The sequence below is a fragment of the Zootoca vivipara genome, chromosome 8 (genome assembly GCF_963506605.1).
Source record: "Zootoca vivipara chromosome 8, rZooViv1.1, whole genome shotgun sequence".
In the NCBI taxonomy this organism is placed as follows: Eukaryota; Metazoa; Chordata; class Lepidosauria; order Squamata; family Lacertidae; genus Zootoca; species Zootoca vivipara.
The window spans coordinates 43561843-43624275 of NC_083283.1; the positions used below are offsets into that span (position 1 = coordinate 43561843).

Consider the following 62433-nt stretch of genomic DNA (forward strand, 5'->3'; position numbering starts at 1 on the left):
ACCTCTGGATGCGAATGTGATCCGTTCCAGAGCCCCGTACGCAACCAGAGCAGTACTCAACCTGAAGCACCGAATCTGTGCATGCTCGCCGCACGATTTGGCGCTTCTGCACATACGTGCATAGTCATTCGGCACGTCTGTGCATGCGCAAATCGCCAAACCCGGAAGCAACCCGTTCTGTTACTTCCGGGTTCGGCGCATTTGTAACCCATGTTGTACGCAACCCACAGCATTTGTATCTAGAGGTATGACTGTATATGCAAATATTGAGCTATATGCTTGAAGTATTCTCTGCTATTGCGGACTTTCTGCTTTGATGTGCTGATAGCTTCATGACAACAGTGCTGGACGCAATAATGCCATCTCTGATATTTGATGGAGTAAATACTCTAACATTTTTAATAAAATAGTTACTTTAATGCAGTATTTAAAATAATTTTAAACATCTGTCAATAAGACTGAATACACAACCGGGGAAATGCTGTACTTTACATAAATAGTAAAGCTATTCTTTTTATTATACAATTATCTTTCTTCTTATCCCATCAGTATATTGCTGGCATTTCACACACACACAAATAATTCACTGTGTAGGTTTAACTAACTTAGTTCAGTTTTCCTAACAGAGAAACTGTAACTAGATTAGAGCCTCTCAACATTCTGCAGTAGTCCTGGTCTCTTAAGTTCGACAGTTTCCCCAATTTGTAAGGTGGCATACCCAAAAGCTTTGAAAGCCTTTAAAAATAAAGACTTTAATGGTAAAGACATTCATTTGCTATCTCTTACCCATCCCAGTATACACCCAATGTTATACATTATGAGCACAGGGTAGTGCAGAATTTGTAGAAAAGTGCAAAAGATGTCTTCATATGGCTCTCCACAACCAACTTCTTCTTGAGTGATTCACGGCAGGCTTAGAAGTCCACCAGAACTTTCACTTCAGCTCTTTGCAGAGTTTTGTGCTCTCCCACGAAATGCCACAGCAGAATTTTTCTCCCTATTAAGCGGAGTTCGGAATTGCATCCAAACTTCTAGTTTAAGATCAAATCCCTGATAATTATATGTCTCCTCTTTGATTCCCATAATATAGGAAGCAGGAGATCAAATAATTACATTCTATATACTTTATATAAAGCAGGGAATGCGTTCCATACTGCAAGAGCCTCCAAGATAGTTCTCTGCTTTAAAGTCTGCACAGATGCAAAACCGAACACATCCAAAGTCATTGTTATGCTGGAAATGAAATGTGTTAAGTGTTCCACCAGATTTGCCTTTTAGACTTCGGCAACTACATTTCCAAACGCTCCTTGCCCGCACCCTTACAGTTCCAGCTTGCTTCATCTGTCCAGTAGTACTGGCAGCACAAGCCATGCCACTGGGGAGTCCTCCTTTCTTTGGAGGCAGTAGATTGCAGATCTCACTTTGGCACTTCTTTGGCTTGCTCCCAAGTGGTTTCTCTTCCAGCTAGCTATAGCAAACTCTAAAAACTAGGACAGCTAGCGAGGTTGAATCCTGTAGGCAACCCGCAAGCAAGCTGCTTGCCTGCTGGTTTGTGATTAAATACATTCGTCATACCACCCTTCCCCAAATGCAGCATTACAAGGCACAATATTCATGGGATAATATTGCAGATTGAAATACTGACACGTGTTGCCTATACTGAACTTCGCAGGCTCCTGAAGCCTTCTATCTCCAGTGCATTCAGGCAGCACACATGTTTCTAGTGACCACCCAGTAGACTGTTCTAGGTGGTTCCCTTTGTTTAAAAAAAAAGGAAAAGGAAAAGGAAACAGGTGATCACTGTAAACCAAGGCTTCAAGATAGTGCAAACAGGTGTTTCTTTGGCAACAAATGCTGGCAAGCCAAAACGCAAACCGCCTAGCCGTTACTTCAGAAGAGCTTGGTACAAGGCTAGAGAGCGCTTCAGCTCTTTTTCTTGTTCCATACAGAATATCAAGTCCCTGAGGCAGATGCGGGTTATTCGTGGATGAAGATTTGGTTTCGCAAGGCTGGGTGATCTGTTTGAGCCCTAGAACGGGAGAAAGGAGAGAAAGGGTGAGTAGTCATTAAAAATACTGTAAATAAAATTCACTGTACAACGTAAGTGCGATCCAATAGGATCTTATACTGCATGAGCTTCACTCCTCATTATTTGCCCTAACTTTAGAGGTCTCCCATGCAAGCGATTGCTCGACGGGGCACAGCTGTCTTTGCAGGAAACCCATGCAGTTCAGTATGCTGCAGAAAGGTTGTTGAATAACACACATCTGTTTCTTAAAGAATTGTGTTCAGAATCTTCAGGAACAAATAGGATAAAGCTCTGAGACAGCCTGGTCCTGAATATCAGAAAGGAGACATCAAAAATTCCACCCCAGCCTTAAGATCTATTGGAGAGGTCCTATTATCAATACCCAGATGTTTAAGTTGTGATGTGCTGCTCCTCCATGGTAGCATGTGCAACTCTCCTAGGGGACATGGGGTAGCCAGAGCCTCTTTCATTTTTAGGAGAACAGCAAACACCTTCTTGGGCTTCACGTTAAGCTATCTCACACCGCTTTTAAAACTGACCACATAACTTTAGTATATGGTTTCATTATTGCTGGAAGCCACCCAGAGTGGCTGGGGCAACCCAGTCAGATGGGCAGCATATAAAATATTGCTATTAGCATTAGCTGCTTTAAGTGGGACATAAATATGTTTTTATTTAATCCAAACCACCTTAAGGATATAGAACAAAAGAATTTTAGCCTCGCTTAGAAAGTAGGGAAACAATATAAGCCAACACATTTAAACGCTTGGATATTGGCATGAAGTATATCCATAGGAAGTGCTACTGCTACTACTCTGACATCAGCAAACAGACTTAAGTTGATACCTGCTTTCTCTCCCAAAAGAAAGACTGTTTCTCCCACTAACATGATACAAGACAACACCAGCTGAAAACTGAAATAAGAATGCCATCGTTTGAAGCTTTCCATTTGTTCAATAGCTTGGACCAAAATAGGCATGGGAGAAATATCAAGGCCATGTACAGGGAGAGAGAGAGAGGTCCTTATTGTCTTGGTAAGACACAAAAGGGTCACAATTCAGAGCAAGACAACCCCTTACGGGGAGGGGAAGCAGGGGGGGGTAGCTTTGTAGCACAGCTGCCACTACAGGGTTGAAGAGGAGGTCACTCCAACAGGATGCAGCAGAAAGCTTGAGGCATTATTACAAATGAAACAGGCCTCAGGGGATTCCTCAGCAATCCAATAGCCATGTCCTTCAGAAGTCAAATAACTTTAGGGAGGGGAAAGTATTTACTTTCTAAACAGAGACCAGCTTAGAGGGCTTAAAACTGTTCAACATTCACACACAAACCTGTTCGTTCTCATGTAGCCCTTTGAAAAACAAAGTGTAAAGGACAAAAACTTCAAATTCCCAATCAGCAATCTTCATATCTGGATCTATCTCTCTACCCTTGAGAACAGTCATAGCTTGAGCCCATGTAAGGTTTGCACAGATGTTTGAATTCAGTGGGGCTTCCGTGTGGGATAGTGTGTGCTGCCAGGATGGGGAATCTTTTCAACCTGAGGGCAGCTTTACCTGGAGTGGGGGTTGTTTTTGATTCTCTTGAATCAGCACAATGTATGTGGATTATGGGTTTTGCCTATTCACAAAAGAGCACACATATTTGCATATGCTTTTAATCATATGCTAATCTACATCCTCCCTTGTGTGGGGTGAAGGTGACAAACATAAATTAGGAGCCAAGTGCAAGCAAGCAATGTTTCTGAAAGAACATTAATAGGTGAATCTTTCCCCATAATTGTATTTCCATACTAGAAAGGACTTCACCTGTTCAATTTCTGCCTGCCACACAGCTGTTCAAACCACAAGAGCCCTGCTCTCCCCCGGTGCCAACCCTAAACCATGCAAATAGCACTCTCTTGATCTTCTCTGTAGATTCAGATAATGGAGAAAGACTGCCTGCCCTAGTTCTTCAGAGTTACTCAATACACTGCATAATTTCTGAAGCATATGAGGTGCTGGCTGCAATTACTTAGGGATTAAAATAAGTCACTCTGTTGTAAATCTGAGGAGAGTGTCTGAACATGTACATACATGCCGTAAACCAGTCCCAGCATAATTTAACTTGACTCTTCCTGTCATCTCAAGTTTTTACTGACCAGAAAACCCTCAATTATATTTGTTCTGCTTTTTGTGTTGCCTTCATTTTAGCCTCTCTTTCACAGGCCCAATAAGTAGACTACTCATACCACTGGAGACAAGGTTACCCAATAATTTACATATCTTCCCATTTATTCTCTTCTGTTCAAAGTACTGAATTTGCAGCATTCATGTGTTGTCTCACAAAGCACAAATATAAGCAGCGCCTTTTTGTGATGGAACAGAGTACCACCACTTCTTCTTTTTTACTGGCCATGAGTGTTGGTTAAGGTTTAAGTGAAGTTTCCCTCCAACATCTATTTAACCAACCAGTAGTCTGTCTCAGGGAACTTTCCTAAGGCAACAGATTTGAGCTTATCCCACACTGGGTGTGGAGTTGTTTAAACTTTGTCAGGATAAGCATGTCATTTTTATGATTATTTTGTATTTTTTTTATTCCATATTATGTTTTATTGTACTTCTAAATGTTGTTGCATACACCCCCAATATTTTATATGGGGGCAGTCTAGAAATATTTTTATGAGATAAATATGATAACTTAATCAAATGCACGCAATAGCCCATATAGCTTTTAGCTTACATGTAGAATTTTGAAACAGATGTGCAAACTGAACTCTAAATGGAAGATTGGCATAAAATCTGGGAGACTTATCCAAGCCTTTCATTATGTGCCAAAATAAAAGAACTGTCATACAAAATCCTATCTAAGACTGCCCCTCCCCCTGGCAATAATATACAAAACCAGATTGGTCCCTGGGTTTAAGCTCGTATGCATGTTATGTTTTTTAGATGCTTTAATTGCTTTAAAATGTTTTTAGGTTGTTTAAAGTATGTTTTCATTTCACTTTAAATTGTATCGTTTAACATTTTGATGTTTGTTGCTCTGGCCTCCTTTGGGCGGCAGGGCAGGATAGAAATTTAATAAACAAAAGTGTACTTTTCCACATTGTGAGAATGTGAAGCTGGACCAAGGTTTTTCTTTTTCCTGCTGCTGTATATGAAAGCTGACAAGTATCACAGGCGCCACCCTCCCTTGAATCCAGCCTACACCTTGCTGCATTCTTTTAATAGTTAGCATGACAAACACAAAGTTAACAGATGTTAGCAATAATGTTACTGTACATGGTTGATGGACTAAGCTAATCATCACTGGTCCAAGAAATACTCAAGGGGCAAAAATACAATTATATAGTATCAAGTCTCAAGAGACAATCAGAAGAATGAGCATAAAATTTAAAGGTTCTGCAATTTGTTCCAAAAGCACTTATATAATGTTTTGTTAGGAATGTACAATACATACATGTAATGAAGTCATGCCAGGTAAGAGATCCACCCTTGTTTCTCATTTACCACTGGCAAATAAGCTTGAGTTAGCCAAATAGTGGAATTTCTTTCACTCTCCCCATCAAGTCAATTGCAGAATTTTCTCATGAGAAATCTACACAGCAAACTTTGGCCAAATGAAACAATACAAAAAAAAAAAGCTCAACAGCTTTTGTGTCTAGATTTTTAACTTTTTGAAATATGGCAACCTTATGCTGGGCTGCATTTTTCCTTTTTGAAAAAGTTTGAAACCTACACTAGCTTTTTAAAAATATAAAATAAAACCAGTAGAAATCTCATGTAAGACAACTTCCTTTAAGGTTTTTATTATCCAATACAGATTGCATGGTTAGGATTTCACAACGAAACCAAAATTCTGAAAACAAACAAACTTCAGTTGCCAAGAGATTGTAAAGTGGAAAACATGCTTCAAATGAGATAATTCCGCCTTTTTTTTCTACAGGTCAAGTGCCCACGGCACCACTGTGAGATGCTCCATCAATGTGCCATATTGAAAAGCAACACTTAGAAAGGAAGAACTTCAGTTGACCTCCTGTTTCTTACTGGGATGAAAAAAGTCTCCAAGGCAGCTCTCTGACAGTAAAATAAGTAAATGAGAATACTATACAGCACTTTTTAATTTTAAAAAAGGAGAATGAGAACTCTTGGGACACCTCATGGCATGACAGACACGTTTTCACTTGAACAATTTAGGAATAAATGTGTGTTTATGATCCAATTATCTTCACTCATGCTGGAACTTCACTAAACTGTCAAAGATCTGCAAGAGACTAGGTATTAATATTCTGTTGTGTAGGCTTTCCTCCCCCAACTTGCATTGTGACATTTCTACAAGTCCTTTCAAATGTAACCAACAGAGTGTTTTACATATTGAGACAAATTACTGGAAATGTAGTGTCAGTTTACTCATGATTATGCCCAAGATTCATGCTTACATGTCACTATCTGTGGCTGCATCAGATCCTTAATCTGTACCTGGAGGTAACAAATACTGTACAAAATGTGTCATGTTAACTTAATACACGATTATTAAACTGAAATATTCTGGCTCTTTGCCACATCATTTTAGGCAATATATCATCAACTAAATTATAAAACTCTTGACCCTTCACATGTCATCAATGTTTGTGTTATCAATATGTTTAGCCCAGAGCTACAATACAATTAGTCATTTAAATTGCAGATATCTTTCATACAGGAAAATAATTAAGTTCATCTCTGTACAGGAATGGCACTCTATGGGCCTGTGAGCTGCACTGCTTAAACCTATAAATGGCAGCCTAGAATATTTTAGCCAATTTACAGGCAAACATCTGACGTCATGTGTGTGGCCTAAACTGACAACTGCTAAGAAATTCAGAGATGAAACTGAAACTGACAGATGGGACATACAACACATTTGTTGCTTCCTAGTCTCTTCCAATGAGACCATGTCTCAGTTACAAAGAGTCCCAAGATGCACCTAGCACTTACGATTGAGGGGGCTCAGTCAGCATGCAAGTCAAGGGAGCTGACAAGCTTGAAAGACAAGCTTCTGAGCCAGGAGTAAGGAATCTGCAGTCCTCCAGAGGTTGTTGGACTACCATTCCTACCAGCCCAGCCAGCTTGCCCTACGATCAAGGATGATGGGGGCAGCAGTAGGTTCCACAGCGCTGCCCTAGAATATACATTTGTCTGCACAATTATCTGAAAGTCAGTCAATTTGAGCATTATTCCACAATGAGAGTCAGCACTTAAGGGGGCTCAAACTAAGACACGAGTTTCTTTCTAGCTACCCTGTGCTTGTGTTAAGGAGTACAGAACATTAGCTCCAGAATCATGGCAACAACCTGGTTGTCCCCATAGTTTTTTACCAAAGCACCAATAGTGTCAAGTATGGTGCACACACTGATACCGAAGAGATAGCTATCAACCCGATTTCACAGAGATATGAACAAATAGGCACAGTGCTGCAAATGTGATTTTTGAAGAATCAAATCAAAAGGTAAATATTGCATTAAACCTCTAATCTTCAGGGGAAGAGTGTCCAGGCTTATGCAGTCAAAATGGCAGCATCAACACAGAAGAGGGTACTCATAGGAACCCCGGGATTGGAATGTCACCACCAACTAATGTTCTATATGTGGCAATGAGTGGGAGGACTTCCTTGGACAGAGTTTAACTGCTTTCACAGGAAAGTGTCAAGGAGAAGTCTGGAAAAAGTTACCTGGCCCTCAGGTAATAATGGCAGCCTTCCCAGGAGATGTCTACCCAAAACACTTGGCATGTTGGGAGGGGCATGAGCAACATAAACTAGTTCACTCCCCCCCCCATTGCTTTATATGTCCATATAACACCCACCCACACCTATATATATATATATATATATATATATATATATATATATATATATGTGTGTGTGTGTGTGTGTGTGTGTGTGTGTGTATATATGTATATATATATATGTATATATATGTATGTATGTATGTATGTATATGTATGAATTAAAGGCATGCTTCTAGTGCATTACCACTAGTTTTATTTAACACTTAGAGAAAGATAAATAACTGGAAATGGTCAGATGTGTGTCAAACTGCTTAAGCTCTTTGACATTTAACAGCTTTAGAAAATAAGTATCTTTGCACTCAATGGATATAGTTCTACATATTTAAATTAGACATGTTTTCTCAAAATATGCTTTTGGTGATTCCTAGTGTGTACAGGCCCCCAAGCCATATTCTTCCATTTCAAGGCCATCCTTTCATCTCTGAACAGAACACTGTTTACTCATCAGGATGTTTTGCTTTCCTTGTTATGCGTATACTGCAAGCATTCTGGTTATGAGATATATATATATATATATATATATATATATATATATATATATATATATATATATATATGATTTCACAGAGATTGTTTGATTTAAAAACTACTTTATAGTCATAACTCTTCAGATCCATTTACAATACACCTCACCATTTCTAAACCCCAGCAAAGAACCAAGACACTCCAACACTGGGAGTCACATTTTCATGGAGACTGTTAAGAGAGCTGAAACAAAATTATGCAAAGGGCTGAATCTCAAAGGTAGAGCATCTCAAAGGTAGAGTTCCTAGGTACAATCTTCAGCAGTTCCATGTGCTGGAATTACTTCCAGTCGCTGTAAGACAATACTAAGCAAGATGGGCCAATGGTCAGTATAAGGGAACTCCCATGTTCTACTGGCCAATTTGGGTGGTTGACTTAGAGAGACCATTTTGTATGAAACATGTCTTCCCCATTCCCAAGTGACGTTTATGAATGTAAGAGGCAGGTTGGAACAAACTGCTTAGTGGCTGGACCCTTTAGCACTCTCAATATCCAACGAACTAAAAAGGAATCTGCACAGGAAGTCCCAGCATCTATGTAAAAGATTAAAGCTCCCAGAGATTTGTGTACTGTAAAAGAATGTTACAACACAGGCCATTCTTCCTCTCATGGTTAGAAATCTAAGCCTCTGTAGCATGGGCTGGCAAATATTGGTGGCAATATTCTCCTACTCCCATATCTAGTGATATTAAAGTTATGGCCTGTCTCAAATTACTTGGCAAAATTATATTCCAAGAAAGCAGGCCCTATAACAGTCAAATATTCAACTTGGGTCATGTTACTTTTTTGTAGGTGAATACCAAAATATATTCTTCATACACCTAAAACTGTTAAGTCTTTACGCAACATTGTGTTCCCACTTCACAGCTACACTTGCGGGTGAGCTGCAGCTGGTCATCTCTCCCTGCTGAAAGTCCACTCTGGCCAACCCGGATTAATTTCTGTAGCACAGGGTTAGGGATCCTGCATGCCTCCAGATGTTGTCGGACTCCAGCTCCCATAAATCCTTTCCAATGTGACCAAAGGCCAGGATGGTGGGAGTTGGAGTCCATCAACATCTACAGGTCCCCCACCTCTGCTATGTTTGGAGCATCACTCGTACCGGTAGGTGCTTAGAAACCAAATGAAGTAACTGACTTGCTGCATATTTTAAAGACACCCTTATAAAGATGCAAAGTGTAGGCATAGCATGCCTTAATGAATGCTTCCATTTATGTTGCACAAAATGTTGGATGCTATTGTTCTGATGTATAACTATTGCCACTGGCATTTTCCTCTAGTGTTATGCAGGGTTACAGCACAAGTGTTTAATAAGGTAGGAATAGCATCAGTGACAGCAAGAATATGTCTAAGGGGCAGCCATTATATTATCCTCTAGAATTATATAAAAGTAAAAGCTAAGAATAATTACTACCTTGCTCTGCTGTAGCCTTCACCTACTTAATAGTAAACACCATGATTTACCTAATGAAAGCCGAATGGTTAAGGGAGGGACCTGGGAAAGTTGTTATACCAAGCTCATGATTTTAAATCTTTTAGCAGTAATTAAGGTAGATAAAAGCTCATTCTACAGGCTGCAAGAAGATAGCCACTAATTTATTAAAATTTCAAGGCACACACCCAAGCTCAAAGGCAAGATAATATCCCTGTTGGTGGACTGATTCACTTTTGTTGGCTAGTCAAAATTTTATTCCACCATTCTTGTCCTGGGAAGCAAAGTATCATACCAGAGCTCACTTGTCCCCTGAACATCCTTAAAATTCTGGGCAACATTGTTAGGGAGCAGCCATTGGTTTTAAACATCCCGTGTGGGTGCCCTCCATTTGCAGGTGATGGGTGCTCCAGTCCAACCTCATTGGGAGTACGCCATGGTAACGAAGGCAAATAGGTATTTCAAGTGAACTTTTAAATTTCTTGGAAATAGCTGACTAGTTTTGTAATGTGTGGGAGGCAAAATGTATTCAGATGATCATTCTTGCTTTTTAAAAATATTCCTTTTATATCAAGACTTAACAGAAACCAAAATACTTAGGCAGAAGAAGAGTTCTCAACTGACGGAAACCCAGGAATTTTCCATTCACCATCATGCAGAAGCAGGTGGGACAACAAGAGCAAATGGATTTTCTTTCATTATGCGGGAACTTTTCTTTTAATATATATAAAAAGAACTAATTCAGGATGAGAGTTCTGAAATGCTGTGAGACATCCAAGATAGGTGGGGAAAGACTTGAGGCTTGCCTTAGATACCACCCAAATGATGCCCATGACATTTGCACAACCACAGCAAACAGAAAGGACACTAGCCAACCTTGTCCTCATGCTACGTTTTACTACAGGAGTGGTAAAACACCATTCCTTTACAGAACACAACACATAATCATGCAGAACTTCTCTGGATGCCAAGAGACTGCTTCATTGCTGGTAAAACTGATAAAAAAATATCAAGCCGCGTGAAATTCCAACAATATACAAAACAGAAACACGGTTCGGCTGGAAGGTATTAAACCAAGAAGGGTTATTGCACGTACCTCCAGTCCAGATGAATCCAGTGGCCTCTTTTTTCTTGGCCCAATGGCTGCCAGAGCTGCACGGTTAGCCTTCATTTGCTGCAATTGTGCAAGTTCTAATTGCTGCAACTAATTTAGGAAGATAAGAGGAAGTTATGAGTAGGTTGGTCTGCAATACCCTGAAAGTCATGGCTCAACTCGAGCCAGTTAGTCTTAGTCTTGGCCAGTCTTCTACAGTTAGAAATTCATGAACCGAGCGTGTTCTTGCTTGCTTGTTATCCCATTTGTATAGCAATAAAAAGGTTCAACAAGAAGCATATTTAGGGACATCATTCTATAGGTCAGTATACATTTGTTTTGTTTTGAAAAAAATCCATACTTCAGTGGAACATTTACCATTTAAGTACAGTATGTAATAATCTCTTTAAAATTAAGCATCCCATTCTCCATTTTCTTTATTAAAAATACAATTTATTCTGAAAGAATCTTTAATACTATTTTAGTTTTTGTTCCCTCCCTCCTGCAGGAAGCAGTTTTGATTCATGAATATTTACCTAAACCTCACTCTGGCTGCCATTTGTAATAGGCTAAGATAGCTAGAGCAACACAGGTTGGTACTCTGTGGCCACCACATGCATCTCTTAGCACCAGATCACAAATACATACACGCAAGATACCCGAGAACTCTGCACTGTGACAAGATCCAAATATATGAATCACTTCTACTGAGAAGTATTGCACTGGATGTATCAGGTTCCAACCTGTTAGATCTGCCATGGTAAATAAGTTTGCTGCATGTTGCAGACAGACAGTTGTGCTATGTGAACCAGCCCCCATATGCCTTTACACCCCAAACAACTGCCTTGAGGGATGAATTCAGCTACAACAGCTTACAGCAGGGATAGCTACATGCAGTCCCGATGTTGTTGCAACTGCCATCACCCTGTCCAGCATGGCCAATTGCCAGGGAGGATGGGAGTTGGGAATCCAAAACATCTGGAGAACCGCAGGATAGATATGTTACTTATCATGGGCGTACCCAGGATCAAAACTGGGGGGGGGGCAAGGGGAGGGGCCAAGGCACAGAAGGGGAGGGGCCACAAAGTGGGCAGGAACGGCAAACTCGCGCTCCGCCGGGCTGTGCCCCTCCCTAGAAGCAGGGCTGGTGGGCGGAGGCGGAGCCCAGCCCAGCGGAGCGTGAGTTCAGCGTTCCCGCCCGCCGCGCCGCGCTCTCTGGTTCCCCGCCGCGCTTGGCCTTGCCAGAGGGCGCGACGGGGAGCTGGAGGGAGGGCGCAGCGCGACGGGCGGGAACGGTGAACTCGCGCTCCGCCGGGCTGTGCCCCTCCCTAGAAGCAGGTCTGGTGGGCGGAGGCGGAGCCCAGCCCAGCGGAGCGCGAGTTCAGCGTTCCCGCCCACCGAACCGCGCTCCCTGGTTCCCCGCCGCGCTTGGCCTTGCCTGAGGGCGCGCCGGGGAGCTGGAGGGAGGGAGGGTGCGGCGCGGCGCGGCGGAAATGGCGAACTCGCGCTCTGCCGGGCTGTGCTCCGCCTCTGCCCACCAGCCCTGCTTCTAGAGTAGGGCAGCTGCCCTAACTTGCCCCGTGGTGGGTACGCCCTTGTTACTTATCCCTAAACCAGATGAAGCAATGTCCCACCAAGTCTCAAGACTAGTACTCTATAGACTTCTCAACACTATTATGTATTTGCTCAGAAGGGACAAGTCTTGAGATCAGAAGCCAGCCAGAAAGCATTTCAAGCCCATTTTCCCTTCTTCGATTTTTCCATCTGCTACAAGTACAAAGATTTTTTAAAAACCTGTGTAAAGATCAAATTGCTATGAAAACGTTGCAGAAATTGTAAAATGGTCTTTGTTGCTGCTGGCCTTTTTAATAATAATATATAGGTTTTTTAAAAGTCTGGTCTTGAAGCAGTCAGGAGTTTCTAGGTGACACAATAACCATTTTAGTTAATCTGACCTGAAGCACAAATAAAGTGGAGGCACATTTTTTAAAGCCCTTCCCAATGGTGAAATGGCATTTGCAGCATAGCTGTAATCACATGAAGCAATTTTTAAGAAGGGGAAACTGTTCTGTTCTCCTGTTCAGTTTTAAGAAAAGATTTCCTTACCATCTCACAGAAATTGGATTTTTCCACTTTCATAAAAATTGCAGACACATACCACCACCACCACATTTCAGTACAAGTAGGAAGGCCAAGTATTTTAGTTTAGGAAAAAGTACATTGACTTGTTGCTTTTGACGGTGCACGCTTAAACTCTCCAGATACTAGACAGCTGATGGTCACTTGAACTATTGTTTTATTTTGCCCATGCACCAGGGCATTTGAATACTTAATGTGCTTTAATAAACAGAAAGCATTATCTACTCACTATGGTACAGACCAAGCATTATCCACCTCATAGGTACAGAAATAATATATTCCAGAGGGCAGTGAAGGCACCAAACAGCCTCCAAGTGCCATTTTACATTCAAGGGAAGCTTGCTTGAAACCTTTTGCCCTCATAGGCTCAAAATTTAGCCAGCAGAATTCCTCTCAATATTGCCCTTCCAACAGGAGATGCAAATGCAACTAAACTATCCAATGACTGTTTCACCTATTACCACCTGTCATGCCATTTGATATGCAAAACAAGTGACATTAGTTCAGGTCAGATGCAATGGGAAACTAATCTCTCACGGCATAAATGAGACATGGAAAGTTTCAGGCTTGTGTGCACTTCTCTGTTCTCTCATCTACCACGTAGAACTTTCAATCCTGATTTTGAACTGTGCAGTTTTACATGGTGTGCAAATCTGACTTGGTGCATTCTTATGTGGGACAGCAAAGAGCCCACAAAAGAACAACTGCAGTTGGGAGTTTATAGGAACAAAGGCTACTATGTGGCTTTCATGGACTGATGGAAGGTTTTATTGGAAAATGTATACCTACATTTAAGATTGCCGGAAGAAATATCAACAACCTCAGGTATGCAGATGACACAACCTTGATGGCAGAAAGTGAGGAGGAATTAAAGAACCTTTTAATGAAGGTGAAAGAGGAGAGCACAAAATATGGTCTGAAGCTCAACATCAAAAAAACCAAGATCATGGCCACTGGTCCCATCACCCCCTGGCAAATAGAAGGGGAAGAAATGGAGGCAGTGAGAGATTTTACTTTCTTGGGCTCCTTGATCACTGCAGATGGTGACAGCAGTCACGAAATTAAAAGACGGCTGCTTCTTGGGAGAAAAGCAATGACAAACCTAGACAGCATCTTAAAAAGCAGAGATATCACCTTGCCGACAAAGGTCCATATAGTTAAAGCTATGGTTTTCCCAGTAGTGATGTATGGAAGTGAGAGCTGGACCATAAAGAAGGCTGATCGCTGAAGAATTGATGCTTTTGAATTATGGTGCTGGAGGAGACTCTTGAGAGTCCCATGGACTGCGAGAAGATCAAACCTATCCATTCTTAAGGAAATCAGCCCTGAGTGCTCACTGGAAGGAAAGATCCTGAAGCTGAGGCTCCAATACTTTGGCCACCTCATGAGAAGAGAAGACTCCCTGGAAAAGACCCTGATGTTGGGAAAGATTGAGGGCACTAGAAGGGGACGACAGAAGATGAGATGGTTGGACAGTGTTCTCGAAGCTACGAACATGAGTCTGACCAAACTGCGGTAGGCAGTGGAAGACAGGAGTGCCTGGCGTGCTACGGTCCATGGGGTCACGAAGAGTCGGACACGACTAAACGACTAAACAACAACAACATACCTACTTTATTCTCCAAACTGAGAACTGTGTTAAGCCTGGGTGTCACATTTTAAGGAGGCCTTTGGGGGAAAAAACCTGTAGTGTCCAATAGGCAACCAGGACAAAAGACTTGGAAACCATGTCCACAATGAACTGTTCAAAGAGCAGAGTATGTTTAGCTTGAGGAGAGTACTATGGAGAAACAGGATAGTGGCCTTCAAATATATCAGGCACGTCGAACCTAAAGTTGGTTGCAATCTACCAACAAGTATCAAAAACTGGCAGTGATCTACCACCCTCCAAAGTGATTTAAGTTAAATAAATAAATGGATCTTTATTTCACAGATACAGTAGCTATGTTTGGATATTGTTATGACAGATCCAAGTGGTTACTAGATGGACAAGTAACTAAACAAGTGAGAAATGTCAAACTATATTTTTATATTAGTTTGCACAGATCTGAGGAGCCAGCTTCTTTCTCTCTCTCTCTCTTAACTCTTTCCCTTCTGAGTTGCTTCCTTTCTTGCTCTGTGATATTCTCTCTCTCTCTCTCTCTCCTGTCAAAGGGAACCTTCCCATGCAGCTCCTCCTCATGCCTCCCTCCGTCTCTGGCAGTCGCCCTCTTCCCCATCGGGAAAGCCAGGCTAAACCCGCCTCTCCTCTTCCAGCTTCGCACAGACCTCCCCTCCATCTCCCCTTCCGCACTTAGAGAAAGGCCCTGCGATCAACCAGAAACAACCTCACGGTCCACCGTGGTCTCGCGACTGACGTGTTGTACATGGCTGAAATATATGAAGACCTGTCACACAGAAGATTGAGCAGACTTCTTCTCTGATGCTCCAGAAGAGCAGTGCTAGAAATAATAGGTGGAAATTGCAGGGAAGGTGATTTTGGCTAAGCATTAGGAGAAACTTCCTAATAGCAACAGCTGCCCCACTAAGAGTGGAACAAACTGTTGATGGGCTCTCCTTTGCTGGAGGTGCTTGAGCAAAAGTGGGTGGGCATCCGTCAGGGATGCTGTATGTCCTGCTTTTAGGCAGGGGGTTGGACTAGATCTCCAAAGTCCCTTCTAGCTCTACTATTCTTTAAAAAAAAAAAAAAACAAATACACAAGATGAGAAATGCAATAAAACCAAACACCATTTTACAGCCTATAATATTCACATACGGACTCTGCAATCTGCTCTCTTTTAGACCTTTGTCGTCAAAAAGATCAACTTACTACCTAGCACAATGTTTCCCAAACTTGGGTCTCTAGTTGTTTTTGGATTACAATTCCCATCATCCCTGACCACTGGTCCTGCTAGCTAGGGGAAATGGGAGTTGTAATCAAAAAACAGCTGGAGACCCAAGTTTGGGAAACACTGGCTTAGCAGCTTTCCTTGTTCCTGATTTATTTATTTTTAAAGAATCTATTCAGACACCAGCTTCTCAAATTCCTTCTTTGCTTGCTTCAGTTTATGCTCACTTGTGAGAATTTACCCCCACATTTGGATAAGACTTCTATTTTTTAAGGAACCCTTTTTCCCATTCCTTGACCTTGGCATTTATGCTTGCTTGAAACCTCTTGGCACTTGTTCATCACCATTCTAGTCTGTAGTACTACTGCAGTGATTTAAAACAAACTTCAAAGCTGCCTGAAGAGGTTTGACCCACCTGACCCACCCCTTCAACTTCCTTTTAACTAATCCCCTCATTTGAGAAGTTTCCTCTTTTGAAGGCAGATGCAAGTGCTGAAATTTGCAAGCAACTTTCCCCCTTACATATTGTGGCCACTTTCCCCAAGTGGTCCAGCAACACTTACACACTACATTCTGGGTACTGCTCGGTATTAGGTTAACACCTTGCTTCTTGCTCAGTGGCCTCTATGAGGAATGATTATGACTTAGAACAATTTGCAGCATCTTGAAATTTTGTCTGGCATTATCTTAAACCATATTTCACCTACTCAATATGAGGATCATTGAAACCACCACCACCACATCTTCTGCTCTGGCTGCAGGTAAGAGTTGAGAGTGAAAGCAATATCTAAGCTTACCATAAAGCCAGAGGGAGGGTGATATTGGAAGGGAGAACAAATATCAGAATATCAAAGAAGAGCTGTTTTGACCAACAGGTCAAACTTGTAATCATCAGGAATGGTTTCAACTTGGAAAGCAATCCCTTTTAGTTATTCCCATCCCAAAATCAACTTTGAAAGTTACCTATCTACCTGTGGAAATGGCAAGGCAGCATGACAGTACCAAAGCCCTGTTCTCCATGGAGTCATGCATATGCAATATTCATAGATACAACCCTTCAATTCAGACTGAAATGAACCAGAGTGACTCCTCGGGCTGAATGTGCTTCTGGTGTGGGTATGAGTTATACATAACTGAAATGGCATATTACTTTACTTATTATTCCAATTCCCTCCCCCAGTGCTGAACTTTGAATTGTAAGCTCTTTGGGGCAGGCAGCTCACTTTTCGTACTCTAAAGCACTTGTTGTTGTTGTTGTTTAGTCGTTTAGTCGTGTCCGACTCTTCGTGACCCCATGGACCATAGCACGCCAGGCACTCCTGTCTTGCACTGCCTCCCGCAATTTGGTCAAACTCATGTTCGTAGCTTCGAGAACACTGTCCAACCATCTTGTCCTCTGTCGTCCCCTTCTCCTAGTGCCCTCAATCTTTCCCAACATCAGGGTCTTTTCCAAGGATTCTTCTCTTCTCATGAGGTGGCCAAAGTATTGGAGCCTGAGCTTCACGATTTGTCCTTCCAGGGAGCACTCAGGGCTGATTTCCTTAAGAATGGATAGGTTTGATCTTCTTGCAGTCCATGGGACTCTCAAGAGTCTCCTCCAGCACCATAATTCAAAAGCATCAATTCTTCGGCGATCAGCCTTCTTGATGGTCCAGCTCTCACTTCCATACATCACTACTGGGAAAACCATAGCTTTAACTATACGGACCTTTGTCGGCAAGGTGATGTCTCTGCTTTTTAAGATGCTGTCTAGGTTTGTCATTGCTTTTCTCCCAAGAAGCAGGCGTCTTTTAATTTCGTGACTGCTGTCACCATCTGCAGTGATCAAGGAGCCCAAGAAAGTAAAATCTCTCACTGCCTCCATTTCTTCCCCTTCTATTTGCCAGGAGGTGATGGGACCAGTGGCCATGATCTTGGTTTTTTTGATGTTGAGCTTCAGACCATATTTTGCGCTCTCCTCTTTCACCCTCATTAAAAGGTTCTTTAATTCCTCCTCGCTTTCTGCCATCAAGGTTGTGTCATCTGCATATCTGAGGTTGTTGATATTTCTTCCGGCAATCTTAATTCCGGCTTGGGATTCATCTAGTCCGGCCTTTCGCATGATGAATTCTGCATATAAGTTAAATAAGCAGGGAGACAATATACAACCTTGTCGTACTCCTTTCCCAATTTTGAACCAATCAGTTGTTCCATATCCAGTTCTAACTGTAGCTTCTTGTCCCACATAGAGATTTCTCAGGAGACAGATGAGGTGATCAGGCACTCCCATTTCTTTAAGAACTTGCCATAGTTTGCTGTGGTCGACACAGTCAAAGGCTTTTGCATAGTCAATGAAGCAGAAGTAGACGTTTTTCTGGAACTCTCTAGCTTTCTCCATAATCCAGCGCATGTTTGCTATTTGGTCTCTGGTTCCTCTGCCCTTTTGAAATCCAGCTTGCACTTCTGGGAGTTCTCGGTCCACATACTGCCTAAGCCTGCCTTGTAGAATTTTAAGCATAACCTTACTAGTGTGTGAAATGAGCGCAATTGTGCGGTAGTTGGAGCATTCTTTGGCACTGCCCTTCTTTGGAATTGGGATGTAGACTGATCTTCTCCAATCCTCTGGCCATTGCTGAGTTTTCCAAACTTGCTGGCATATTGGGTGCAGCACCTTAACAGCATCATCTTTTAAAATTTTAAATAGTTCAGCTGGAATATCATCACTTCCACTGGCCTTGTTATTAGCAGTGCTTTCTAAGGCCCATTTGACTTCACTCTCCAAGATGTCTGGCTCAAGGTCAGCAACCACACTACCTGGGGTGTACGAGACCTCCATATCTTTCTGGTATAATTCCTCTGTGTATGGCATGGATCAATGCCTTGTCGTGGCGAAGGGGCTTGAATAACTCAGAGAAGCTATGAGCTATGCCATGCAGGGCCACCCAAGATGGACAGGTCATAGTGGAGAGTTTTGACTAAACGTGATCCACCTGGAGAAGGAACTGGCAAGCCACTCCAGTAACCCTGCCAAGAAAACTCCATGGACAAAGACTCTAAAGCACTACTGCACACTAATGGAGTTATATATAAGGAAATCAAAATGTTTCCATAACCGGGCACTGCACCATTCTCAAGTCACTCCTCCCCACAAGGTTTAGGATAGTAAAATGCACGACTAAAGGTAAATATCCATTAAGAGCATCCTATGGGGAACTGCTGTCTTGATAGCAAAACTTAAGAGGGGCAGAGACGAAGTAGCATCAGGCAAGTAGCAGAGGTAAGTTGTAAATAACATGCATATTTTGATGTATAACGTCAATCCCTCTCCACGCGCCTAAGGAAACCTTCTGACGCAGAGGGTCCAAATTCCCTCACTTATGCTCTCCTTGCATTCTGTGTGCATTCCTTTACTTTGGTTGGAGTCTGGTGCATAGATGCCGAGACCATTTGACAGGATTGCCATTTGTATTTGCCTCTCCTACATTAATCCAAACAATGAGGGCCCTTTAAAGTATTCATAAATAACCTGCTGCTGCTGCTGCTGGTGGTACTTAGAAGCCAACCATAGCAATGTTAAGCAACAACACATTTGATAGTTCAAGAGGCACAGTTAAGAAAAAGATTGCTCAGAAAAAAACAAAACCACTCATTTACTACAGAGATCCTTAAAAATGGCACGGAATCAGTCAAGTAACTATAGAAACCAATTTCTTCAGCTCTGTATAACACATCTCACACCTCAATTGTCTTTATTATTGTCTGCTGTCAGATCCTTAATCAGAAATGTGAACAGGCTTGATTTATTCAGCGGGGAAAAGAATCTGTAGGTCAAGTAAAAAAACAAAAAAACTCTCACTCACACAGTCTTCAACCTTAGGTATTTTCATTTAATTCTGTTCCCAGTAGCTCTGGGGGCAACTCCAGTGAGATCCAATATTAAGGCTCAATTAAAATAAGCTCCAATTAGTGGAGCTTTTTTCTCTCCGGCTAGAAAAGTCAGGAAATGGATATTGGGAAATGTAAAAAGTCAGCTACTGAGAGGAGGCTGCAGCAGACATAAATGAACTTATTTGTTGATTTCTGCAGTTGCTATGCAGAGGCCTCTGGGAGTAAAAGCTTAACCAGTCTAAGCTATAAACTAAAACCCCTGCAGCTAAACATGAACTGCGTGAAACAAGGGCTCCATTCCAGAACAGAAAACTGCTGGGCCCAGAAAATTAAAAGCCAGAGGCGTTTTCCATTTAAAACTAAATCCCAGTACCGCCTCCCAGCCAAAGAATTATAAGCAGTATCAGATTTACAAAACGAACAATTACCCTGGAAAAATGTAGCCTATTGTATGGTCCCAGATGCTAAATCTCAAAGTGTCTTTTCCCCCCCTAATCCCACATTATATTCCTACCAAGCACACTGCTGTATAGTTTAGGCCTGTCTAGAAATAGTTCTTTGTAAACTATGAAAATAAAATGTTAAGAGCTCATAATTCATTGACCTCATTTGAAGTGCTGCCCTTGCCTGTAGCAGTTCCTGTCCTTCCCCAAGGCCTCTGCAAATGGTATGCAACAGCAAAATAAACCCTGACCTAATTGCCAGGAGAGGAGGGCTGCCAACCTTCCCTCAGAATACAAAGGCAAAGCGTGGGGACTTGAAAAAGTCATACCTCTTTTGCTTTCTGCTTTAATCGCAGCTGCTCCGGATGTTCTTTATTGGTACGGCTCTATCAAAAGGAAAGGAAAGGAAAAGAAGGGGGAAGGGGAAGGGGAAGAAAAAGAAAGACATTTAATAGAAATGACTAGCACCCAAACACAACATTATCTTTAAATATTTAATAAGTTACAATTTTCTCTTCTGATTGGAAATCTTAGCTGCAGGGAATGAATGCCTAAAGCCAGATTGGCGCTCCCTCTCTCTCTCTCTCTCTCTCTCTCTCTCTCTCTCTCTCTCTCTCTCTCTCACACACACACACACACACACACACAAAACCCCTCTCTTCATCAGGGACTGCTGCCTCCATTCTAGCCCAGAGGAAGCTTGAACTAAAAATGATGCTAACATTGTCAGTCAGGTCCAGCCTAGGCGTGATGATGTTCATGTCAGCAACAGACACTTGGGAAAATGAGAAAAGCAGCAAGGAGGGAGATAAAAAGATCAAGCACCATATTTGACGGGAATGCAGAAGACCTCCTTAAGGAGCCTATTTTTTTCAGTTCCTATATTGGGCCATTTAAAAATAGGTCATTTCTACAGTTATAATAGGTTACATTTAATAAGTCCCAGGCAGCTACCAGTGGATCATCTGGTAGGGGAAGGAAAGACTTCTAGGTCCATTAGCAAATTGGTGTAACCTTGAAGCTCCTGGCTCAGTGCATAAGCAACTTGCTGAAGGCCACACAAAGCTCAGTCAGTCCCTGCGATCTGTAATGTGGGATAATAGGAATGTACCCTTTTAAGTACGCAGGTGGTGCTGTAGGTTAAACCACAGGGCCTACAGCTTGCTGGTCGGCGGTTCTAATCCCCGCAACGGGGTGAGCTCCCATTGCTCTGTCCCAGCTCCTGCCAACCTAGCAGTTCGAAAGCACGTCAAAGTGCAAGTGGATAAATAGGAACCGCTACAGCGGGAAGGTAAACGGCGTTTCCGTGTGCTGCTCTGGTTCGCCAGAAATCGCTTTGTCATGCTGGCCACATGACCTGGAAGCTGTATGCTGGCTCCCTCGGCCAATAACGCGAGATGAGCACTGGACCTAATGGTAAGGGGTCCCTTTACCTTTACCTTTAAGTTAATTCTAAGGCATGTATGGGGTATCTCAGGCCTGGGGGCCCCCAAAGGTGGCCTCTCCAGTCCTCTATCTGGCCCTCAAAACTCTTTCCAGGAAACACCCATTTCTCCAGGCCATGCTGCTCACCAGCCCTACTTCATACCTTCTCCTTGAGAGTTTTTGCCTGGCTGGAATCTGTCCTTGAACTCTGCTTGCCTGGTCGGAGGAAAGGGAATGGTGTGGGTGGGTGTGGGTGCGTGTAAACTGCCCTACTGTACAAAGGTGAAATTCATATTTGTTGCACCATTGACCTGTGGTTCCAGGAAGGTTGCCAGCAACCTTTGCAAAGGTTAATGCTGGGTCCTTGCAAATCATAGCCAGAATCCACCTGCCCCAAGATAGAGTCCCCTTCCCAGTAGTTTGCAGGGGGCTAGAGTTACATCTTCATCAGACCCAAGTTAGACACACTGAAAGCTATATAAAGAGATAACTTCCTGCAATTCTATGCTTGACTATTGTGTTCTGCACTCAAGTCACAATAATTGCATCCAATTAGATCCATGAACAGGAATCAGAAGTGTTCTGTAGCTGCTGTTTATCCATTTTTGTCTTCAACGCGAAGCAACAAAATAATAACAACAGAAGGATAGGTAACGAACTCCCCACCATCTAGTTCTAATTTTTGAGTGTAAGGCTTTGTCTTATTTCTGTTTTTAGCAAGAGCAGCATTCAGTAAATGGTCTAGAGCAGGCATCCCCAAACTTCGGCCCTCCAGATGTTTTGGACTACAATTCCCATCTCCCCCGACCACTGGTCCTGTTAGCTAGGGATCATGGGAGTTGTAGGCCAAAACATCTGAAGGGCCGCAGTTTGGGGATGCCTGGTCTAGTCATACAGCCCAGACATAGGCTTATTACCAACAACTTTGAAATAGTGATAAATAGTAATATAACCAAAGTGTATGACATTTTCCTATTTGCTTTTAACCTCAATCTTAGTTTTTTCTATGGGATATCTTTCCTACCCATTTCAAGTGTCAAGGGGGCCCACTGGCACCACACAAAAACACACAAATGCAAGAAGTGTCCATAGGTTACAACATGTTTGGACTCAGCAGCCCTGTTTAGGGAAGTTTTTAATGTTTCAAGTTTGATCGTGTTTTTAATACAGTATTCTGTTGGGAGCTGCCCAGAGTGGCTGGGGAAACCCAGCCAGATCCAAAAAAAAAATATTATTATAGAAAATATTGGAAAGATGGAGAGTTGTAGTCCGCTGTTGCGGAAAAACTTTGCCAGAGTTCGAACCTTTTCGGTAAACCTTGGAATCCACAGAGTCCATGATAGCCCCCCTGAATCCCTTCTGAGGTCCAACTTCTCAAGGTACCCAATTACTGCAAAATATCCATCTCCTACATGGATGTGCTTGTATAGTTATTTCAGCTGCAGCATACAGGCAGCAGCTAGGTCTAGGAATATTTAGCTGCCGTAAGTCTTATGCAAATAACAGTTCTCTCACCTTGGCTGCCCGGAGCAACATCTCTCTTTCTTCTTCATCCTTCCTCTGCTTCTCGATCTGGTCCAATTGCTCAAGAAACCTAAGCTGAGCCCTTGTATCACTAGTTATTGTGTACTTGTCATTCCCCTAAAAAAAATGGGGGGGATTTATGGTTTTAAAATACAACATGGGCCACTGCCCCCCACCCTAGTTGTTAAAAGCAAGTCAGATTGCATTAACATAATAGACAAGTTCAAAAGAAATTCAATGCACATTTGCTTACCAAGATTGCATCCGCTTATTTTGTTTTATTATTTATTAAATTTAAATTCCATTAAGAGCTACTTTCCTCCAAAGCGTTTCCAGATTTTCAGTTAGCTTATCTACACTAGCTATGAAAACCAGCCATTCCCTCCAACCCTCCCCCCCCCCACAAAAACAACCACCACCATTTTTGCCTATTCCAGTTTCAAGCTTCCAAGCTCAGAAAACAGGACCAACACTGAACAGCAGCTAAACTGGTGCCTGAAGAAACTTAAAGGCAGGGAAGGATGAGGGCATATAATTGGAAGCATGTTGTACCTCAGTGACAGGTGTGCATGCTTGGGATCGTAGACACTCCCAGGTGGAATCTCTGGAAACTCTAGTTAAGAGAGAAGCCTGGGACTGCTGCCAGTTAAAGCAGACATACACCGGACTAAATGAACCAGTAGGTGGAATTGGTATGTGGCAGCTTCCTTCTGGTTATTGCCATTTCCATGACTGCATTTTATTCTTACAACCTAATAGCCAAGAACCTCCTGCATCCATGAGGAAACGTACTTTAAGGCAGATTTTAGATATAGGATGCCAATACAATTACTTTTTAATTTATTTATTTTTAAACCCACTGACTGGAACAAGACTGTTAGGAGACCAAGAAGCTTAATGATTATTTCCTTTACCTTATAGGTCATCGTACGATGCTGAGCAATTACAGTTAGTTTCTCCAGAAGCCCTCTTAATCTCTCTTGTGTAGCATGGGAGATCAAGTTCAGAACATCTGAATTAACTTCCGTAATGTCATGGCTTTTACCTGTGGAGGCAGAGAAAATCCATTACGTGTTTTAGTACTAGCTGATAATTGAAATAATTAGCACAGCAGGCATTCTGTTCCCCCTGGAAGTCATACCCATTATGAATAAAGGTTTGGGAGATTGTGATTTTCCTGGTAAAGCCACAACTTCAAAGATCTTAGACATTACATTAATAAAACCTAGCCTACAGCTTCAGAAAATAGACATTGTTTCACTTAGCCCCTAGAATCACTTTCCTTGCAAGGTCATTTATAGGACAAAGTTAATAAGAATACAGAAATCAAGCCTTGTGGTTGGGAGAAGGGAAGTTGTAGTAGCTGTAGAAATTAGTGCCCTATTCGGTTAATTTCAGTAATTAAAAAAAAAAAACCAACCACATGCACAGTTACGTTTTGCCCTGTTTTGACACAGTGCTTGTTAAATCTTGACATGTTAATGAACAGAGAAGTTTTTCGCAACATACTGGGCCTTTTTCATACTCCAGTCCAGCCAACAGCATATGGCAGCTTGACCCACAGTCTCAAGGCAACAGCTTGGAAAACAGCTAAGTCCAATAGGGTCTTAAAGCGGCCCCCTTTCCTCTTCACCCATAACTGCAGCTTGCCTGGGTGAGCTCTGCTTCTCTCTTGTTCTGCATCCCTTCACTCCCCCTAATATTTTCAGAGCAATGGCACAGAGGCAGACTGCTTTAAGGAAATGCACCATTGCGCTATGCACCAGCGCAATGGCTTCTGGAACATCTCTCTGATCTACTGCTTCAAAGATGTATTGCTGGCCTGCTCAGAAATAGAACAAAACCCTCCTAATTTGCTATTTAAAAATTTGGCTGCTTAAGTACAAGTTCTGTAACTCAGAACAGAACAACGCCAGTACATTCAGAAAAGAGGTGGTGTCAAAGTTAAGATTTATGTAGCCTGTTTTGCATTCTGGAGTATTCCCCCTCCCACCAATTCTCTCACCCATTTCTAGGATCTTCTTCTGCAGTGCATCTGAAGAAAGGAAGAGTTCTTCTGGACAAGACCGGATAATTGCGCCGATTGCTTGAGATTTTGATCCGAATATGCATGCACTCTCTTCACTCAAGTTGACCCCAGCCATAGAAGTCACATCGTTGATGTCATCTTCATCTCTACAAGCAAAATTTCTATTATATTTTGTATTGGGTTATAAAGGCAAACTGTTCTATTAAATTCTGTGCTTACCAACACGACTGTAGGACTTGTCACTAACTAGGCTGCTTTATTTCTTTGATCTGCACTACTGGTAGCTAGAATTTCCATGTTTAGGTAAACTTGGCAACTTTGGCATCATTTTCTAAGCGAGAAAGTGAAGACTCCCAAGATGTCTGAGAAAGTCATCACTGACCATGTTTAGAAGTTTGAGGGCTGAGTCAGACATTAAAAGCAACAACAATAACTGAAGAGACACTTAGTGGGTAGGGAGATTAGGATCAGAGAAGCAAGTGGAAACGTTCTTGTTAAGAACTCAAAACACTGCAAAGGGTAAACTGTTGGGAAAGTGGCAATTTGAAGCACTGAAGTTCAACCCCATTTAGAACAGGTAACTGACTTATTGCCTGGACATGAGAACCACTTGCCCACAGAACCACTCTCTCTTGCTAGGGCTTTAACTCAGTTTGTTGGACCCCCAATACAGCCCACAGCTGCAGCCACACATGGCCACTCTTGATCATATATTGTAGAGAAACACAACTGTGTGCCATCAGCATACCGATAACATATGGCTCCATATCCCCCAATGACTGCTTCCAATCGGTTCATATCACTGGGGAACAAGAGAGTTCCCTGCAGCACCTCATAATAAATGTCACGGGCCTGTTGAACATCCCGCCCCCATGCCGCTCTTTGGAACTGATGCTGCAGGTAGCATGAACCAGCACAAAACAATATTCCTGACACCTATGTCACACAGCCAGTCCAGGTCCATGGTTGATGGTATCACAAACCACAGATAAATCAAGCAAAAGCACAAAGGTTGCACTCTGCTTGTTGCTACCACTTCAGGGAGACCAAGGTTGATTTAGTCCCAACATCAGGTCTGAAACCAGACTAAAATGGGTCCAGACTATCGGTTGTATCCAATAATGCCTGCAGCTGCTCTGCCACAACCAGCCAATGACTACCACAGACTAGGGAATCTAGGGTGAGGGGTTTGTTTTTTTTTAGCAGTGGACACAGCACCGGCTCCTTCAAGGTAAGCTCAGTGCTTTAGCTTGCCAAGAGCAAGATGACATAGAAAAACAAGCACAGTCAAGTCAGATAACCTTATTTTTAAACTAAAAGATCTAATACTTATCAGAGAAATGAAGGAGAAACAAGGACTTGAACTTGTCTATGTAATGGTTAAAGGAACTTTACTACAACAACAAATTGAGTAACAAGGGTATATTGCAACATTTGTTCAATTGTCCAATTAACCTAATATTTAAGAGAACTTGATAAGCAAGCTGCGACCATTCCAGTTCATTCCAGTAGAGCATTTGATATGGTACAAGGAAAAATACTGCTTTTGGCAAGCCAAAAAAAGTGTTATAAGTATTACAGTTATTGAAAGAAAAGAAGTGGGATTTTGTTGAGATTGGTCTTGAACCCATTTGTTCATATTTTAGTGAACATGGTAATAAAAATGCACTTAAGGGTCAGCTGAGTAACATGCTCAAGATTAGGGGGTGGCATGAATTGATCCAGTATACCTGGAGGAGCATCTCCACCTCCATCATTCTGCCCGGACACTGAGGTCCAGCACCAAGGGCCTTCTGGCGGTTCCCTCGTTGCGAGAATCCAAGTTGCAGGGAACTAGGCAGAGGGCCTTCTCAGTGGTGTCGCCCGCCCTGTGAAACACCCTCCCAACAGATGTCAAAAAGGAAAACAACTACCAGACTTTTAGAAGACATCTGATGGCAGCCCTGTTCAGGGAGGCTTTTAATGTTTAATAGATTACTGTGTTTTATTTTTCTGTTGGAAGCCGCCCAGAGTGCTATTATTATTATTATTATTATTATTATTATTATTATTTTCACTAGGACCTAGCAAGCAGGTATGCTTGGGACCAAATCCCCAGGATCAGATTGATTGCCAATGTCAATAATATTTCCTCCTGTGGTGGTTATGGATTATCCACAGGAACTATTAATACTGGGACATTTATTTTGTCAATTACAGAAGTTGCTTCTCTCTACTTAAGCATTTTATTAGTTTGGCTCATAACTATGTCCTTCAGTGTGGACTACACTGATCTAATCAAACTTTCCAATTGAAGCAAGTCCCTTCTGATTTTCTCATTTAGCATATCTCATTTAGTAAACTTTTCAATTAAGAAAACACACAAAAAAACACCTGACAAACAAGTCTTTAGCACCCTCTGCTGTTCAAATATTGGCCCTGCACTTTTCACTATTTTAATTACACAATTGTTCTAAAAATAAGGACAGGCTTGAGCTAAAGCCTGTAAGATGCCAGCCAGAGGCTGCTAATCGAAATCTGCATGGCGCAATTTAAAATTTAATCTAGGATTAGGTTGGTAGCAGCTACACACTCATCTGTGTTCATTGTCTTTCTTTGCATTTAAGAAAGCTCTCACACAGGTAAAAAGCAAAATTAAGACATCTGGACAAATGTAAGATTGTTCTAGCCTTAGGATTAAGGATTTCAGATTACCAGTCTTTTTACCGAAGTGTGATGCTGCAAAAACAATGGCTCCCAAACTCTCTTCACCATGGACCACTTGAAAATTGCAACAGGTCTTGGGTGGACCAACTCAATGTTTTTTCCCCCTGCATGTTGTAGCGATGTTAATGTGCTGTGCTAGATGCTGCATGATGTTGATCATATTTTTATTTCCCATATATTGTATGTTATTGCGTTACAATTTGAATTCCGTAGAATTCAAATTGTAATGCAATGTAAGAAATAGCAATAGCAAGCGATAGCCAAGCAATAGCAATACAATTAAAATGAGTATGAATCACGTGATGTGTGCACCACCTTCCACATTCAACCACAGATCCACAGACACCCCATGGACCATGTGAATGAAGCTCTATGTGGTCCACAGACCAGAGTTTGGGAAAAGCATTAAGTCCCCCAACCCCAAAGTACATAGGCTCTTGTAGGTAGTGTAACTTCTCCAGCTAGAATCTGCAGACAGAGATAGTGAAATAATCTTAACAGCCATGAATTAGCACAGTTATCTTTCAGTGTAATTATATGGTAGATGTTCACCAGAGCATTTGATGCTGCTAACTGCTGGGATGTCAGACCTTATGCTACAACTTACGGTAGTAGTACTGAGAACAGAAACGTCCTGCGCAACAGCTAAAGCAGCTACCCTAACCTTCCACATTTGGAGGGGGAAAGCTCCCTTGCTACATCTTTTGCCATAGTATGCTAGCACTAAATTAGTAGATTTGCTCTCACATCTTATACCTATGGCCCTCCACCAGATATTGCCCGAGTCTTAGGGTTACTGGGCCTATCTTATCATGTGCACCTGAAGTGTCTAAAACTTAGCTGAATGCCACACTTACGGCCTACGGCCCCAGCCAGCATGGCTAATGGTCAGGGATGGCAGGAGTTGTAGTCAGAACAACATCTGAACAGCCAAAGGTTCCCCTTCTGCACAAGATGCCACTGTCATCCTTGCCTCCCTCCCCAAACCCAAAACATTTTATGCATGGCACAGACTTCTACTAAAGGTAGCACAGCACTAGTTTAAGGGGAAAGTCTAGAGCCCAATAAAGGAAGGGGCCAAGATGTTCTAGAGTGACTTTTTTGCCCCAAGAGTGGACTACACTAATGTGTCAACTTCTGAGCCTTCTATGCAACAGAAATCATAGAATAGAATCATAGAGTTGGAAGAGACCACAAGGGCCATCCAGTCCAAACCCCTGCCAAGCAGGAAATCTGAAAGGGATTTTCCTTCCAGTTACTGGCCACATTCAAATGATTTTTCAGGGTGATGAAAGCAAATACAGCTTCTTTTCCAACAATCACAGACAACTAACACATCTGATTTCAATTGAAATCTGTTAATAAACCTCAAGTCTGTATTAAACCCTAGGTAATATTCAGGTGGACCCAGGTAATATTCAGGGACCCAGCTGGCGCTGTGGGTTAAACCACTGAGCCCAGGGCTTGCTGATCAGAAGGTCAGCGGTTCGAATCCCTGTGACGGGGTGAGCTCCCGTTGCTCAGTCCCAGCTCCTGCCAACCTAGCAGTTCGAAAGCACGTCAAAATGCAAGTAGATAAATAGAGTCCGCTACAGCGGGAAGGTAAACGGTGTTTCCGTGTGCTGCTCTGGTTCACCAGAAGTGGTTTTGTCATGCTGACCACATGACCTGGAAGCTGTACGCCGGCTCCCTCAGCCAATAATGCAAGATGAGTCCCGCAACCCCAGAGTCGGTCACGACTGGACCTAATGGTCAGGGGTCCCTTTACCTTTAATATTCAGCTAATAGGTATGATACCCCTCTGAACCCTACAAAAAAACTGCTGGGCTATCTAAAAGGAATAGAGTATGCTGACTTAGAATTAGCTTGAATCTATCAGCAATGGGCAAATATAGTATAATTGACTACCTCAAACCCCAACAGAATAATAAAAATATGGTATGTAGTTATTAATGAAGCCGACTTATTTTCATCGTTACTTTTTGTTCAAGTATATAATTCATATTACTTAAGATAAAGCAATCTCAAATCCAAAGAAAACTCTTTAAAATGTGTGAAGTTTTAGTTCCCACAAATTTAAATTGTATTTTTCCTTCAATGAGGTAGCAATACTGATATTTTGCAATGTGCAAATTCATTTAATCAGTTGGACAGTTAGAAGACAGGATAAGGAGTTCAAAATAAAAGAACTAGGATTAGCAGCTAGACAAATAAAAGCCTAGACTTCAGGAGCATATAACCCAATCAAAGCTCTGGAATGTAAATATCTGAAACAGCTGGCAGGGCAAATTTTAGGCTTTCCCTTTCATTAGTACTAAAACATCAGAACCAAGGAAGCAAAAACTCCCATCAGAAATCTTAAATATTTATTTAGGCATCACTTGATTCTCTGTGGCTGTTTGCTTCCCTCCCCCCGCCTCCCAGCCAGGTTTTTGCACAGTACACAAACTTCCGACTTTGTTTATTTTTTACCTGAAGGATTTTGTTCCGTTCTCCCTTATTTTATTTCTCTGAACAGGAGATGCTTGAAGCGACAGAATTTTGTTTCCTGGCAGGGTAATTTGTTTCACAATGGAACCTAAAAAAAAAAAAAGATGAACAATCCATAGCAGAAAGCAAAATCCTCAATAACATTCAGCGCACAGCTCATCCAAAAACAGATATCTGGAGAGACTGTGTCCAGGATTTTTCTTTTCTGTTTTTTTAATGAAAGCTGTGCATTTGCTTCAAGGTCACAAATGCAGTTCCCATATATATTATCTGCTCAAGTTATTTTATCAGGACATGGACACCTGGACAACTGTGCTATAGCCAAGAATATTCTAACATCAAAGGTATCCATAACTGTTGCCTTTAACAAAGGCTGCTCCCTCTTTTAATTAAGAGAGCTCTCCAAGTGATTTTCATGACAACTGCTTTTAGCACAGTTAATACATTTGCTGTGCAAGGTCCAAGCATCTTTCCTAAAGGTTGTGGATGGGTCAATGGATAGTACTGTGCCAATATTCAAGAGGTAGCATCTATCAATGGGGAAATGCACTTCTGGTATTCAGGATATCATGACAAAGCTTATGGTAAATAGTACAAGCCTGGGCAAGCTGCTCCTCCTCAAAAATCCTGGCCACCTTCTAGTGTGGCCAAGAAGACAGAACAGGAGATTTCGCTTATTCACAGTGTAGTGTTACACTGTGTTACATCTTAACCCTAAACCATAGTTTATATATGGTTTGTAATGGAAAGCGGAGCTTCTAACTCTTTTTGAGAAGGGGTGAACTTCAGGAGCCCGAGGCTCACCTGGGTTCATTCCTATCATTATGAAACCATCATGATAGCCAAAGCTCAGCTATCATAAACTAATACTGGAATCTGTTTTTCTGTGTATCATGGCACCTTTTATTTACATATTCATACTCCAGACTTTCATAAAAAAAGATAAAGAGTTGGTATACAACATTTAAGAATACAATGCACACATTCATAAAAACATTAAAAACCACCAATAAATACTAAAAGGTTAAAAAGAGATGATTCATATTACAAAGGCCTGTCTGAACAACATAGTTTTCAAAAGACATTGGAAAGAAGCGAGGGATGGTTCTTGCTGTAGATCGCGAGTTCTACAGGTCTGGAACTGCCACACCCAAGGTCTGGCTCATAGTAAAGGCCAAACTAACATCAGAGGTAAGTGGAACCACTAGAAGTTCCTCATCCAAGGATCTCAGTGATCCAGATGGAACATACAGAATCAGGCAAACCCTTAATGTATTTTTGGCCCAAGTTGTTTACAACTTTGAGCCTGGCAAATTGGCAACAAGTGCTGGATTCTTAGCAGCTGAGTAACACATTGCAATTAACTACAGTGTGCAACGCTAACAGAGATGCCAAGCCTACCTTACCCCCGTTTAAAACATTTTTGTGAACCTGGTGACTTCAGAGTTGAATTACTGCAACCAATCAACTCTATGTGGGGCTTCCTTTGTCCTTGACCCAGAAACTGCTGTGAGTGCATACAGCTGCATTCCTGACAGGAATGATAATCTGTCAGCATGTAACACCCCTGCTCAGAGATCAGCAGTGGTTGTCATTCTCTTACCTGGCCAAGTTCAAAGTTTTACTATTGGTATATAAAGCCCTTAATGGCTAGGGAGTTCACTTGGGTGATCACCTTAACCCAAATGTTTGATATGTGGAACTGGTACTGTCAGGGGGACTCCCTACAGGGAGCCTCCCCCCATCATCCTGACCAGCACTTCGCCCAGCGACAGCACTAGCAGCAGGTCAGGAGGGAAGCGGAATGGAGGAGGGAAGGATCAGCGAGGCATCAGAGCCCCTGCACCACTCTGACCAACAAGTGGAGGAGGGACGGCTCAGGGAGATATTGGAGCCCAGGCACTGCCCCAGCCGGTCAGGGGAAGAAGGGGCACCGCTCCTTCCGGCACCCAAACGCAGGGCGAAGGGGCGGCGTTTCGGGGTGCCCAGGTTATTATGCTGGTCCCGAAGCCGACGGGCGCCATTGCCGGGTTCTGAGAGTGACTAGGAGGTTGTGTCTTCTGCTATCTCTACACTGTAAATAGTATGCACAATAAAACCTTTAAAGACACAACGGACTGGAGCGTCTTTACTCAGGAGCAGCCGCAACAACTCCCTGACAGGTACCATTACAGGTGCCACATAATACTGGTTCCACATCTGTAAGAAATCAATCTTTGGGCACTTTGGAACTCCTTGTTTATTGACATCAGACAAAACATTGATCTGTACCACTGAAATGCAGGACACCCCACCAAGCACAGAGATACATTTTGTAAAGTGGGAAAACAGCATGGTGTGCACTATTTGGTTCAAATCAGTTTTCATTTCATTTCATTTATTTATTGAATTTATATACCTCCCTATACCCGGAGGTCTCAAGGAAGTTCACAGAAAGCTATGCAAGCTATGGTTTGGGTATGAGGTCTGAAATCAGCCAGATAACTTAACTGTACCTGCAGGAAGCTGGCCAGACTGGATCAAAGTGTTTAATGGCATTTTTTCACCCGATTTGTTCACAGCATGGAGTGAAGCCTGTTCGAGTGTGACCACTTTTTTCAAGATACTTCCTGAAGGCGGCTGGACTATCTGGAAAAGTTACACATAAAACTACTCAGCACATATTGCAAACAATATTAGATTAAGTTAGTCAGGTACATGAAAGTGCAACACTTGCGTCAGGGCTGACAGAGTCACCCAAGATCAAGCTTGTAAACAAAATTAGCATGTCAAATGGCTTTAGAAGTCTGGGTACAATCATACTGGTAGGACACATGCTTTGTGAGCGTTCCGATATAAACTTATTTGCACACTTAAAAAAGACACCAATAGAACCACTGCTCAGTGTTCTCCTTTCTATCAGAGGCACAAAAGTTTGAAATATGGAACAGGCCTTTCCCAGTGGCACCAATGACATTATGAAACTTTCTCCCCCTGGTCTTTCCTGTTCAGGACAGCTGGAATTTGCTTCAGAAGGGATTTGTGGATCTGGTGAATTTATGAACTTGTGTCAAACCGCTGGTGCTCCTCTTCGATTTTTTTTTTTTTTTTTACTGTTTTATTGGCTGTTTGATGTTGGTTTAAACACACAAAACTGCTTTGGGGATAATGTCAAAAAGCAGGATGAAATTATCTTAAATAAATCTGTTTGATCATAAAATGAGATCAAAGCTACCTACTGCTATGACTCAAAAGGGCAAATATCAGAAGCCATTTCGCCGTGGCTCACAGTTAAAGACATTATGTATCCCCAATGTTTTACAAGACTAAAAGTGCCTTCTAATCTCTCCTGCTCCCATATATTCAACAGCTTTCCAGAATACTAACAAGTTTGATGTAGGGGTTCTGTGGTGAAGTTTGAATTACCCCAAACGTAAAAAAGTAAAAAAAAATCAGGGTCAAACTGTTCCATTTCCATGGGAGGAATTGAGAACCTTCCCAGTGTTATGAACCTCTACAAATACGAACTAGATGGGCATTTTAAAACTACCAAGAGAAAAATGCAATGGTATTCCCAGTGAAACATTGACGTTTTCTTCAACTTTGGATCCCCAGCTGATGTTGGACTACAAATCCCATTATCCGTTGTCACTTAGCCCTAACTCTCAGGAATTATTAAAGTTGCAGTCCCACAGCGTCAAAGGATCCCAAGGATGAAGACCAATTCTAGAGACAGAAAATGCTATAGATCAGACAGAAAAAAACGCCCCTATCCTTAAGAGGTTGTATCTGATACCTAATAATGGAGCTCTTCACACAGTGTGTATGTACAATTTGCAGCACTGCAAATTTAATAACCTAAGAAAAGTCTGCTGGATCAGGCCAGTGGGCACATCTCATCTAGCATCCTGTTCTCGCAGTAGCCAAGCAGATGCCTGCGGGAAATGCACAAGGAGGACCTGAGCACTCTCCTCTCCTGCAGTTTCTAGCAACCGGTATTCAGAAGCAAACTGCTTCCAACTGTGGAGGCACAACACAGCCATCAGAGTTAGTAGCCACTGGTAGCCACTGAATTTGCCTGAGCCTCTTTTAAAGACATCCAAGATGGCAGCCATCACTGCCTCCCGCGGGAGCAAGTTCCATAGCTTAACTATGTGCTGCATGAAGTAGTGCTTTCTTTTATCTGTCAGTGAAAGGTTTCCTGCTCTCCTTATCAAACAGAAAATAACTGCACAGTAACTTTAACATCTCTTTCAGTTGGTAGATCAGGGAGAAAAGGGGTGTCCAACAACAGTACCTATGGTGACTTCAAATGAGACAGACTTAGCAGTGGGGAGCTGAGTCAACCATCACCATTTAACATCTGTACAGCCTTTGAGCATTCAAAGTACGTAACATAGTCTTTAATCCATACAATAACCTAGTACAGTAGACCGTATGCCCCCAATCTGTATTACGGGAATGAGGCCAAGATATAATGGTCTGTCTACGGTCAAGTACACAGAATGGGTGGACTGTGCACACACACACACACACACACACACAGAGAGAGAGAGAGAGAGAGAGAGAGAGAGAGAGAGTGTTCAAGTATTGGCTACTACATCACATTCATGCTCAGTAAAGTTCTGCTGGTACTGGAATGCTGAGTTTACATTGTAAAACCCCTAGAAGGCTGCTCTGTTTAGTATCTGCCAGAGTTTCATTCATGGAAATGGGTGCTAAATGTTCCTGATTCTTTGAGTGGAGTATTATCAGACAGATATATTCCTCAATGTTGCTTAGTACTCACATATCTCCATACTGCCCCTTTCCTCATTGTATATTATTAACCTTTTAAAACGGACATCTCTGATGTCAAGTGATGCAAGGTACATAAGGCGCAAATGCACAAGTGCCATTTTTTTAATTATATGCTGATAAACTGCCTTTGAATTGCTGGCTCGGCTAAACTGCTAAGGTTAGCAAACTTCAATGGGGCAACAGACAACATAACTCACATCAAAGCGTTACAGATCAAGAACAATATAAACTTCTCTTACCAGCTGCTTTACCTTTACAGCCTGTGATGTCTGAGCTGAATGGCAAAGGACAGAACTGGGATGGGCAACTCTGATAGTGATTGGTTTCCCAGCAACTGGCATTACGGATTGGAGAGACGTGGTCACTGCTGTTGTAGCAGTTGCTGCAGCAGTAGTCAAGGTTGGCTTTAGAGCTTGTAGAGATGTTGCTGCAGCAGAAGAGACTATCTTTGCGGAACTAAGAGCAGCAAATGCAGGCGAAGACGACATTGCAGGGGTACGGACTGGTTTCACAGCCTGGAGAGAAGTGGTACCAGTGGCCACCATTGCAGTGGAGGAGACTGGGTGTACAGCTCTCACAGTATTTATTCCTGTAGTCAGTTTAGTGGAGGGAACGGGACTGGCACCTTGAAGGGAGAGTGTCCCTGACAAAGCAGGAGTGGTCCGAACAAGCTGAAGAGAACCAGATCCTTTTGTCACCCCTGATGTACAGAGGACTGGACCTGAAGACTGTTGGGAGGGTATCCCCGTCGGAATTTTAAGAGAGGTCGCAGTCACAGGAGTGCTGGCAGCAAGTACCGAAGAAGCGGATGATGCTGTGCTACAAATAGGAGGAGCTGTTTGTGGTCCCGATTGTTGAAGACACTGCTGTATAAAAGCCTGTGCGTTAGGCATTAATTGCCGCAAGGCAAGCATACTTTTCTAGGCAAAGAAGAAAGCAATAGAAAAAAATATTAAGATCCTGCATTTTCCTTCCACCATTCACACTGCACTGTGTCTCATTGAACAGTATCAATGTCACTGCTAAAACATTAGAAAGATAACTAGCAGACCAGCTAAACAATAAAAATTATCACATCTGATCTTCAAGGGAACTTCCTAAAAAGTTCAGGCTGTTTGCCTTTGCAATCATTAACAAATCTGCAGGAGACTTAAGCACACTGGACAACATCCCAGACACATTTATGAAGCTGGTCCTGAAGTCCTGCTCTTGTTGCACGTGAGAGAGCCACAAGTACCTGAATGGGCAGGAAGTTTCCCCTGAATGGGTAGAATTTACCCAAATGGTACATGCAGGCTTATGCCACTACATGGTCCGATGTCACAGATGTGGGGTCCCACTTCTCATCACAACACCATGGAGGCATGGGCATAATTTCACTGGAGGGGCTCACTTTCCCACACCCACCACTTCATGTCGAGTCCCTGTGTGTTTTGCTTTACAAATTAATTCTCCTGACATTTCAAAACAAGCTTCTACCCAACTATCAAGGACCATCACCACTTTGATACTTAAAATGTGGAGCAAATTCATTTAGACCAGGTTTCCCCAAACTTCGGCCCTCCAGATGTTTTGAACTACAATTCCCATCATCCCTGACCACTGGTCCTGTTAGCTAGGGATCATGGAAGTTGTAGGCCAAAACTTCTGGAGGGCCGCAGTTTGGGGATGCCTGATTTAGACATACCTTGAGAAAAGGAAGAAGATAGGGCTGAGGGGTAGACTTTAGCTCAATGTACAGTTTTCTAGTAAATTCTTCAGGTTCCATTTTGGCTTCCTAGATAGGAAAGGAAATAGTAGCACAAATGTAACGTGTAGTTTCTCCAGATGTGCCTAAACTGAACCCACCAATTCACGAACTTTCTAGTACTAACAATTTCATACGCTGAATATTCTATTCAACAATTAAATTGAAGAAAGTGTACAGCATCAGCAGACTCTCAAAAGGAATCTAAGATGAATTCTTCACAGGTTAAGAACCAGCAACTGCAGGAAATAAGTTAGATTTCTAAGTTGTTCCTAGAAACTTGGAAATGCACCAAGGCGGTAAAAAAAAAAGTGCAATATTTCTGCCACATGACTAGAGAGACAGACTACAGAGAGTCACATTTCTACTAGTTTGTATCCAGAAGCAGCTAAAATAAAACAAAACCCTTCCTATTTGTTTTGCTTTTCTTTCCTGTTTCCCACCTGTATTTGCAGCAGGCAGTATTTAACTTGCCTATTCTGAACATGCTCAGGTAAATCAAAAACAGAGCTACAGATGTATTGCCATGTCATACACTCTACACCAGTCACCCTGTGAAAAAGAATGGGATCAGCTTCTGGCAATTATGACACTCCAACCTTAATGAGCATGCTGCAGAAGTCTAAAAACTTTCCAAATGCTAGATCTGCCATTTCCCAGACATATCTGGGATTCATCCATTGGAATTAAAGTCCATGCAGAATTTCAAAAAATCACTAAAAAATGACCGAGAAAACCCAGATGTATGGCAACCCATGTCGGACTTTTCACTTTTTGAAATAGGGCAAACCTAGCATATACAAACTCATTTTGCAACCTAGACTTCCCTGTTTAAGGCACATGCCTATTTAAACATGTTATAGAAAACCTTATTGGGAAAAAGGAGCCTTTCATTGTTTGAGAGGTCTGCAAGAGTGGCTCACATTATGGTGTGCCTGAGAATCCTGCATCTCTCTGAATGTTGTCCCAGCACTCAGGCTAGGACTGGAACATTGGCCTGCAGCCAGGCTGCCTGATGACTAGGATCCATGCCTTATGCCATGCACAACTGTGCACTCTAGCCAATGACGTTGTGGCCTCTAGTATATCCCCATGTTATTAATACATCCCGTACTTCACACCCTTATTGCCTGTGTGCACACAAATCACTTCTGAGTAAATACATTTAGGATCAGGGCACAAATACTTGCAGATGAACTTTTACCAACAGACTTTGTACCAGGTTCTTCACATTCTGCCCCATTTCAGGTGCTTGAGGCCCACTGGATGCCAGTTTTATTAGTGTTGCAAGGAAGTTTTTGCACTTTTTCACATTTTCCTGCATTTCCTGATAGGAAGCCAAAAAGAGAAAATTAACTTCAGTTTTGAAATAATGGGAAAGGTAAGCAATCTTAGACTACTTTGCACTTACTGTAGAGGTGCTGGCCTGTGCTCCTGTCCTACTTTCTGTGTCAGGGACTGGCTTTGGAGCAAAAGTGAGTGCAGAAGAATCAGAAATAGGAGGCTTTGCCAATGGTCCGGTAATCAAAGACTTTGCAGCCACAACTGTGGTGCTGCTATTATTTGTTGATGCTATTGACTGGAAGAAATTAAACATTTAAGTAACTAGTTTCAATTCTGACAGGAAAAAGCAAAACTAAAGTGGCTACATTAATATTAGTACAGTGGTACCTCGGTTTACAAACACAATTGTTTCCGGAAGTCTGTACTTAACCTGAAGCAAACTTTCCCATTGAAAGTAATGGAAAGTGGATTAATCCGTTCCAGACAGGTCCGCGGAGTACTTAAACTGAAAATACTCAAACCGAGGCGTACTTAAACCGAGGTATGACTGTATCAGGAAGGTACCTTTGTTCTACTGATGTTGGTGCCTACCACCCTCCAACACAACTTTCCAACCATGTCTCCCAGTCACACGTTTAGGAGAAAGCAAAGAGATATACATAACATTATGCATGCAGATCGGCTCATGTGAACCTCCATTAAGATTTAGCAATAACGATTTTGTCTGACAGATAGTAATCCTAACAACCGTGCACATTTCCATCAACCACCCGAAGCTGAGAATGACCATCACTGAAGAGAGCTCATAAAGCATTATGTTTAGAGGTAGACTCCTTTATTGCAGTCAGATTCAGGCATTAGACATTACCATAGGGCTGGGGAATAAGGATGACTAACCCAACCCATATGGCAACTTGAATGAGGCAGGTGACAGCTTTCCTGTTCCTCAGTATGTTATGAGTTACATTGGCAAATGTGCCATTAGGTACATGTAAAAAAAAAAAAAAGATACACGCAGCATGATTTATAAAGCCACATTGCCATTTTATTAGGTTTGTGACTCAGTGGGCTAAAATGTTTATGTGCCAGAAAAATAACATGGAAGTCATACCTGGATTACAGCAGGCTTCTTAACATTAGAATTAACAGAAGAAGTTGTCCCAGTCACTGTTGTATGAGGAGCAGCTGATACTTTCAGTACTTGAGTTCCAGGATTCTTTCAGAAAGATAATAGAAAATATATTGTTAGGTAAAAGCCTCAATCTCGGGTAAGCGGCCGGGCACCATTTCCTTCTAACTGGACACATCAGTGTTATTTGTCCCAACTTCAAGTCCGCTGGGCAACAGTCTTTTCTGAGCAGGAATATGCAAATGATGCTGAAGAGGATTCAGGAGCATGCCAAGTAGAGAAGGCTTCTTTCTATGGATAGGCAGAAATGCTATGACTTAAGCGGCATTTCAGGCTATGACTGTTCAAGTGTTTTTATTTCTACGTATTGAAATAATTATTTTTCCATCCATGTAGTAACAGTGATAGTTGGTATGAGCAAGTTGAATGCATAAGAAAGAATAGGAAATCACTGTACTATATAGCCAATTAAAGCTTGCTTAACGTACGTACGGGCAAGTGGCGCCAGCAGAAAATGGAAATGATTCCTGCATCTAGACTAGATTCACTTCACTGCTGCACCCACATCCCTGAGAGTGACATACACTGGCCCAAGCCCTGTGAAAAGCTATAGTAGCAGAAGAAATACACAACAAAACTGCTATTACAGAGGTTATTTACCTGTACAGTCTGTATTTTGACTGTGGGTGCATTTGCAGGCAATGATTGCCGTACAACTGGGTTCTTTTGGGACTGGCTTTGCACTTGAGCAAGTGCTTGTTGGGACACCAGCATCAGCTGTCCAGTGCTGCTTCTGACAAGAACCGTTCCTGCAGGAAAGAAGATACTATCAGATCCTTCCACTGCACATTCTTAAGAGCAAGTACATAAATCTGAGTTTGTATAATCCAAACTTTTAAGCAAGAAGTCGGCAGCATAAACAGTACATGAATTATGCAATATTACAGTGTGCTTCTATAGTACTGCACACTTCCCTTCTAGGTTCCTCTGTTTAAACAACAGACTACTACATTCCTGCTGTGCTCCAATCAGTGTTATGACAGATGTAGCTTATTGTTTGACCTTTTAAAAATCCATCAAACATATTTAAGAATAAATTCTGAATTGGTTTAGTTTAGTCATGCATCTCTGCTCCCACAGCTTGCAATATAGAGATGTTAAGACACGCCACACCACAATGTTAGTCCTGCTTTATATTTTTTAATTACACATATTTATAACCCTCCCCCTTTCACTCAGAGGTCCGAGGGCAGGGTACAAACACTTAAAAATCACAAATATATAAAATCAACACAAAACAATCATGAACGAAATCAAACGGCAACAACAACAAAATGAAAATGCAGCCAGGAGAAACAAGTCAAAGCGCACCTCACACCCATCCCCAAAGGCCTGGACAAAGGTGTGTTTTCACCTGCCTTTGAAAAGACCAAAATGTTGGAGCATGATGCACCCAAGGGGAGGTCCTACCATACTTAAAAAGTAATTGTCATAGCCTTGATAGACAATGCTGTGTGACTGCATACTTCTGTGACCACCTACGTGTTTCTTTTTAGGCAAGAAATCTCATGCTTGATATTCTTCACCAGACAAGGTCCATTCTAAAAAAAAAGAGAGGGCCTTCTTTTGCTCAAAGTAGGCACGTTTTATTACATATACAACTCTAGAATCTAACATTTTAATACTGATTTTAAGGCACTTATCCATGTTTATGATATTACAGTAATAAGGGGAAGTCTGCCTCATAGGCACACACCCCTCCTCAGGTAATCCTACTTCCACAAACTATTCACCGCTGGAACAGGGGCATGTTGCCAACACAGGATTTAACCCAGCCCTAGTGCTGATATCACAAACCCCATATTTGGGGGAAATGGCCCCGCAGGCCAAGATTGTCCTACGGGCCAAAGGTTCCCCACTACTGCTAAATATACTTTTTAATAAGGCTTCCAACTCATCCTTAAAAGGGCCAAGAAACCATGCAGGAAGGTATGTTCCTCCTTTCCACATAGGGGCAGTGAGTGTTTAAAGTTACAAGAATTTCAGGATACAGGTAGGTAGCCGTGTTGGTCTGACGTAGTCATAAAAAATAAATCTTTCCAGTAGCACCTTAGAGACCAACTAAGTTTGTCATAGGTATGAGCTTTCGTGTGCATGCACACTTCAGATACAGATTCAGGAGTAATCACTGGGTACTTGTTAAATCCTCTAAATCAGGGGTCAGCAAACTTTTTCAGCAGGGGGCCGGTCCACTGTCTCTCAGACCTTGTGGGGGGCCGGACTATATTTTGAAAAATAATAATAAATGAACAAATTGCTATGCCCCACAAATAACCCAGAGATGCATTTTAAATAAGAGGACACATTCTACTCATGTAAAAACATGCTGATCCCCGGACCATCCGCAGGCCGGATTTAGAAGGCGATTGGGCCGCATCCGGCCCCGGGCCTTAGTTTGGAGACCCTGCTCTAAATGGTAGGTGCCATTAGAGACGAAGAGCTGAAAAGTGCTGCTCTATTGTCACCTCTAACCAAGGCAGCTTCAAAACCAACATAAAACCTTGTGAAGCTTGTTTGTTTCTAAAGTATGGCTGTCTATTACAACACCATCAAGTGATCCTTCTTTTTAAAACCCCATTAACTCTAGGGAGAAACAACTGTCTCAAAGCTCTTGACGCCCCCACCAACGCTTCCCTCAGCCACTTTGCAGGTAGCAAGTCGAGAGCCTAACAAAGGCCAGCTTTTGATATCTTATCTCAGCTACAGACCACTGCTAGAGTAAAGGTTTAATTGGTATGTATAGTTCCAAGTTGGGGGAGGAAGAAGGATCCGGGACAGCCTGGAAGGATAAACCAGGGCACAAGTAACAGAAGAGAAGGCAGAAGAAAGAAAAGAGGAGGGGGACTGGTAAGCATATAGGAAAACTACAGCAACTGTGGTTTCAGAGGAGGAAATGCTTTAAACTTAATTTATTGTTGACTTTATAGTTCATCCTTCACAGAAACTGTATGATAAATAGCAAACATTATAAAATTCTTTAATAAATAATGAGTAGCAGCATATAAGAAGAGGTAGTAAGAAACATTCAAGTGTTTCCAACCATCAGCTCCTCCCAAAGGTGTGGGTAAAGAAGTGCTGGGCAGAGGAGTATCAATGAAGGCAAAATTGCAAATTAGCAAAATTGTAAATTAGGGGTCTCATGCTCATCTGCAATTTGCAAGCCTGAAACTGCACTCCTAAGCACATATGTCTAAATAAGCTTACGGTGCAAGCTGACACTTATTCATAAGTATGCATGCACAGGACCTAGCTGTAAAAAACAAACAAACAACACACTAGGGGTGCTTTGACATCTCAGTACAAAATGCACAATCTACATAGCGTAGCCTGGGTGCCACAAGGCTTTGGTGCCTTTCTTCTACTTTCTACCTACATTTATTTTCACTTGTATACATGGGCTTCATAAAAGGCACAGAGGCACTTTTCGCATCAGGTGTCCAAATGTCCTTAAGAATGAAACACATGGCCCTGCAATAGTTATAATCCTGTCTGCTAACTGCAACATAGTTGTACAACACTGCCATCTAATGGTGCAGCTAGTTAAGTGTGTGTTTCCCCTTCATTCTAAGCATGTATCACAAGTGCCTGAGAACATGGATTATCTAGCACTACTCTACAACACTCGCCCACATTTGAACACCCGCCTGGGAAAACAGTTCTAGGATTGAACCGAAACAAGCACTCTGTGTGGTGGCCTGATGTCTGTTGCCTTAGAACAGCTGCATAGGATAGAAAGGAAGGGGACGGTGCACATCTGGAAGAATCCCAAGAACAGGTAAGCAACACATTACCAGAAGAAAACCTATTTGCTACTTATCTCCACAGGAGGCAGTATTTGGTAATGGCAACGAAAGTGCCACTGCACAGGTACCCTGACTATTGCTATCTTGCTCATTAGCTTTGAAAATCTTTCTAATAACTGCTAAGCCCGACCACCCCCACCCCCCAACCCAGGAATTATCTGAATAGAACTATCGTATATGTGCAGTAGTTTGAACATACTTCTGCTTTGGTTTTCAAAGCCAGAAGCTATTATTGTGCCAGAGAACTTAAGATCAATTTTATTGTTTCCCTCTGTTGCCTCCACTTACCTGTTCCTGCATTTTAGACAGGCATGGGGAACTACAAAAGTAAGTTGTGGAGCACACTCAGGTCCTCAAAACACAACCCAGTAAAATGCTACCGAGTGGCTGAGACCTCTACAAAGGCACTAATGACAGGTTCCCTTTGAATGCTAAAGACCGAAAGTTCAATGGTTCCCATCATAAGATTTGGGAAATTAGGAGGGGTGGGTTTTTTTATTAATTGGGAAATTCTGAATTGGATAAATTTCCTATGCATCAGAAAACTTTCTGAAACCCTTAAGCCCCCAATGTTTTAGCCTTTCCTCATAGCAGAAAGTTCAGACCCCACATTCTTAAAATGTGAAATTAAGGTTTTTCTGCCTCAACTTACATCACTTTACACTTGCTCACACAGAATTGCATTTTCATTCTACCACCCATTCACTACATTTGGACAGATCATTCAGAGCTCTTCACAACCCATTTGTTTTACCCACCCTGAACAATTTAATGCCATCAGCAAACTTGGCTACCCTGCCCCTGCTCAAGGGCAACCTTTGCCCAACCTGGTGCCCTCCAGGTGTAGACTATGATGCCCATCACCCCCACAGCTTCACTGGCTGCAGCTGACGTGAGGAGAGTTCCAGTTCAAGTACCTGGAGGGCACCAGGTTGAGGAATGTTGCTCTCTAGGGCCTGGGCTCATAATCTTCCACAATTTTGCTGTTTCAGAGCACCAGCCTTTGCTGACTACAAAGCAGAAAGTGTAACTTCCCAATTCTTCAGCCAAGTTCAAGCATAGTTACCTTAGTGAGTAATGGCAATAATAGTGTACAAGAACAACATTCCCAGTGCAGAATGCAAATACAGTGGTGCCTCGCTAGACGAATTTAATTCACTTCAGGACTCAATTCGTCCTACGAAAAATTCGTCTAGCGAGTCCCAGTTTCCCATAGGAATGCATTGAAACTTAATCAATGCGTTCCTATGGGCTCCGGGGGACTGGCGGCGGCATGGAACGGGGCTTGGAGAAGGTCTCCGAAGCCCCGTCCGATGCTGGCTGTGTGCAAGGCGTGGGACGCAGCTTCGGAGACCTTCGGAACAGATTGTCTTTGTAAGTCGAGGTACCACTGTACAGTGGTACCTCGCAAGACAAATGCCTCATGCAACGAAAAACTCGCAAGACGAAAGCGTCTTGTGATTTTTAGTGACTCGCAAGACAAATTTTTCTATGGCCGTGCTTCACACTTTTCTAAAGCCACAGCGCCACCTAGTGGATATACAGTGGTGCCTCGCAAGACAACGTTTTCGCAATACGACACGACTCGCGGAACAAATTAATTTCGCCTTGCAAGATACCACTGTATTTTAAAGAAATACTGCTTTATTGTGTTTGTGTGTGCAACTGTATAAACAATGAAGAGTGGGCTACAAGTATTTTAAATAAACATCCTACAGGATTTGTGAAGTTATTATTCATATGTGTGACTAAACATCTATGTGTTTGGTCAGAGGCTCTTCTTGAAGGTTGCCTTGAGCCTTTTGAGACACAGGGCACATTTGCAGCAACTTTTCATCTTGTATGCTGCTGTCCTCTCCCCCCTCTTCACCCATTCATTTCTTTCTGTGATGACACAGAACACTCTCGACACTCCCTGCAAGATAGTTAAGAGAATTGCAGCTCAAGCCTGTACTAAGGGTTGCCACCAGCATTTTAGACATCCCCAGTCTAGACCCATGGAAATCCTGATCTGTATTTTTTAAGGAGAAGGAGCAAACTGCATCCGACTCCCCAGAGCAGTCAAGCACATGTGCTATTCAGCCAACTGTTTACAAAAGGAGTCAAAAGAAGCAAGTTGCAGAAACAGTAGCAAACAGAAAGCAAGGAAAAGTAGCAACCAGACAGAAAACAGTAGCAAACAAAGAAAAAACAAAAACAGTAATTTATAGATAACCTTGCTGATACCATTTCTAAGTTGGTTTCAGCAACTTGCATACAGCCAGCCTTATAGTTAAGCAATAGCCTGCTTGTGGACCATATGCTGCTCATTACAGACTTTACTGTGGGTCACATGGACTTTACAGTGCAGTGGAGCGTCTACCCAATAATGTATTTTACCCTCTATTTTGGCACTATTGCAGAATCCCATTTTTATTAATTGACAAGTTTAGTTGATTTTAAAATGCAAGACTAAAAAGATGCTCCTAATTAATCATAATGATTTGTCTTAAATGCACTAATACTATCAGCATTATGGAAGAGGCTTTATTCCCTAGTAGAAAGGGATGATTCTTCCACGATGATGTCTACCATAGCCAGGGCTGTCTTAAGCATATCCGGCGCCGTGGTGCAAAGATCCCTCCGGCACCCCCCCCCATTTCCCAGACCCAGAGTTGTTGATCTTTTTCAGGAAGGGGGAGTCCAGAGGGGAGCTTGCCCCACATTCCCTACAGGGGACGGGCAGTCACGCGAGGCACACGGTTTGGCCCAAAGACCAGCGAACTTCCCACTCCCGAGTCTTTAGAGCCCAGCAGAAAGCCAAGGTCGACGTCGAAGGGGGAGCCCCGTGCTCTGGAGGGCGAAGGGGGAGCCCCGTGCTCTGGGTGGGCTCTGACCACGCTCTCTGCGGAGCCTTCATGGTCCAAAGCGCAGGCAGCGCTGAGCACGGCAGCCAGAAGCTCCATGTGAGGCGGCAAAAGCGACAGCTTTAGAGTTGCAGAATCAGTGAGACTCCTGATTCTGAAGCAGGCACATGATGCCACTCTAGGCAGGAGTCTCGCTGATTCTGCAAGAAGAGGAGGAGAGGAAGCTCAATGGCCGCACGCTACTGCCGCCGTGGGGGGGGGGCGCCAGAGGCAGCTGCTCGGGAGTTCTGCAACTCACTGCTAGTGCCGCCGTGGGGGGGGGGGGCGCCGGCAGCAGCTGCTCGGGAGTTCTGCAACTCACTGCTACGGTAGTGCCGTCGCTTTTGCCGCCTCGCATGGAGCTCCTGGCTGCCACACTCAGCCGGACACCAGCCGTTCGGCGCCCCTTCGGCGCCTCTGGTGGCCAGGCGCCCTGGCGCATTGCGCCACCCAGCCCGGGCCTAGAGATGGCCCTGACCATAGCTCATGCTTGCATCTTTAAAAAACTGCTTCAAAAATGAGAGAGTGTGCATGTGTTCATTAATTGTCCAGTCGGACGATTCTGGGGTTGCGGCGCTCATCTCGCTCTATAGCCCGAGGGAGCCGGCATTTGCCCACAGACAGCTTCCAGGTCATGTGGCCAGCCTGACTAAGCCGCTTCTGGTGAACCAGAGCAGCACATGGAAACGCTGTTTACCTTTCCACTGGAGCGGTACCTATTTCTCTACTTGCACTTGATGTGCTTTAGAACTGCTAGGCGGGCAGGAGTTGGGACTGAACAACGGTAGCTCACCCCGTCGTGGGGATTCGAACTGTCGACCTTCCGATCGGCAAGCCCTAGGCTCAGTGGTTTAGATCACAGCGCCACCTGCATCCCTGTAGTCCTCACATAAGTGAGTAGATTTCATCCTAGAGATGCATGTACAGGTTCTTACTTGTCTGCCACTCTTTGGATTTTTTTATGACACAGAGGGAGACTGCAGAAGCATAAATTCATGCTGCCAATTTAAACTGTTGTAGAAAGCATGACAAAATCTGGAAACCATCAGCACAGTTGGGTTACATAATTGCATTTTGTCAAGAATAAAGGAAATCACCGTGGCAGAGAGGCACAGGTAGCAACAAGGACAAACAAGCTTTGCCTACACATGGCAATCCATTGAGGCTGGGCATTCAAGGATGTCTCGCTCATGTGGGTTGCAATATGAGCTACTGTTTTTCAAAGCAGTGCAATCTTAGTAAGAAAAACAAAAATATTATGGCTATGTCCAACAGCGATGCGGGACTTTCTGGAAAATTTTGAATCAGAAGATATCTCATTGCCCTAAATTGATGGTTTGATGTATCACGCTTAACTACATTATAAAAAAAAAAAGGAGCTCCATGTTAATTTAACATGCTGTATAAAAACCTCAACTATTTCTAGCAGCTCAAAATAGATGAATAGAAATATTTGATTAAGAACGTGTTATGTTTCAATAAAAATAATGAAAGAGAGCTTTGACTGTATTTAAATGCTTGTAAACACTATTCTATAGCAGCCGTCAATCCCTGGAACTCCCTTCCATAGGAAAGTCATATGGTACATTCCTTGATTTTTTAGGAGGGCAGTTAATTTTTTTCTGTTTGGACCAGCTCTTGCAGCCCTCATTATTTGGGGTGCTGTGAATTTCTATTGTGTGTTACTGTGTATTACTCTAACTCAGGCATCCCCGAACTTCGGCCCTCCAGATGTTTTGGACTACAATTCCCATCTTCCCTGACCACTGGTCCTGCTAGCTAGGGATCATGGGAGTTGTAGGCCAAAACATCTGGAGGGCCACAGTTTGGGGATGCCTGCTCTAACTCCATTTGGCAAAAAGTGGTATACAACTTTAAATAGTTGTATGTATGTATGTATGTATGTATGTATACATGGAATTTTGTTTCTTCTCCTTCCCTAATGCACCCACACACAAGAAAAAATCTGCTCTGGAGGGTCACCCAAACCCTCTAGAGCAGGGGTCCCCAAACTAAGGCCCGGGGGCCGGATGCGGCCCAATTGCTTTCTAAATCCGGCCCACGGACGGTTCAGGAATCAGCATGTTTTTACAAGAGTAGAATGTGGCCTTTTATTTATAATGAATCTCTGGGTTATTTGTGGGGCCTGCCTGGTGTTTTTACATGAGTAGAATGTGTCCTTTTATTTAAAATGCATCTCTGGGTTATTTGCAGGGCATAGGAATTTGTTCATATTTTTTTCCAAAATATAGTCCGGCCCCCCACAAGCTGTGAGGGACAGTGGACCGGCCCCCTGCTGAAAAAGTTTGCTGACCCCTGCTCTAGAGTGATTTTGAGGGTGTACATTGACTGCAGAGAAAGTGAGCAGACATGCAGCTTTGGATACAGCTCCAAAATATTTTAAGATGTTACAATTCACACACTTTAGACTTGAGGGGAAAATTAGGGTGTCGAAAACTGCTAAATACTCATTTTAGCATGCTAGAATACCTGTATGCATAAAGTAATTGTGTTTTCTTGGGAACAGTCATAAGAAATTATGACTTTGGTTGTACATTTTACTAGTATTATTATTCATTCTAGCTGTCTAGCTCAGCATGTATTTTAGTCATTCATGCAGCCAATCTCATGAAACAATGAATTTCTAAAACTGAAAACGTCGTGTAGAAAAATATGGTAGCGATATTCCCCCCCCCCCCCCAGCAAATTCTCCCTACCACTACAGGTTTCCTTGATGTAACAAGTCATCCTTAACACAGCTAGCACCATGGACAAACAGCAACAATTAATACTTGGATAATATGGTAAGGAACATTTTTCAACTTGTTACTTGCTCTGGGCCTGCAGCCACTCTATCAAGTCGACGGCACTCATGGCAAATAATGGTTTGTGCATGACCAACAATAGCCCTGCCACCACTATGCAGGAGTTTTTTCTGCCACAAGTGTTAAAATGTATGTGAAACAAATGAAGAAGTAAGCTACAGGTGCTCTGGAGTCCAACAACTTGTGCTCTTCCTTCAACAGATGCACTAGCACTTAGATTCAAAATTAGGGCAGGAAAATCAGTGCATTGCCATGTTTCCTCAAAAAGACAAGCAGCACCATAAGATATAGACAACTACCGACTCCAAGGTCACCCACACTCAGTTTGAACTGCAGGATCTCCTAGGTTGATCATTCCCTTTCATGCATACCAAGGGAGCAAGGAATAAGACTGAAACTTTCCAAGTTGCTCCTGATTTCATGACATATGTTGTTGGTGACAAAAAGAGCAATGTCTGAACAGGCCCCCACAGTGGCACTCCTGCCAGGGGTGCTAATTGGATAACTATTTTTGTATTGTCACATTTGCTACACAGAAATTCTGCCATACCAAAGTCTAACAACAGCTAATATTTCTGTTTATTCCAACTCCTAATATTCTCTCATTTTAACACCTGCCACCTGCACCTTGTCAAGAAATGAAAAAGTCTGGGTAAATGAGAGCAGTATCATTTTCTCAAAAAGGTAGATTTAACTAGAAAAATAGGATACCAACTCAAAGCTGAAGCTAGCTTCAAAATTCATTTTAATCGCACAAGATATTAAAAAGTCTCGACATTAAAAGCTTGGGTGTCAAAACATTTGGAGAACTTTTGCAAGTATATTACATCGTTGCAAGCGGGCAGGGAGAAGAGAAGGAAACTTAGCATACCTCAGGCAGGCAAAGAAGTTCACATCAGTTTATTATATGTGGCACAAGCATAACTTAGATGAGCAATTTAGCAACAGTTCAGTGGAGTCATTTCATGCAAATATGCAGTTGTGTCAGTGCACTGGGAACTTTTAAGTCACTAATCTGCGATTAGAAAGTGAAGCTGTAAAGGGCTTACAATACTAACTTTCTCCCTTTACTTCTATGATAGTCTAGGTCACGCTTCTAGGGCAACCTTACATAGAACATAAAAAAGTTCACTTATATTGAGTCAGAGTGTTTCCCTATAAAGACTTAATGCCATACAGCACAGATACTGCAGTTGGGCTGCTGGCAACATTTTTTAAAAGTCCTATCTGATTTTTCTTGAATTGGGGGGTGGGGGTAAGGCAGGGATACAGGCTGGCATTTTGGTGCCAACAACATTCAGGGGGCGGGTGCTGCGAAAGATCGGAAGGTTACGCCATCCCCATTTAACCTGCAGAGTTTGAACAGGAGTCCGTCCCCCCCAATAGCAGAAATTGAACCTGGGACCGTCTGCATGAGAATCAGCTCTTTGCCACGAAGCAATCGGCCCTGCTCTCATGCTTAGAAGGCACATCCCACCATGATGCCCACAACTCGCCACTAGTTCACTGATGACTTGACCCGTTAGCTTAAAACAAAACAAACTTGGCGGCGCCTGGCCTCATCCAACAGGGAGCGAAAGGAGCGCTGCCAGGAAAGGGAGAAGGCAACTCACCCGGCGGGATCTGGAAGTTAGCAGGTAGCTGTATTGTCACCGTCTGCGGGGCTTTGGGGGCTCCGGGCTGAGGGGCCGGCAGCCTGGTCCCCGCGCCGGGCGTCTTCGGGAGCTGCTGAGCCGGAGGCGCCCCTTTGCCCGCCGCGGGAGCAGATGCCGCCCGGGGCTGCTGGGCGACGGAAAGAGGGACTCTGCTGAGGGGAACTTCGGCGTTCAAGGCGGCCGCCGGGCTCCCCGCCGTGGCTGGCGGCGCCGTACTCTGGGCGCGCAGCGCAGCCGGGGCCTCGCGAAGCCCCCCGGCCCCATTCAAGGAGGCAGAGGAGGGGGAGCCGGCCGCCAAGGCAGCGAGCTCAGGAGTCCCGGAAGGCATGACCCTCCCCAGGGCGGCTGCTCCCGGGGTAGTCATGGAGGAGAGGGCGCGTGGCAGGAGTGGAGCCTTCCGAAGAATCCGAGCGAGTCCACAGCATAGCAGCCTCCGGGCGAAGGTTCCGCAGCTGGCGATGCGGCAAAAGCAGCGGCAGCAGCAGCAGGAACAAGCTGCCTCAGAGACTGCACCGCTCCCGGACCAAGCAAGAGTTAGCGAGACGGCTGCAGAAAACACATGGTCACGCAGCCGCTGCCGGCTTCTCCTCCTCCTCCTCCTCCCTGCTCGGAGGCGCGCACGTGCAGCGCCAGGCACTTCTCGCCTTGAGCAGAAGGCTCCAGCCAGGACACCGGCACACGCGAGCCGGCAACGCCCTACTGAGCTCCGCGCCGCCTCCAAGACCCGCCCCAAGGAACAGCCCCCAAGCGGCCTCGCTCTCCGTTAGCCATGTTTATATAGCCACGCGGGGCTCCCAGGCGCACGCGCCCTGGCTCTCCTGGAGGCTCATTGGCTACACCGGGCAACCTCGGCTGGGCGGTGTCAAGCAGCGTCACGCAGAGAGAACGGCCCTCCGCGCCGCTGAAGAACGCCGGAGGCGGAAAGTTACTGGGGAAATCGAATGCACTTGGTGGTTTTCTCTATACTTGTATTACACTCACTCACTCACTCACCGAAGGCGCATGTTGCATACGAGGAAGTAAGTGGAGTTGGTAATGCCAACAGAATGCCTATAATTTAGGGATTTGTATTTTTTTTAATGAAGAACATAGGTTTGCTTTGGGGTGGTGTTTTTTTTAAAAAAAATGATACTACTTGGTATCTGAAGAAGTGTGCATGCACACGCAAGTTCATACCTATGAGAAACTTAGTTGGTCTCTAAGGTGCTACTGGAAGGATTACTTGTGGAGTCAGTGTAGTGTACATCCACAGGCACCCCTGCAACCTTGTAAATAAGCACCCCAAAAGTTACTAGCATGCAAGCAAAGAAGAAAAAGAAGATTTTTTTACTGGTACTGTAAAGGAGGAGTGGATAACACAGCACCTTGCTGTTTTTCCGTGCAGAGGAAGGAAATGGAGCTCTAACCTTCCACCACCAACCTACTCACTTTTCTGCATAAAATTTCCTGCATGCATTTCCTTGTTACTTACTGCTTCCAGGCTAGTGGTTAAATACAAGTCTACTGTATTTAGGGCTACTCTTAACAAAGTAGTTAGTGGTTTTCAATCGTTGCTGTGAGGCTTACAAAATAAGCAGGGCGCATCCTTTTGAGGACAGGCAGGCTGTTCTGCTTTGCTGCAGACATTTATACATTAATGAAATGGTCCTTAAATGTGCTCATTTTGCTTTTTTAAAGACATAAGCATGGATGTGGTTTTGAGAGCGAAAAGACTGCTGGGCAGTGCAATTTTATGCTGCCACTTTACTACCGTAGCTGCTGCAACAGTACATTATATCACTGCAAGTGGGGCAGAGCTGTGCATTTGCAGAGACTGCTTGACCACCTACTAATGAACTCTCATGATGCCTGTGTTAATAATCACACTGACATATAACACTAGAGTTTTATCATTCCAGCTGGATTTTTACTTAAATATTTTGGTCAATGGCCATTCTTGTTGCTCCTCAACAAACTGCTGCTGGACCACTGAATATATTTTCAACTGCAACTTTTAACACTTACCTAGGAGGGAGTCTTATTTATCTCAGTGGAAACAAAATTAAAATAAAATAGAAAAATTCTGTGTGCGTGCACACGAAAGCTCATACCAATGACAAACTTAGTTCGTCTCTAAGGTGCTACTGGAAGGAATTTTTCTATTTTATTTTTATTTTGTTTCGACGGCAGACCAACACGGCTGCCTACCTGTAAATTATCTCAGTGGGACTTACTTCCCCACATATTATTCCCAAAGTAGCTTACAGCATTTCAATTCAAATAAATCTTAGAAACATTTAGAAATAACGTTAATTTAGCAAATAAATACAAAAAATAAATCCATACAATGCTATATAAAACAATACAAATATGGTAACCTAGTTTAGCAGCTTCAAATTAAACAGAAGAGAATAATCCCAATTCAGAAATAAGAAAGTAGATCATATGTTTCAGACAATGCACTTGTATCCAATAGTGTGTATCTGAGACTTCATCTTTAAACATCCAGAATCTCCACCCCATCTCTCACCTGGCTTTCACCCAGAGGGGCCTTATGCTCACCATTATTGTGGGCTCTCTCCCACAATAAAACATCAAATAACTTTCCTTCCACACTCCCCATCAATAAAGATATGTTTGTCCAGTCTGGAAATCATAAACAAAGTTTCAGGATGTTGTGATGACCCCCAAAGTAGTGGACCTTTTAGCCTTCCTCAAGTTAAAAGATAAGGGTAACAATGGAGAAACATGATTTAAAGGGCAAGTTTTACAAAGAAAGATAAGCAGTTTCAACATTACCAGTTGAAACTACCATTCAGTATTTTGGAACATTGCCAATTCTGTGTCTGTGGCATAGCTGCCAAGTTATCCCTTTTTTTAAGGGATTTTCCCTTATGCTGAATAGGCTTCCTCACGAGAAAAGGGAAAACTTGGCAGCTATGGTCTGTGGTTCATGCTGTTCATCATCGACTTATGCAGACACAGTAATTTAATTAGTAATTTAATCCTTAAATATTTCCTATTACCGCAATTAGTTAACACAATCTAGCATTTCCCTGCTTATCTGCAGCTGCCAATTCCTAATCAACAAGTAGAAATTGCATGTAAATAAAAGTTTGTTTTGTCAAGCAACTTTAGCAATTCTTCAAAAGAATTGCTGTTATTGTGTTCAGATGATATGCTGCTTAATTTATATTCTCCTGCTGAACTGAAATTCAGTATATTGTTTTCCATCTGTCTGAAGTGCTCAAGACTGGTGAATTCCCTTTCAACAATATGAGTCCCTTGGTCTGAACTACTCAGGAAAAGCAATTACAATATAATTGTAGGTATTTTTTTCCCCTCTTCGCTTGTGCAGTGCACCTAAATTCTTTTTAATGAGAAAAAAAAACAAGACATAAAAGTTTTATGCAGCTTTGGGACATCATGAACATGTCACAGTTACTATTCAATTATTGAAAATGGAATTGGAATCAAGCACCAAATATTGAGAAGTGTAAGTAAACCAATACCATGATCATTTTTTTTAGGTTTGTGTAAGAAGCTTGGGTTTTACATGTTGCTTTGTCCAACAGAAATATAAAGGTGATAATACCGGTAAATAGGGACTCTTTTAAAACACAAGCAATAAGCCAACCTGTAAGTGAATTGACAAATCCAATTTAGTTGCTTTTGCTGTATGAATTTTTTAATAAGCCTATCCATGCTCCTTGGAGAGTTTCAAAATTATGACATCCATTTAATGGTGATTCCTAGGGAATATTCATGAAACTATTTTTTTGAAGATACACAGGCTTCGTCTGGTCTTCCAGCCATTCCCCACCCCAAATCTATAGCTCCTCCACCCCACACTTCATGGGGCTGCCTTTAAAGACAGTTCAGAAGCTTTCGTTGGTACGGAATGCAAATTGGCAAGAGCCAAATTGGGGATGGGGAACCTGCCACAGGTTCTGCATTCTTGGGCTAAATGGTGCCTGCACTGATAACCTCAAGGCTTGATTACCATAATGTACTTTATGTGGGGCTACCGTGTATTTCAACCAGAAGCTTCAACTAGTGCAGAATGCAGCAGCCAGACTGCTCACAGTAGCATATTACTGGAAACATGTTACCCCATTGTATTATTCCTTTGTATTGAGGTTCTCCGAGACAACTGCCTTGCAACAAAGTTCCCACCCACCCACTTCTCCAGTACAGTACTGGACAAAGCATGGATTGCTGTGGTAAATTTCTGTTTGTTTCCTCTAAATCACCAGGCCCAGACAAAATGAATGTGATCACATATCTCAGTTCTCCAAAGTTTATAAGACTAAGGGCGCTGGTGTGCAACAGCCTTTGCCAACCTCATGCCCTCCAGTAGTTTTCGAATTTTTTTATCAGTCTCATCCTTTAGAGCCATGTTGGCTCAGGCTGATGGCAGCTGTAACTCTAAACATCACGATGGCAGCAGATTGAGGAAGGCCGTTGTGCACCAAGCAAAAATTATTAAATGAAACTTCTCATCATCTTTCCTCACCTTACCGCTGTTAAGTTAGTATGCTTGTTCAGAGGATAGTAATACATTCTGATGAAATATATATAATAAAATGGCCAATTGTATCTTTTGATCCCAAGAGCTCTCAGGGTGCAATCCTATACACACTTACATATCTTGGATTAAGGCCTGTTGAACTCAGCGGGGCTTCCTTCTGAGTAGATCCATGTGGGATTGTAGTGCACTTTACCTTGAGCTCAGTGGGAGTTACTTCCAAGTAAACATGATTAGGATCAGACTGCACATTATGTAGCTCAGAAGAACCAAAATTATTGACTGCATGAAAAAAACAAGCGAATTGACACAGAATCTGATGCTACTCACAGCTTGTATTAACAAAATAGTTTACATGCTTCAAGTGAGGAAACTGCTCCCCTCCCCTAAAAATTCTGTGTATGTGCCATATTTTTCCATTTAATTTTCTTATGCCTTGAGTATATCTTTCCCACTGTGGCAGATGCACAGAAGCAATCATGAGAGCTGCAGTATGTTTTCCCTGAAATATTAATTGTAAAAACTATTCTTCAGAATTGTATGTTAACAAAACTGATTGTCACACTGTGGAAATTAGGATGGTAATTTCCCCCTAAATAATACACAAAATTATGTTTTCATATGCTTTCCCAGAACCCTTTCATACCCATAATGTTCTCAATATGGGGCTTCTTACAGTATATTATAAATTAGCATCAATTACTATAGCTCACAGCATTGTCAGTCTAGAGACAGAGACAACAGAAGTCACATAACGTTGTACCACCAGATGCTAGGGGACACCTTGTGCACTTCATGAATTTTCAATTGAAAGGCACAGTTGCCAGTTAGAATAATTTATATCAATTCTATACAGGTGTAGTTTGTTTAGCTCCTATTTAGCCAATCACTCATAACCATAATAGCTGGTTTTGTTGCACCAAAGCAAATGCTAGCGTTTCCTGTTATTGTTTTGCCACACTGTGCAACCTAATATACAACTGATACAAGATTTTATGATTTGAGGTGGAGAAAGCAAGTAAATTTTATAGGGGTTACTGACTAATTCCTAATTGGTCCCAAGACAGGAGCAAGCTGGCAATAAACCACACTGAGAAAGTTGGAGTTAACTCTTTATTAGCAAAAACAGGATCTACACAGGAGTGTCAGGCCTAATGAGCACAGCAACTCATTTCTGGCAGGACTTGCCCCCATGAAGCAGTTGCTGAGACTGCAAGTTCCCGCCTCCCCACAGCTGTCTAAGTCCCCTCCTCTCCAGAGTTTTCCCCAAGCTATCTGACACAGCAACTGTGTGTAGCTAACTTATCCTCCACCCTTTTCATGACTCTCCTGGTTCTGGAAGACATTGGGGGGGATTTGTTGCAGCAGGAGGGGAAGACACTCAGGCCTCTTCAACAGTTGGACTCATCTCTGCCTCTTGACCTCCCTCCTCTCCTGCTTCAGCTTCTGCCTCTGCTTCTGGCCTCCTCTCTGCCACAGGCTCCCCCAGCTCACTAAGTCCTGTTACCCCTTCAGCTTCTGACACCTCCTCCTCCCAGGCTTCTCCCTCTTCTCTCTCTTACCATTCATTGTCATCCCAGCACCAATCCCCGGACTCTGAGTCTTCTTCCTTTTGTGGGTTTCCCAGCTGGTTCCTCCCGCCATTCATCTTCATCCAACCTGTCCATGATATCCCATGATGCTTTGTGCCAGACCATTCCAAAACACACTGAGTTGGATCCAGATTTGGGGTTTTATTTAACAATGTCATTCCACTTGCATAATAGGCTTTTGTTTGCACAATGGAACTTCCCTATCCTCTCTTCTGCACCCCCACCCGTTCACTCTCAAAATGTGTTCCACATGGTTGAGAAACCCCCTAGAACAGTTTTGTGGGTCCTTGAGGAGAGGTGAGGAAGAAGTCCCACTGCAGAAGCAGAAGTCTTGAACAAGTAGAACGGCAGCATTGAATACAACTAGTGCTATTTTTCTAGAAAAAGAAGTGCTGGAATTCACAATAAACATCTCCCTCGTTCTCTTAGAATGGCAGTGGCACCCACCTAAGAGTTCTCGAAACTGAGTTCTGGCTGAAAAAAGTTTATTGAGCTTAGTTACCATTGAAATCAGCTGGGCACATTAATAACTTAAGTCCCAGAGATTTCTGTCTCCTAGATTTGAACAGACATATTCAGATGACTCCATGCTCTAGAAGAATGGCTGGAAAGGGAGGAGAGATGTAGAGAAATGCCAAAATAAAAGACTACAGAAAGAATAATCTCATTATCTGGACAAGTCACTTCTTGTACATTGTAAGAAGCTATTTTAAAATGTCCCCAGGGTTGCAAGTGAGTATTGCTCATAGAAATATACTTGGAAATCCAAGATTGGGAGCCAGTGTGTACTCACACAAAGACTGCACAAAAGAACTCAACAAGGGGGGGAAATTTCTGGGAGGTTGAGATGTTTTTAATATTGCCATTTCAGAACTCAGTTTTGAGTCTATTCTTTAATGTAGAGATTTGCCTGTTTGTCCTACGTAGAATGTGGAAGGGTATTTCTGACAGATGGCATCTGTCATATCTGTTATATGTCTTTTGCACCTGGCTCTAGTTGGCACATCTTGGGGTTCCAGTAAAAAGTAAAGTTGATCCAAAAGTCTGCCTACCCCTAACATACAGTAGTTGGTAGCAATCAACAAGAATGTCACTGGGGATAGGAGCAAACATTAAACAACATTTGTGCATGCATCTACAAAGCAACCTCATCGGTCTGAAAATTCTGTGCACATAATAATCTGAGCCTGAGAAAACCTTCTGAGGAAAGCAACACACTCAAATTGTAATACAGTCAAGCCTGAAGAGTAAAAACACAGATTTGTATTCGAAACTACACACTATAGTGATATGTCTAGCAGCCACTATTATGATGACGATTTATTAGTCACATAACATAAGCACACCACTGCCACGCAATCCTAAGGAATGATTGAATCCCAATTTAGGATCTTTGAGCAGTGATTAGTGTTTTACAGGGACCAAGTCTTCAGCACTTCTCTTTTGCAAAGAGAATCCCATGGCAGCTTTTCCCAATCTGCTGCCTTCTAACTCCCATCAGCCTCAGCGAACATGCCTAGTGATAAGGGATGGAGAAGACTGCTCCATGGTGTTCTTTACATGACAAGACAAGGGCACAATACAAATCACATGCTTCAGAAGTCACCCTATGAAATCAGCAGCAGTAGGTGGCTTGTGATGTAAGCAGTATGGAAAGAGCCTAGTTCCCAACCCTGAATCACACATAACATGCTAATATATGTTGGAACAACCTTGGGTCCCCAAATGTTGTTGGACTACAACTCCCATAATCTCTGACCACTGGTCCTGCTAGCTAGGGGTGATGAATGGAGGCAGTCTAAAAAGATGTGTCATTGTAGCATGTGGGGATAACATAGGTTCACTTCAGAGTTGGTGCCTTCTGCTGGGATGAACTTGAGCCAGATTTTGTTCTGGGTTGTTTGTAGTGATGCTAATGGAGGCAGAGGAGAGAGCCACACTGACAAGGCGTGAAGTTTCCCTCTCATGAAAGCAAGCAAGTGTGGCGTAGCAGTCTGGGAACTGGCTTCACATACCTTTTCAGCCATAAAATTCAATGACTTGGTTTGAACACCATAGTAAGCCACAGTGTCTTACTAACACCACCACCTCCATCTCACTAACGGGGGGGGGGGCTGCGAGTCTGTGAGCCAGTATGGTGTAGTGCTTTAGAACGGTAGGCTCGTCATCTGGTGAACCGGGTTCACTTCCCCGCTCTTCCACAAGCAGCTGCTGGGTGACCTTGGACAAGTCACATTTCTTTGAAGTCTCTCGGCCCCACTCACCTCACAGAGTGTTTGTTGTGGGGGAAGAAGGGAAAGGAGAATGTTAGCTGCTTTGAGACTCCTTTGGGTAGTGATAAAGCGGGATATCGAATCCAAACTCCTCCTCCTCCTCCTCCTCCTCTTCTGTGGTTTGCCTTGGGTGCAAAAATGTATTGGGCTGGCCGTGGATACCAAATTAACCACCACGAGCCCTTTGGAGAAAAGAAGGCATACAAATGTGGTTAAGAACATAGACCCTGCTGGATCAGGTAAATATCACAGCATCCCGCCCTGACATTGGCCAGCCAGAAACCTGCAAGCACCATTCAAGCACAAGAGCAATCTCCCCTTGATTGATACATAGAATTGATTGATACATGAATTGTAGAAAAGAAGAGAAAAGAAAGAAAACCTAGGTAGATTTTAAGACTTGGGGGAAGTTAGGCACAACACTGCTGTATTTTTTATTTTATTTATGTATGCATTCTTATGAGTAGGAGACTCTCTTTCAAAAAATAAAGTCAGGCCTTTGGAAGATTTTTGTCACTAGGATTGTGCCACTTGTTCCCATTAGTGGTGACTGGTGAACGTGGCATGTATTTTTTTATTCTAAAATATTTATATTTGCAAACTAACATGTCACAGAACAGAATCAAAATTTAGCATCGCTGTGACTGTCTCTTGTTTCATTATCATCTCTCTGGAAGATATCTCAGACACCAATGCCCTTGCAAATGTGCTGTGTTGCCTGGTAAGTTCGTTTTTATATCGAGACATGGGGGCTCATATTTCAAGTGTTATTCTCTGAATATTCTACCCAATAACAAATGCAAATCATAAATGTCAGCGCTGAAAAAGCTGGGGAAGACAAAAGGAACCAATAAATGGAATAAACTCAGGGCATATTTCCCTGTTCAGAAAATCCCTTCAATGCAGTAAAACAGCATCATAAGGAAAGTACATCATCTCATCCTACGAAGTTGCTCTCTTGAGCCAAGCTATGGCACCTCATTATCTGTTAAGCCAGTGACTATGGGCACAACCCAGAGAAAGTCAGGAACACTAAATCGTAAGGAGATCGAGTAGTCTTGAGTGAAGACTTAATTGCCAAAGGCTACAACCCTAAGGTTACGGAAGAAAGCTCTACTGAAACCAGCAGAACTGCATAAACATGGTAGGACTTATTTTCAACAGGGTGATAAGTTTATCTGACTTTCTGTTGCACTCTGTTTGAAACAGAGTTCTTAGTTTAAAAATTAAAAATTAAATCATGCACAGCCATCCAAACCCCCCACCCAGGGAACACCACAGCCAGGAAGCTAGTGTAGCTGAGGGATCCAAGGATCAGCTCCCCCCCCCCCCGATCTGAAGTCGCTGGTTCCGTTGCCCTCTACAGCATCCTGTTCTGGGCCATTCTGCTTCCTGCTGCTGGCAGGAACCTTCCCTTTAGCACAGTGTTTCTCAGACAGTGGACTAGGACCCAACACTGGGCCTTGGCAGGGGCGTACCCAGGATCAAAATTAGGGGGGGGCAAGGGGCGGGGGCAAGGGGCGGGAGGGGAGGGGCCACAGTGGGAATATGGGCGGGGCTACGTGGCCTGCGTCCTCCCAGCTCTTCTGAGGAGGCAGCCCCAGGCTCTTGTTCCCGGCGCGAAGCTCCAGAGGCGCGCGGGGAACGCAAGCCTGGGGCTGCCTCCTCCGCACCTCCCAGGTCTTCCGAGGAGGCGGCCCCAAGCTCCCGTTCCCGGCGCGAAGCTCCAGAGGTGCGCGGGGAACGCGAGCCTGTGGCTGCCTCCTCCACTTACACTCCCCGCTCCCGCTTAGCGCTCCTCCGCTTACGCTCCCCTCGCGCCTCTGGAGCTTTGCGCTGGGAGCCGGAGCCTGGGGCTGCCACGCTGCGCCCCTTAGCCTTTTGCTTCTGGGGGGGCAATTGCCCCCCTGCCCACGGCACTGGTCGCCCCTCTGGGCAGCTCGCCCCATCCCCCGGGTGCGCTGTTTCCCTCCGTCTCTTACGTTTACACCCCACCGCTTCTGCAGCTCGATAGTGGGAGGGGGAGAGGAGAAAGTGCGATGGGTTATGGAAAGGGGAAAGGGGGGAGGGCTGGTCTGTTTCTTTCTGGCTGGGGCCGCGCACCCCACTTTTTGCATTGAGATTTCTTTCTTTTTAGCTTGGGGGGGGGCGGGCAGCTGGCTTCTAGAGTAGGGCAGCTGCCCTAACTTGCCCCGTGGTGGGTACGCCCTTGGGCCTTGGGTCACTTTCAGGAGGGCCTCAGTGCCACAACTTACCCAGGGGTTACCAGTTGCCTGTCCCATCACCCAGCTGTGCCTTGGGGTTGGATCAATGGGCTCCAGCAACTCCTTGTATGCTAAGTAAATGTTGCTAGGAGAAATGTGGGGTGGAGAGGAAGCTAGCTTTCCCTCCACTAAGGGGAAAGGGCCAGAGAGAGGAGGTTAGAAATTTGCATATAAGGTGGTGGTTATCTTCCTCACCACCATCATCAGCATCTGGGAATAGAAAGGAAGGAGATAAGAGGCAAGCTGCTATAGAAGGACAAAGTGCATGTAAAACAGCCAGGAAGAAAGGATGAAAGAAACTTGCAGGTGTTGTGGGGTGGAGGTACAATGTGTGTGTAAAAAGAATAGGAGAAGAAAATACAGGAGATGGATAAAAATAAGCGGAGACGCAAGTGCACATGGGAAGGTAAAATATAAAAGCAAAGGCCTTCTCCACTTACAGCCTTTAGATCATAGAATCATTGTATTAGAAGGTACCCTCTAAGGATCATCTAGTCCAACCCCCTGCAATGTAGGAACACGCCGCTGTTCCTTTTTTTTTTTAATATAATTTTTATTAGATTTTAACAAGAAATACAAGAAAAAAGAAAAAGGCACAAAAAAGAAAAATACATAAAAAAACGACAAAAAAACAAAAAAACAAAAAACAAAAACAGATTCAGACTTCCTCATTTCCCCTTCTTGAGTTCTTATTGTTAAAAATAGTTCTCGCATTTTCCCATTCTAACTTCACATTCTTTTTCCTAAATTTCAACTTTTTCATCGCTATTATCCATTCTCCTTGTACTTTAACCTCTTTTCTCTTAACATCCTCTCTCCAAAATTATTATTATCTAATCCCTAGTCTCTTTCCCTTACCCAAAAATATATAAGATTCACATCCTAATTTATTACCCATTTACTTCCACCCACACAACAAAGTTCCCACCCCCCCTTCCCTGGAATCGGAGTCTCCAGATGAATCAGCCAGGTTCTTCATACACAATCCTTAATACATTCCGAGATCAGACCATATTATTTCAGACAATACCAAATAATCCAAGACCTCTCAACCCACCCCTAGTCTGTCCCATACCAACTTTTGCCGAACTCTTGCCCCCCTCTTCTGTAATCCCATCACTTTGTATCTTTGCACCTTTTCATCCTCTTTCTGCCCCCCAACTGTTTGTGTCCTCCCCTCTCTCACCGGGGCGCTGATTTTCCCAACCTCTTTTTTGGGGTGCTTTTTTGCTTTTACCCTCTCCTGTTTCACTTCTCTCACCAGTGAAACAGTGTTTTCTCCTACTTTC

At 43.1% G+C, this 62433-nt stretch overlaps 1 protein-coding gene across 1 annotated transcript; it reads right to left on the bottom strand.

Moving 5' to 3' along the window:
- Positions 1-465: 465 nt before the first annotated feature.
- On the bottom strand, positions 466-50973 carry TAF4B (TATA-box binding protein associated factor 4b). Its single transcript, XM_035126312.2, has 15 exons — positions 50467-50973; positions 39941-40089; positions 39263-39367; positions 38279-38446; positions 38072-38194; positions 36808-36897; positions 35360-36040; positions 32837-32969; positions 30324-30429; positions 25122-25291; positions 24031-24161; positions 23108-23233; positions 20497-20553; positions 10893-11000; positions 466-2029 (listed from the first exon to the last, which is right to left on the bottom strand). Exons 1-15 carry the CDS (start codon positions 50870-50872, stop codon positions 1886-1888), a joined length of 2697 nt encoding a protein of 898 aa, XP_034982203.2. The 5' UTR covers positions 50873-50973; the 3' UTR covers positions 466-1885.
- Positions 50974-62433: the final 11460 nt, after the last annotated feature.

Excerpts from the sequence above, each read along its gene's own strand:
- TAF4B (XM_035126312.2), bottom strand. The coding sequence starts at position 50,872 with ATGACTACCCCGGGAGCAGCCGCCCTGGGGAGGGTCATGCCTTCCGGG. Across the intron at positions 25,292-30,323 it reads AACGGAACAAAATCCTTCAG|AGATGAAGATGACATCAACG; the intron begins GTAAAAAATAAA and ends TTTTGCTTGTAG. Across the intron at positions 20,554-23,107 it reads TGTTGCTCCGGGCAGCCAAG|AGCCGTACCAATAAAGAACA; the intron begins GTGAGAGAACTG and ends TCCTTTTGATAG.